We start from the raw sequence: 71,775 nt of genomic DNA, 5'->3' as shown, positions 1-71,775 counted from the left end.
CCATAATTTCTGATGGATCAGTGTGATTATGCAAAACAGACTCCGGTGTCGGGTTTCTCTTTTCTGTTGTTGCACAATACTGCCCTGTTTCAGCTATAAGATGGGTGGGTAAAAGGGAAGGGGGATATCCTGAAGAAACTCCCCTTGCTGACAGGCGCACCCAACAATGCAAACTAACCATGTTTATAGTAAGTTTATAAACATTTATTACATCTTTACCAACATTTTTTATTTTTTTGCTTTATTTCGTTTATTTTGTTTTGCATATTTGTCTAAAAGTGTTTGCTTGCTGGTTTACAAAAAATTTTTGAATGATGCATGTCCCTTTAATTATCTCCTATCTCTTAAAGTATTTTTCGAGTGGAGGAAGATGTCATTGTGTCCATGAGGTTATTCTAAAATTGACATGCTCTGTAAGAAAATGAGGATCAAGCCACTTTATATTATTTACTAAAGTGTGAATTGTCAGGAATAGAGATGTCCCGAACAGTTCGCCGGGAACTATTCGCCAGCGAACATAGCTTGTTCGCGGTCGCCGCGGCGGGCGAACATATGCGATGTTCGGTCCGCCCCCTATTCGTCATCATGGAGTAAACTTTGACCCTGTACCTCACAGTCAGCAGACACATTCCAGCCACTCAGCAGCAGACCCTCCCTCCCAGACCCACCCACCTCCATGACAAATAGGGGGCGGACCGAACATCGCATATGTTCGCCAGCCGCGGCGACCGCGAACAAGCTATGTTCGCCGGCGAACAGTTCCCGGCGAACTATTCGGGACATCTCTAGTCAGGAATTCAAATTGAAATTCAAAGTGCATTTTACATTTTCAACAAATATTCTACAGTTCAATTCTTTTCCAGTTTGTCTAGTGCGGTCAGTTTTGGTTTGAGTTCACTTTGAACTCAATCTCTCTCTTTCTCGCTCTCTCTGTCTCTCATCCCTTGGCATGTTGATAAAAAGAAGGGGATAACATTAATGGCATCAGTTATGAGCTACAGCTGCCTTCAAAAATTGTAACCCGTCCATCAAATACCCATATAACAGTAAACCTACATTTTGCTGTTTAAACCGAATACAGGGACTGAACCATCTTTTGAAATACATTGATCATGTTCAGATACTTCAAATCTTATCCTTAATGTAATATGTGGCAGAACACCAGCCCATAAAGGGTCCTGAGCAGGGCCGGCCTTAGGCATTTGGGCGCCCTGTGCAAAAAATCTTCACAGAAGTGTAAACTGTGGTGTCCGGCAGTAAGGTTGCGTGGCTAGTTATGTATGTGTGTCTGCATCTGGCTTTTTAGATATGTGTGAGTGGCTAATTATGACCTTGATGTAATAAGCTTTCCGAATGATTTAATATAGTTTGAAATACTTTCCAGATTTATCTGCAAAAATTCCCTTAGACTTTACTGGTGACTTCTGTAGATAAATAATTAGTAAAGTGTTTTTTTAATGCATTTACACGGCTGTATGCACTAACTATAATCATAGATTAAAACACAGTACATAACAAGCAGAAATATACACATACATATATACACATTCAATTGTCAAGATATGGTTTTTTTTACATGTCTGCAATGTCTGCAATGTCCTTTCAATAAATGCATTAAATTTACTTTCTATGCTGTTTATTTATTTTTTTACATTTTGGGGGTGGGTTGGGGCAGGGAATAACAAAGGGCACTTGCCAGCAAGGGGAAGTGACATCATCAAAGGAGGAGTTGACTACTAGGAGACCTTGGCCAGAATATAGGTAGGTATTAGCTTTATTGTTTATAAGGGATGAGACATGGGTAAGAAAAGTCACTTTAACCAACTTAACTTAACTTGTATTAAAACACTGGAGTAAGTTACCTTTTTCAATTGAATTCATTCAAGACTTTTAGGTTCATATCAGTTTTACTTAAATACTGATTTAATGACAAATGCAAGTAGAAAAAAAGTTTGAGATGCACAAATGGGTCATGTACAAAATTTTACTTTTTTCTAATACATTCTTTATTTATGTCGTTTTTTCCATTTTTGTTTGACAAGGTAAGATGTTACAGAATAAAGAAAAGGAATTAAGGGTAAAGGACATAACAATACAGTCAAGTGGTGGCAAAATATCATATTGCATCCATAAACGCATAAAATTATTCTGTGTCGTAGGAGTTAGAGGGTTCCTCAGCATTGATAACACTTTGTCGGAATTTGCAGTCTCAATGTAGCGGTAGAAATACCTCCCATATTGTGAGGTAGGTATTGCAGAGGGTAACAAAGATAGAAGCTTTGAGGATTATCTACTCTCCGTTGTTATTGCATACCAGGGGGGTGCGGGGGGGGGGGGGGAGGGATTATGTTCCCTCGCTAGATTTTTAATTTGTTCTCTTTTGCAACTAGGTGCGTTCTGAAGTTGTGGAGTTTGAAGAGGATTTAGCACTATGATATCACCTGTGCGTGGTGGGGAAGGATGTGCTTGCCATTGCTGATAGAGTATTCAAAGCGTGCCAAAATTTGACTTTTTATCCATTTTTTTCTTATGCTTTTCCTATTTGCGTCTCACATAAAAATATTCCTTACGGCGTCTCATTCATCATCTTATTTCCTGTTCCATTATCGTTATTTATTTATTTTTTATTATTCAAAGTTTTTATTGTAAATCAGCAAAGGTTAAGCACAGTAAGTTATCACATGATACAGGAAAATGTAGCATCTTTTTTTATAAGAAGTAGATTAACATGACATATTTAAGAAATAACACAAATGAGTATTTTTAATTTTTCATTCATTCAAGGCTTTGCAGGACATAAGGATGGAGTAAATAGTGCTGTAAATTGTGTGTGTGTGTGGGGGGGAGGGAGGGGGCTTGAGTGCAGGGGATTTTAACACATTACAGAAAAGAAAGGAAAATTATATGGTTGAGTAACAGTTTTATACATAAGAACATGTTGCATGTGCATAAAACCAATGTTAACGTGAAAATTTTTTTAAACAGCCGCCTTAGTCAGCAGCCCAAAGAAGAAGAGTGTTTTTAATTGCTCAGCCCAGCTGCTGATAACAAATTGAATTATCATAATTTTATATCTATAGACATGAAATGTGTTAAGTGGCGAGAGTTTTACAAATGTAAACAGCAAGAGGCTTAACTAGAAACCACGTGGCCCCGGTGCAAAAACAACTCATTTATGTTCCTTCTCCTTTCTGCTCCTTGCTTACTCTTCCTGTAGGCAGTCTCTCTCCCCCTCCCTCACTTCCTTGATCTATAGGCTCTCTCTCCCCCTCCCTCACTTCCCTGATCTATAGGCTCTCGCTCCCCCTCCCTCACTTCCATGATCTGTAGGCTTTTTCTCCCACTCCCTCACTTCCCTGATCTATAGGCTCTCTCTCCCCCTCCCTCACTTCCCTGATCTATAGGCTCTCTCTCCCTCCCTCACTTCCCTGATCTATAGGTTCACTCTCCCCCTCCCTTTCCTCACTAACCTGATCTGTAGGCTATTTCTCTCCCCCCCCCTTCCTCACTTACCTGATCTGTAGGCTGCCCCCCATGTCTCACTTCCCTAATCTATAGGCTGCCCCCCCTATGCCTCACTTCCCTGATCTATAGGCTGCCCCCCTATGCCTCACTTCCATGATCTATAGGCTATCTCTCCCCCCCTTCCCTCACTAACCTGATCTGTAGGCTGCCCCCCCATGCCTTACTTCCCTAATCTATAGGCTGCCCCCCCTATGCCTCACTTGCCTGATCTGCAGGCTGTCTCTGGCTGCATGTGCTGCTCCTCTGTGGATTCAGTCAGGAGAGAGAAGCAGGGATAAGATGTTGCTTCCTATCCCTGTCTCTCTCCATACACAAGGCGCCGGCATTGCACTTTATTTCCAATCACATTAAAAATTAGCAGAAGGGGGGCGGGGCCGGACCGCCATGCTAACCGGTCGCATGCAGGAGAGGCTCCAGAGGAATCTGGCCTCTTAAGCAACTAAAAGCAGACTTGGCACAAAAGAAACAGAGCCCACGAACTACCCAAGGCTGTGGGAGAGGCAGCAGACCCCGAGATCGGGAGTTTTGAACCCCCAAGGGGGAACGCGAAGCTTCGAGGGCTGCGGCCTACCTGGGAGGGAGGCGAGGTGGACGGCCGCTGCCAGGTCTCCCTACCCGGCTACCACATCCGGACTGCATACGTCGCTAGCCGGTCCCGTTTCCCCCCCTTTGGACCGGGGGGGTCATCCCGGTCTCCACTGATGAGGGCTCGGGCTAGTACAGTAAGGCAACTGAGACCCACAGAACATCCGAGGCCTACCGCGCAAAATGGCGGCGGTTTCCGGCACAGCGCCATCTATCCCCGCACCACAGAGCAAGCAGCAGTTACGCCGTCCGTTCTGACGGAAAGCCCTAAAGCAGGGTATCCGATAGAAACGCCGACCCCCTCGGTCTGGGAGAGAGAGAGACCCTCTACCCGACAGGCAGGCAGGATGCGAGAGGAGCCTACCTACGGCAGAATCATGCCAAGAGGACGTCCCCAAGCAACTAAGTGCTGGACAAGTGTGTGTTTTTTCCGGGACAACAAGCCTGGCACTGCAGACCTACCGAGCACAGCAGAGTGTAAGCGACACCTGGAATGACTTGAGGGTCCCCACAACACTGAGAGCGCGCAGACCTGCTGTGTTAACAGATAAGTGTCTATGGGGATCGAGTAAGACCTACAGGCATAGAAACACACACAGCCCACAGAACATGGACTATAGAAGGGACAACAGCTCCACATGCATTGCTCCCCGCCTAAGACCCAATGCACTCTAAAGTACACCATGGCTATGCTCTCCCGCCTCACGCAGAATCGTGTAATACAACTTGGGCTTGCCCACCTCCAGTGGTTACCTGCATGCTTTTATGTTAACTATCTTGCTACATGTATAATGTTGAATGTTTGTAAATGTCGCCTTGCCTTGCACGCAGTCATGTATGTTTGTTTCGGCTAGATTAAGCGAGTACAAAACAGAAACAACCAAAAAAAAAAGCATTGATTGAAGTTGAAACGCAATAAGCCAGCTGAAACGTCATAAGCTAGTTGAAACGTCATAAGCTAGTTGAAACGTCATAAGCTAGTTGCAACGTCATAAGCTAGTTGAAACGTCATAAGCTAGTTGAAACGTCATAAGCTAGTTGAAACGTCATAAGTCAGTTGAAACGTGATACGCCAGCTGAAACGTAATAAGTCAGTTGAAACGTAATAAGTCAGTTGAAACGTAATATGTCAGTTGAAACTTAATATGTCAGTTAGATCTCACTTGAGACTCGCATTATACAAAAAACTGTGCTATCTACTCAAATGCTTCTAATTGTCACGCTATGTCAAGTCCACTGTTTGTCATTACCGTTGGGGCATTGACGAAACGACTGTAATTCACATGCACGAAAAAATAAAGAATTTAAAAAAAAAAAAAATTAGCAGAAGAAGCTGAAAAATCCAGGGGGGGAGAGGCAAATGCCCCCCCTCGAACGCCCACAAATGAGGAGATGATTAGCTGTGGTCCGTATGTACCACCATATAGGTGGCTTGCCCCCTCTTGCCCCCTCATTAAAAGGTAAGAAAACATACCTTATTTCCAGTCTGACGATGCTGGCCCTGCCTCTGATCTGCCTCCTTGGCTGACATCATCAGAACTGATGATTTTAGCCAATCCAATGTTTTCCTATAGAAAAAGCATTAGATTGACTGAGACCGTCAAAGTGGCATGGCGGGGGTGGGGCCAAACACCGCTCTATCCAATGAGCATCTCCTCACAGAGATACACTGAATCAATGGGAAAGTTCAGCATCTCCATGCAGATCGTTGAGATGCTGAACGGCAGCACTGCCCTAGCAAGAACCTCTAGTAGCCATTTGAGGAGTGGCCACTGGAGGTGTCCCTAGGTTTTAATGTAAACACTGCATTTTCTCTGAAAAGACAGTGTTTACAGCAAAAAAACTGTATGGACTTACTATACTTACCAGAACAACTACATTAAGCTGTAGTTGTTATGGTGACTTTAGTGTCCCTTTAAATGTGTTGAGCATTTCATTTTGGTTTAGAATCATGTAAGATCAGATTGCTGTACAGGTGCTGTACATTCTGCCACAGAAAACAGGGATTTATTGAAACACTTACACATTTATGGAACTCAGGAGTTTAGAGTTGTTGAAAACCAGCTACTTTCTTTAAGTTAATTCTCATGTATTTTTCATTATAAAAAAAAAAAGAAAAAGGCAATGAAACCTCAAGCAAACAATACCTGTCAATATTTGCTTTTACTTTAATGATATACAAATATGTAGTTTGTAATAAAGGTAGATAAGAGTTCAATTCTGCAAGTGTTGAACTTTTGATAACATTTCTAGTCTTCGTAAGGAAAATTATCTTTTCTATTGTGTGTCGTCTTGGTGTAAATCTTCATGTTCCGGGAACCAGGAGCTTACTTTCTAATCTTTGACTAAGTGGTATGATATTCAACATTAACATTATAACATTTTGGCAAAAGAAACATAATTTAGAAACAGCCAATTGTTTATTTTATCCTGTTAAATATTAAATATGTTTTGTGCGTCTGAAAGTTGTTTAATTAGTTTATCTAATCAATTATCAAATATTAACTGTTGATTCAACAGTCGTGTTCTATGTATTGTGTATAAAAACCGGACAATAATTGAATCTGTCCCGCTTTCCTTTGCTCCATTCTGATACCATAACTAGAACCATGGCTACAAGATTGTCTATTGGTCTCATTGTGCTGTCTCTTTTCTCTGTTATTTCATGTTCAGATGTCCCCATGCCTGGCGGTACAATTAATATCAGTCCTGACCGACCTGATGTTCTGAAAGCCGCCAACTTTGCCATCAATGAGTTCAACAAAAAATCAAAGGATGACTACCTCTGCAAACTTATAAAGGTTATATCGGCTCAATCCCAGGTAAGAAAATATATCGGCATTAATATGTCCACATTAACCCCTTAAGGACCAAACGTCTGGAATAAAAAGGAATCATGACATGTCACACGTCATGTGTCCTTAAGGGGTTAATCTAGTTCTTGATGGACTTGTTTGGTTAACCACGGTATTAACGTGACATAGCATTGCAATTTCTGCTGAGAAACACGGTTTCAGCTGAAACATGAGATTTGATGTAAACTAATATTGAAAATGAAACTGACTCAGTCTCTGAAAGTAATTTCTTTATGGATATATACTGTTTTTACATTGTACTCTTGCATTCTGTTATTACTGCAGGCCTGTGAGCCTAAACTTTATCTTATTCACACTTTAATAAAAACTGATTATTAAAAAAAAAAAGAAAGAAAAGAAAATATATGGGATCATTCAATGAAACGGGAATGGGAATCATATACTACACTGTAAAATTACAATTTTAAAAGCTAAAATGTATGTTGGAAATTCCTCCAGAATGTATTTTTGTGTGTTGCTCAGCACCCTTTTCCACGCATGTGTATAGTTTAATCCTGTTTGTGTTTCTATCCTAATCCCCTCTCATTCCTATGCATGTCTCTTAACCTCGTGTCGCTTATTCCGCCTCATGTGCATCTTACCCCCCTTTGTATATATTAACCCCTTTTGTGTATTGTATCCCCCTTTTACATCTCTATTTTTTGGTCTTTTATCCTCTGTGTCCTCATCTCTACTATTGCCTTTTTTGTGTCTTGTCCCCTCTTGTCCTTTAACTCCCCCTTGTGTCTTTTAACCCCCCTCTTTTCCCCTTTTGTATTGTGGCCTCACGGACTGTTATAGAAGAACTCCTGTATCCTCTACCTTGCGTACTGGGACTGGAAGGGGTGGTGAAAGAATGCTCCCACGCTGAGAGAAGCTTTCTCAAACTTTCACCTATCCCTAATAGATAACAAATGTATGTGTGAGAGGTCTAAAAAATAAATATAGAAAACTGTGCTGATCCTCTACTTTTAAGCTCCTTGTCAATCATTGTTATAAAAATAAACAGTCTTTGCACATGGCAGTCAGCACAGAGAGAGCATAGTATCATGGCTTGCTTCTATTTTTTTGCTTCTAAGCTTGCTTCTATTTTTTATAACAATTTATTTTGTTTGTCAGCGTTTTTCCATGTGTGGCTTAATTTGCTCCCTAACCTCATTTTTCTCGGTAATGGATTTATTAATCTGTTCTGCCACTTTCTTTGCCAGAAAAGTGTTGGTTTACTTCTCTTTTTCTGAGTTATCTCTCAACTTTGTTTAATCAAAAATGAAGATATCTGGGAGTATATCCCCTTAAGGACCAAACTTCTGGAATAAAAGGGAATCATGACATGTCAGACATGTCATGTGTCCTTAAGGGCATATATAGTGTATGTGATGCTTCTGCTGTATTCAGATGTCTTTTCAAATATAAATAATTAAAGGGACACTATAGTCACCTGAACAACTTTAGCTAAATGAAGCCGTTTTAGTGTATAGAACATGCCCCTGCAGCCTCACTGCTCAATCCTCTGCCATTTAGGAGTTAAATCCCTTTGTTTATGAACCCTAGTCACACCTCCCTGCATGTGACTTGCACAGCCTTCCATAAACACTTCCTGTAAAGAGAGCCCTATTTAGGCTTTCTTTATTGCAAGTTCTGTTTAATTAAGACTTTCTTATCCCCTGCTATGTTAATAGCTTGCTAGACCCTGCAAGAGCCTCCTGTATGTGATTAAAGTTCAATTTAGAGATTGAGATACAATTATTTAAGGTAAATTACATCTGTTTGAAAGTGAAACCATTTTTTTTCATGCAGGCTCTGTCAATCATAGCCAGGGGAGGTGTGGTTAGGGCTGCATAAACAGAAACAAAGTGATTTAACTCCTAAATGGCAGTGAATTGAGCAGTGAAATTGCAGGGGAATGATCTATACACTAAAACTGCTTTATTTAGCTAAAGTAATTTAGGTGACTATAGTGTTCCTTTAAAAAAATAAAATAAAATAGGAAAATAGATGTTTGGTTTTTTGTTGTTGTTGTCTGTTCAGTCTGTCTGTTCAGTTATATAGGCCTAAATTGAGCAAATTCAGCACTAAAATCCCTCAAATCACTGTTTAAAGAATAGCCCCTGTTTAATTGCTGCAGTTGGTTAGAAAATTTTTTAACACTGTTCTCAGCATTTCATGACATTTTTCCTTTTTATTATTTTGCTTTAGGTTGTTGAAGGAATAAATTATTTCCTGGAAGTGCAAATTGGAAGAACACAATGCAAAAATGACGCCAACAGCGATGTACAATCCTGCAACCTGTTTCAGGACTCAAAATTGTCTCAGGTGATTAGAATATCATTAAATATTGTGCAAAATGGACGTAAGCAATTTAACCCCTTAAGGACCAAACTTCTGGAATAAAAGGGAATCATGACATGTCACACATGTCATGTGTCCTTAAGGGGTTAAGAAAATAATGTTAACTAATATTTAGGAGGGAACTTGATGTATAATTTTTTGCTTTAAAAGTTTCCTATGATTTGTGCTATTTTTTGGAATACATATTAAAAAAAATATTTATATAAAATATATATATATATTTTATATTCATTCTTGTCCTGACACAGCCCAACTGCATGATATAAATTGATTTAAAGCCAAAGGCGCCATGAGAGTGTTCGAGGGCAAGTCATAGTTTACATGACATCTGACTCGATTTTCAAAGCAGATCCCAAAGCATACCTGAGCATGCTTCGTAGCCCCATGGAACACTGCATTTCATACTACTGCAGTAATCTAATTCGATCAGGGGTGCCTACAATGTTGTAAAACAGCAACTCCAATGATGCTTTGTCATTAAAACGCATTCTAAAGGAACACGAGTATCATGGGAGTTGTAGTTTTACAACATCTGGGGATCTACTTTTTAGGCACCCCTTAATTAGATCTATTATTTGTTAATCCAACATTATTATAGAATAACGTTATTATTCACATTTTATTACTATGAAGGCTGTTTCAAATGTGTACCAGTATTTTGTTTGTTTTTGTTTTATTTTAATATATAACATTATAGTATTTGCATCCTTTTTTTTTATAAATGTGTTTTCAATGACTTCCAAAAGATAACATATTTTTTTTATTATTATTATTATTTTTTTATTTTGCAGGTATCTGTTTGCAGATTCCAAGTCTGGGACATCCCATGGTTAAACAAGGAAACACTTACCAGTTACTCCTGTACAGCACAGTGAGCATTTTTTTTTTAACAGAAACACCAACTGATCTTGCAGATCAGAAGCAATTTCTATTGAATAAATTTTAACAAGCAAAATTCTGAGTGTCTTATTTAAATGATCTATTTAGAGTATTCAAGTAAATGTTGTAGCTATATTTTAAAATACAAAAGTAGTGTATGGCTTATATGTATGCTAGAAACACAAGCTATAAATCAAAAGGTGGTTTATAATAATTTCTTGTGTTTAAATGGACATTTCAACACTCCTATCGGATTAGGATGAGATAGGTGGGGCATTGAGGGGGTCAAGCATACCAGGCTGACTGACTGCATCTCTTGCCAGCCCCCAACTAGGGTCAGTGAAATGATTTTTGGCTACACAGGCAAAGATGCATGTCTCCCCCAAACTCCCCCTCCCCCTCAAAAAAATGTTACACAGTCACAAAGATACACAGACAGCAGTCATAAAATGCACTCAAGGGGGTATATCTAAAAACAGCATTCAAAAGCTTCATATCTTTTGTCTGCCACCTTTGTAAGTCTCTTGTCTGCAGCCTTCGTAAGTCTTCGCCTAGACTTTATGTGGCTGTCCAATCACAGACTTTCAAATACAGCTCAATGAGATGCAAGTCAGGTGTTCTGAGCAAATGCCTCTTGAGTTTAGCTCCACTGAGCTAACCAAACCAGGAAGTAACAGTACATGTTGTGTTATTGACATCCAGGCAGGGTGTTACATGGTTAACTTAAAAATGGCAATTTATATTGAAAACTGTACTTTTTGAAAAATGTAAAAAGAGGACACACTCTTCACAAGCTAAGGTGCCCAGTGCCCCTTTAAGCAGCCACCTAGGGCCCAGGGTTTGGACAAGAGTCTGAAAACCATACATTTGCTTGGCTCTATGAAATGACTCATTACCTTAATAACCCACTAAAGGGATGAAAAAGCAGCACATTAAGATGGAATTTCTTCCAAAAATGTAGTTCTTATCTGATTTACTTACATACTGACCAAATTACAAGAGTAGGATAAAAACAAATAAATATGAGATGGTCACAGATTATAAGTATACATTTTCTTTTCTTTTTATAATTTATTCTGTGTTTGTTAATGTGTGCTATAAACTAGGCTTAGACTCTGAAATCTCGAAAGCAAAATGCATGCAAAAATAGTATGAAAAAATTCTCGCCTACAACTATAGTCACAGCTTGACCCAGCTTAGCCCAATTTTTGCAATTCAGTTTTCAATTCACTTCAATGCTGTGTTAAGTAAGCAAGTCTTGTGTTTTTATTATTTACATTTTTTTTGGAAAGGAAATATACTTTTGTAAGGAAAATGCACAAAAAATATGTATTTTCTTTTAGAGTGCATTTGTTGTTTGAGTTACTTTTGTCCACTAGATGTCAGACTATTGAATTATTTAGATAACTACAATGTATCCTATTGATGGCTATGCTTCTGTCATTTCATGACAATCTCAATTAAAATTGCAGTAATCTTGAAACACGTAAAAATTTTTTTAGTAATCTGCCAGCCATTCCTATATAATGCATGACATAGAGATATTTTTTATACTTAGATAGCCTGAAGTTTGAGAAAACAGGATGGATAGTAAATCCTTGTTCGTGCCAGACATACATTCTTATAGCTCCATCTGTGCCAGTGAATGACTTCACATCTACTGAACATATACCTAAATACATCTTGAATCTATCATTTGTTCTCCGTCACCTTTTTCTCTAATTGTATTTTGTTTTTTGTTTAGGGCTTTGTTTGTTTTTTTTGTGTTGGGTTTTTGGGGTATTTTTTTGCCTTTTAGAGTGCGTACTTCATTGTGTCTAAAGAATAATCATGTAGTATAGCCATTTTTATCTGTACCATAAAATTACTGAATAAGTCCAGAGTGGGCTTAAACTTATTGTATTCATTATTTTTCAGATTTTTCTTTTTCTCTATTTTTGGCCTTTTTGGGGGGGGGGGGGGGGGGGGAGGCATATTCCACTCACCCATCAGTTTTGTAAACACTAATTACTGTTTGTTGCATGCAATATACATTTTAATAATATTTTTGGTGTCATTTTTTAAATTTATTTTGGCTAGGCACACATTTTTGCACCCTTTAGTCGAATACATTTTTTTTTAACAAAAGTTTTTTTTGCAATAATTGTGAAATAAAATAAAAATGTCTATTTTTTGCTACATTCATTTGTGTTTTTGTGCTGTCACTAGAGATATTTGTATGTATTTGAGTATGGGCACTACACGAGGGGTTGATCCAGATGTCTGCACCCATTATTTTTTTAACAGAGTTCCAGCAATATATATATATATTTGTGCTCAAAAGTTTGCATACCCTTGGAGAATTGGTAACACATGTACCATTTTTAAAGAAAACATGAGTGAACAGGCAAAACATTTATTTTATTTCTTATGGGATTTATATTCAACTGTAGGTTATAACAGAATGGCACAAACATAAAACAAAGCATGGCAACAAAGAAAAAAGTGAAATGACCCCTGTTCAAAAGTCTGTATACCCTTAGTTCTTAATACTGTGCATTGCCCCCTTAAGCATCAATGACTGCGTGCAGTGTTTTCTAATAGTTGCCTATGAGGCCCCTAATTCTTGCAGGTGGTATAGCAGCCCATTCGTCTTGGCAAAATGTCTCCAGGTCATGTAAAGTCTTTGGTCATCCCATTGTACAGCGCTACGGAATTTTGCTGGCGTTATATAAATAATAAAATAATAATAATACAATTTTAATCTGGCATGAACAGCACGTTTGAGATCTCCCCAGAGTGGCTCAAGGATATTACGGTCAGGAGACTGTGATGGCCACTCCAGAACCTTCACCTTTTTCTGCTGTAACCACTGGAGGGTCATCTTGGTCTTGTGAAACGGGTAATTGTTATGCTGGAAAGTCCAAGAGCGTCCCATGCACAGCCTTCATGCAAAAGAATGCAAACTGTCTGCCAGTATTTTTCTGATAACATGCTGCATTCATTTTGCCATCAATTTTCACAAGATTCCCTGTGCCTTTAGAGCCCTCACCCCCTGCACCCCCCCCCCCCCAAAAAAAAAAACCATCAGTGAGCCACCACCATGCTTCACAATGGGAATAGTATTCTTTTTACAATAGACCTTGTTAACCCCTCTCTAAACAAAGTAAACGTAAAGCTCTATTTTAAACTCGTCACTCCAAATCACAGTGTGCCAGAAGCGGTGAGGCATGTCAAGGTGTTGTCGGGCATATTGTAACCGGGCTTTTTTGTGGCATTGGCGCAGTAAAGGCTTCTTTCTGGCAACTCGACCATGCAGCTCATTTTGTATTGTCACATTGTGCTCCTTGAAACAACCACTACGTCTTGTATTTCTCCTTTCTTTTCTTTCTTTGTATCCTGAACAATTCTTCTAGCAGTTGTGGCTGAAATCTTTTTTGGTCTACCTGACCTTGGCTAGGTATGAAGAGATCCCTGAATTTTTCACTTCTAAATAAGTGATTGAACAGTATTGACTGGCATTTTCTAGACTTTGGATATCTTTTTATATCCTTTTCCATCTATATAAAGTTCCATTACCGTGTTAGACAGGTCTTTTGACAGTTATTTTCTGCTCCTCATGGCTCTGTATCTAGCCTGCTCAGTGCAGCCACATGAGAGCTAACAAACTCTTTGACTATTTATACACAGACACTAATTGCAATTTAAAAAGCCACAGGTGTGGGAAATAAACCTTCAATTGCCATTTTAACCTGCGTGTGTCTGCAACAAGGCCAAACATTCAAGGGTATGTAAACTTTTGATCAGGGCCATTTGGGTGATTTCAGTTATCATTATGATTTAAAAAGAAGCCAAACAAATATGTGATCATAAATGGCTTCATATAATAACTATCCTTCAATAAAATACATTTTTTATTTGATTGCATGATCAGTCAGATTTTCAATGCTAAAATTTCACAATTTCTGCCAGGGTATGCAAATATTTGAGCACAACTGTATACTTACCTCTCCCATTCCTTGTATGTACGTAGTGGGGAATCGCGATGCAGCCTAGAACAAAATCTAACCCCATTAAACCCCCCAATAACGACAGACCACTTAGTATGGATGAAACAGGCCACAGCATTTATTATCACAACTAAATTACTGCATAACACATCCATAACTTTATTTATTAAATCTCTTCTTTTCTGTAACCAAAACATTAGACATAAATAAGCATAGATTAACATATATACATATATAACTCCACCCATAGTGTTATACAGTGACCCAACCGTCCTTGCCAATAAAAACATGGAGTGGTTCCTAATCACCACTCCCTCTCACCTCCCCCCTCGTCATAAAAATCCTTCCAATGCCTGCCATCAGCCGACCTTATCCACGCTCGATGGGCACGAGACCTCAGGCAACCTAAAGTTAAACCTTTAGAGCAGGGGAGGTTTGAGACCTTAAAAAACTTGTTCATCTCATTCCATCTACTTAAACGTAACCTCAAACTCAATTGGCAAGGACATACCCCCGGCTAGCTGCGACAAAATATAGTATAGGGTGGGCGGGAGGGAAGCTGTTTGCTGGCCCGAATCCCAAGTGGCACTGAGGTAAGACCTCCCCCACACTGTCTTACACAGAACATAATCACACCCACAGATTCTTCCCAACCAATCCCATGCATCTATCCCCACACTCCTACATGTGCCCTTGTCCGCTTAGCTGCGCTATCTCCCCAGGGCCTTGTATGTACGTAGTGGGGAATCGCGATGCAGCCTAGAACAAAATCTAACCCCATTAAACCCCCCAATAACGACAGACCACTTAGTATGGATGAAACAGGCCACAGCATTTATTATCACAACTAAATTACTGCATAACACATCCATAACTTTATTTATTAAATCTCTTCTTTTCTGTAACCAAAACATTAGACATAAATAAGCATAGATTAACATATATACATATATAACTCCACCCATAGTGTTATACAGTGACCCAACCGTCCTTGCCAATAAAAACATGGAGTGGTTCCTAATCACCACTCCCTCTCACCTCCCCCCTCGTCATAAAAATCCTTCCAATGCCTGCCATCAGCCGACCTTATCCACGCTCGATGGGCACGAGACCTCAGGCAACCTAAAGTTAAACCTTTAGAGCAGGGGAGGTTTGAGACCTTAAAAAACTTGTTCATCTCATTCCATCTACTTAAACGTAACCTCAAACTCAATTGGCAAGGACATACCCCCGCCACAACCCCGCTGTTTTACGCCTAAATCCGCGGGGGACCCCACCACAACCAGCCATGGCCTGTTCCACCACTTCACGCAGCGCTAGAGTAACAGAGGTCAAGTCCGACCTCCAGCAAGCGCACCCCTCCCTTCAAGATACCCAGGCCACCTTTGGCCAAACCCAAAAGGCGAACTGGAAGTGTTCATGTTTTAGTTATTCATTTTGTCCGTTATACGTTTAGTCATTTTTGTTATGGCCATGACAAACCTAGAAACCCATCCATTCTGATGACCGACGGCAGCGCACCAGGGCACTCACATTGCGGAGTGCACTGCCAACAGGAAAGGGTGATAGGCGCAGCCTAGCCCCTGGGAACCTCAGGGAAGAAACAGAATGCGTAACATGTCCCGATCGAAGAGCACCCAAGTCCTAAACCACCACCGACCCACGTCATTCCACCCAGGGATGACAAAACCCCTGGTACCCCATGAGGCGGGGCAGCTGACCCCGTATGAGGAGGAGCCACACCCCCTTCACGTAGCCGGAGCCAGACCACCGAACCTCCGCCATTCGAGCCCTCTGAACCATCGGCGCAGCCACGCCCAGCCTGGCGGTGTCTGTAGCCGCCCCCAACCAAAATAAATGCCCTTTGAATTCCCCACCATCCCTATCCAGGAAGTCGAGCCCCCAAGAGGAACACCCCAACTAGATGGACGCGGGGGTGAAAAAACCCATCTCCGAGAAACAAACCGGGGAGGAGGCCGAACAATCCCAGGGACGGAACAGTACTCCCAACGAAAACAGGCAAATGACGGAACCCTGCACCGCCCCCGATCAGAACGGTATAATACAGACCATCCTGGAAACCCATTACAGCTTGCCAGGACAAAATACAAACAGTATATCTACATATGATACCTCCAAATTAGTGACAATGGCATCTAGATATACCCACACTTATCTGGTGTAGTTACAACAGCCTCTCAAGGTCGTGGCCCAGTTCCTGACCTTTTACAACATATACATAGACACAGAGGGGAATGAGATACGGCTGTACATAATCTAAAACAGGAACAGAAAAATAAATAAACAAATAAATAAATTACCTAGTGTAATACCGCAAAAGAAAAGATAATGCGCTGAAACAAGATTGCACTCACAATATCAAAGTGAATAAATCACCAGAACATGTGCCTGCCCGGATAAGCTTGGGCGGCTGGACGTCTCCACTCTCCACTGGAACTCCAAGCGGACCAAAAATGGAATGAGACTTCAATAGAGGTAGGTAGAGACTTCCACAGCTTGGTAGGAGCCCAACCATAACCCCGTGCATCCCACCTACCCCAGGAGGATGCAGAAAGTCAACCCTGCAACATCCAAGAATTGCACAGATTCTATCGATGAAACAGCCAACCTCAACCAACTTACCCTTCCCAATGACAACAGCCATCGAGCTGCGAAACCTGAAGGAAGTCCATTCCAACGCTTACTCAACGGAACCAAACATGTATATGAGCAGTCAAATCCCGGAACCCAAAAAGAAACGTACCCATCCGTCCCGAACCCTCCAACCTTACTGGAGCGGGCCCCACGCCGCCCCAGAGATTGCCTACAGACCAGCTTCAGCAGACCGCTGGACCAAGTGACCACACCTCCACTGCCATACAAATCGACCCCGTGACACCTCCACCCGAGTACGCTCTATAATGAACAAGACAGAGCATCGGCCATCATATCGGTAACCACCGGACAAACCCTGACCAGCCGCCCCTAGCCTCAAACAGCACCGAGCCAGAGTACCAGAGTACCTCCGGGGTATAGGGTACTGTAACATGTGAAAGACAGCCAGCATCACCCCACGATGGTCCCCAGGGAAAACCCACCCCCTTGTTCGTGAGCTGGGTACCACATGCCTACCATGCCACCAGAAAGGGGGACCTCCAAGAACACCAGCGTCCGCCAGAGCCAGCGTATTGGCAAGAGGCAGCACACCCCCGAGAGCCCAAATGGCCCAAAACCTGCTGCGGCGGCGAAACAGTTGGAAGCCAGCAGAAAAGGACACAGGGGGCCAGATTGCACAAGCCAGCATTAGAGGAGGCCCAGCAGGAACCCCATACAGTCCCAAGGGCAACCCCAACAGGCAAAGCCCAGCGTACCCCGGAGAGCCCACGGGTAGCGCAGCCGAAACCCACAACGCCCCTCCAAGCCCCCGACGCCTCCTGCCTGATGCCCCAAACCGCAGCCAGGGGCACCGGCGTTTCCCTCACAGGAATTGATCCCACTATCCAGGAGACAAGAGCACACATCCCGACCCACGAATAAGGCCTTGGCCACGGAACTCAGAAACTCCAAAACACTATCCCAAGAAAACCACTGCAACAGCAGAGTGCGTACATGCGACACTGACGGCCCCACATAAGCGACATCGGGAGCAACTTACGTGGAGGCACATAGCCACCCAATTCTGACTATCAGAACACAGCCCAGAAACAACAACTCGACGGGCGTACCGGCAGCAGCCGGAAGACCAATTCCACCGCCGCCTTCGTCAGCAAGGCCCCAGGCCCCGCAGCCCCACCCACGCATACCGCTGCGCCGAGCCACCAACTCAAACCCAGCCCCCGGAAGGAAACGGGCACCTATAACGATTGGGAAGTAAGCTAATCGAGCGGTCTTGGGAAACTGGACCCACACCACCCGAAGGAGCTCTCCCATGGACTGGGGGTCCAGCACCGAGAGCACCCACGTCCCCATCCCGACAGATCGCAGAGAGGACGAAAAACGCACCGTGCTGAGGCACCAGGTGAGACCTAAGCAAAACCAGAGGCCGGAGCCCATCCGGCCCCAGGCCAAGAAGGGTTGCACCGCCAACTAAAGTGCAAAACGTACCTCCACCAACCCAGCTCCTCCCACGGACGATACACGTCCGGAAAGTGTCTTGACCGCAGAACCACGCAGCGCATGCCCGGGGAGCCCTCTCCCCGACCATGCAAACCAGAACACAGGGTGCATTTGAACATGTGCCATGGGGTGTAACCGACCAGAGCATGCTCCCCACGACCCTCCTGGAGCCCCTAATGTCCCTCTTAGTCAAGGGACCCCCGTGGCAGGAGGGAACGTGCCTGCAATAAAAGCCCCTCCCCACCATCTGCTCCCTAGCATTGCGCGCAAGCCAAGCGGGCCATATAAGCCCAGCAACACCCAGAGTCACACGAACTCGGGACGCTGCAGGAAAGCGCACTGAAACATACGATGCATACTGAAATTCAAGGGGGAGGGGGAAGCGGCGGCCATGCACCTAAGTACTTGTATTCTATTTCAGTTGTTTACTTCCGTTTCGTTCTTTTGTTTTTTGTTTTTTATTTTTTTATTTTTTTTATAATTGTTGTTTTGCTGTTCTTTTATATATGTTTTGTTTTTTATTTCTTTTCAGTTTTCTTTTTTTTTTTTTTTTTTGTGAACGATCAATCTTCTTGTATAAGTCATAGCACTTTTGTCGTATGCACTTTACTTTTTTTTTTTTTTTTTTTGATAATTTATTCCAGTTGGCAATTTACAGTGCATTCTTTTTTTTTTTTTTTTTTTTTGAGTGTGCAAGAGGACCAGACTGAATAAAGGAAGGAACAACGTATGCACGCGAAGCGCGAAAAGGAGGGGGGAAGCGTACTCACCGGTCGCAGCCTGGCGATCCAAGCCCGGCACTGCGCTCACAGAAGGCTGAGGCGAAGAAACAGCAGTCCCAGCATCCACAGAAGACCTCAGCTGTGATCCAGGCGCCACCTGCTGGACGGTCCATGAACTGCAGCAGTATCCTGAGAAGAAGCAGCAGAGAAGATGAGAGCCCACGCCCCAGAGGAGATGGCCGAGGTAAGTGACCTACACAGGGTGGGGGGGGCAGGCTAGGAAGGGGGGGGGACAGAGGGGAGGCAGACAGGGAGAGACAGAGAAGGGGGGGGTTAAAGCAGAACAGGGGGGACAGGAGGGGGAATGAGAGCAGATGGGGGGGGAAGGGGGCCACCGGGGGTAGTGTGGAGAGGAAACCAGGCAAGAGGAGGGGGGGGACCAGCCAAGGGGCCCCCCAGCGGAACGGACAGCCCAACAGGGGAAAGGGGGGGGGGACCAGGCTAGATAGAGGGGGGGGACATAGAGGGGTAGACAGAAAGGGAATGGAGACCCAGGGGAGGGGGAAAGAAAACATAGGAGAGGGAAAAAAGAGGGGAGAGGACAGGCCCACTAGAGGAGAGGGGGGGAAGGAAGCAGAAAATGGGGACGAGGAGGGGGGACCAGGGGGCCCAAGACAGGGAAAGCTGGGTCCCCTGGGAGAAGAAGGGGAGACAGAGCCCTGGGAGCCTTCCTCATTGGCAGAGGAGGCTCCCGATAGGCAAAGAGACCCCCCCTATCCCAAACGGCGGTACTAAGGTACCCCGCGCAGCCCGCGGGGGCCTACTCACTGCCCCAACCCCCCGCCGGCCGCGGGGGGACCTGGACTGGTGCCGGGCAGCCGCCCGCCGCCCGGAGAGCTGAATCCGCCGCCCACCGCCCCCGGCCCGCAATCCAGCGCTGGCGGCCGGGGCGGATGGTGTGGTAGGGGGCCCATGTGTGTGCCGCGCGGCAGACGCCCCAGGTGGCCGCGCGGCATTAGCAGGCCGCATCCCCGGCCTTGCAGTGAGGGCCCGCGCGGCTGTGGACACAACAGGCCGCGCGGCGGTAGGAGGCCGCATCCCCGGCCTGGGAGTACCAGGCCGGGCGGCAATGGATGCGGCAGGCCGCGCGGCAGTGGCAGGCCTCGTGGCAGAAGGCCGTGCCACGCGCGCGGCCGCAGAAAGGCCGCAAATCCAGGCCCCAGTTGTCAGGCCGCGTGTCTGGGGGGTCCTGTTGATGCCTCGGGCCCGGGTTCCACCTCAGCAACCGGGCCCGAGGAGTGGGATCAGGGGACAGTGCTGTTGCGGCCCCCAGGGGCAGGGACCGCATGGGAGGCAGCAGGGGAGACCGCAGGGGTTGCTCCAGGGGGAGGCAGGCCGCGGGGGGGGCCCACACCGGTAGCCATACCTTTATTAATGCTTGCCAATTGTCCCCACAGGAGCCGGCCACCATCCACGCTGCAGCAGCCCTGAGGGAAGCCAGAAGCCTCAACCATCAGGCTGTGTAACCTGCAGGCCCAGGCAAACAGGAGCAGGAGGACAGGAAGCTGTTTGCTGGCCCGAATCCCAAGTGGCACTGAGGTAAGACCTCCCCCACACTGTCTTACACAGAACATAATCACACCCACAGATTCTTCCCAACCAATCCCATGCATCTATCCCCACACTCCTACATGTGCCCTTGTCCGCTTAGCTGCGCTATCTCCCCAGGGCCTTGTTGCTCTGTTGTAGTTCTTTTTAGTCCAATAGCACGTTTTTTTCTTTGGTATTTCATTCTGGTTCTGGTTTATCGTTGTTCCTGCCTTCTGTGAACCTTTGACCTCACCTTGTTTAACGTTTACCCACATTTCTATATCCCTCGGCTATTCTTACTAATTCTGTGCCATTCTAACTACCGGTATAAGGAAAGTAAACATATTGTGATTCAGTCTGTGCGTTCTGGTTGAACTGATTGATAGGAGGGACTATATTTTTGTTTAGATTTATTTTAAAATCTATGCATTTGCTATCAATTCTGCTAACACAGTGAATAGAAAATAAAATATGTGTACTCCTTAATTAGAGCATAATTTGAATCTCCCATCACAGGGACACTTGATTAAGTGTTTGTCTTTTACATAAGATAAATATACAGCAGGCTTAAAAGCAAATCAATAATTCAAATGAGACACTTGCAAGCAAGCGCATAACAAGGACTTTATGTTCAATTCTAGAAGCTACAAACAGACATGTTAGTCTTTGTACCAGTCTTGTTAATGCAGAAAACAGTAATTTATGCTAGGCCCAAGAGAAAGCCCCTACTGGGAATAACACATAGTGCAAAACTCCTATCAAATCTTCTTTATTATTATCATTCATAAGCATATCATGCATTTGTAAAGTTATATATTTTGTGAATTCATTTTTTGTTATGTTTTGTTTTTTATTATTTTCCTGTTTGTTTCATTCTTTGAAATGCCTCCTGGCACCAGACGTTATGAAAAAAACATTTCAGTTTGTTGTATTTTAAACTAAAATATGTGCCCCCCTCCAGTGCCATCTTAACAACATCATGGGCCCCCGGTCAAAGCAGTGCACTGGGTCCCTGCCTACACAACCACTTAAATTATCAATAAAATTAAGCTTATATTTATTGGTACCTCCAACAAATGCAATACATTCATGCACACAGACTGCTGAATACACACACACACGGACTGCTGAATACACACACACACACACACACACACACACACGGATTGCTGATTACACACACACACAGGTGCTGTGTATGTGAGAGGTGCTATGTGTGTATGTGAGGGGTGCTGTGTATGTGAGGGGTGCTCTGTGTGTGTATGTGAGAGGTGCTGTGTGTGTGTATGTGAGAGGTGCTGTGTGTGTGTGAGGGGTGCTGTGTGTGTATGAGGGGGGATGCATAAAGATAAGGGATTTTTGTTATTTTTATTTAAAATACATTTTTTAAATGCTTCATGTCCCCACACCCTTCTTCTTACCGTTGGTGAATGAGGGGGGACACAGCCAGCACTCAAGGTGGTGAGTACTATAGACCTATACAGCTTGCGACTCCTCTGGCTGCAGGCTGTCTTCACTCCTCCCACGAGCAGAATGCTGTTTCAAGCGTTGCCATGGCAACGTGCTGCAACTCTCAGACCAGCATGCTCGTGGGAGGAACTGCCTCCCAGCTCCTTCCTCCTACCGTCCCTGTCACTAACGAAGGGCCTTTGGGCCGGTGAGGGAGATCTTTGGTCTCCACACTGGCCAGAGAGGGCCCAAAGCAAGCGAGCAGGGCTGGCTCTCTGTGGGCAGACAAGAGAGATGAAAGCATCTCCCCTGTCGGCCTAGGCACATGGTCAACGTTGTGGGGCCCCTATGCCTGTAGGGCCCCCGGGCAACTGCCCAGCATGCTTATGCGGAAAGACGGCCCTGCCCCCCTCAGCCCTACAGCCTGTCACCCCTACACTGTAATAGTCACCCTCACATCCTGCCACCCAGCCTCCACTATACACACACAGACAATGTATTCAATACATTGCATTTAAATGACACAACATCCATGACACACAGACACAGCATCCACGACACAAAGATCTTGCATCCACTACACACACACACTGCATTCACTACACACACACACTGCATCCACTACACAAACAGACATTGCATTCACCACCACATGTACTGCATAACATAATGGATGCTGGCGTGCTTTTGCTGGGGGGTACATGCCACGTGGAGCGTTGCCATAGCAACCCACGACTCCCAAGTGGAGAAGACATGAAGCTGCAGGAGGAGGAGATCAGACTTCTGGGCCCCCTCTCCACACTACACAGCATAATGTGTCACTGCACGACCAGGAAAACTAGTGTCTCCCCTCCCTGGCCACAGGCAAGAGATAGGGAGGGGAAATACACCTATTTATACATTTTAAAAAACTTAATTAGATCAGCCCTTTACACACACTACATGCACTACACAGACACTGCATCCACTACACAGTCTGCATCCACTACAACACACTCTCTGTATACACTATATACCCTGTTCCAAATTATTATGCAAATTCAATTTAAGTGTCACAAAGATTAAATGTTTTATTTTTCAGTTTAACTCATGGATGGCATTGTGTCTCAGGGCTCTTTTAATCACTGAAAACAATCTCGGACACCTGTGATAATTAGATTGCCAGGTGAGCCCAATTTAAGGAAAAACTACTAAAGGAGGGTGTTTCACATTATTAAGCAGAACATAATTTTCATGCAATATGGGGAAGAAAAAGGATCTCTCTGATGCCGAAAAGAGTGAAATAGTTCAATGCCTTGGACGAGGTATAAAAACATTAGATATTTCACGAAAACTTAAGCGTGATCATCGCACTATTAAGAGATTTGTGGCTGATTTAGAGCACAGACGGGTTCGTGAAGATAAAGGCACATTGAGGAAGATTTCTGCCAAATCCATGCATCGGATCAAGAGAGCAGCTGCTAAAATACCATTACATACAGGGGTGGACTGAGAACCCTCAGGGCCCCCGGGCAAAATAAATCAAGGGCCCCCTTACAGGCCCCACCCATACTCCGCAGCAAGCGCCACCCATGTCCCACCTCCATGCACCGCCTCCAGCCACACCCTACACAATCTTTAGACACAAGGAACAAAAGTGCAATAATCCCTTCAAGGCCCCAGTAGAGACTACAATTGAGGGCTAATGGGCCATGGAGGGGGGTCTTTCTAGCAGAGGCTATCTCAGTGTCCTTTAGAGAGTGTGTTAGAAAGAATCCCCTCCAGGCCCTATTAGAGACTACAATGGAGGGCTAATGGGCCATGGAGGGGGGGGGGAGTATTCTAGCAGAGGCTATCTCAGTGTCCTTTAGAGAGTGTGTTAGAAAGAATTTCCTCCAGGTCCCATTAGAGACTACAATGGAGTCTAATGGGGCCTGGAGGGGGGTCTCTCCAACACTCTGGTTCCTATTCACAATATAGCAACACAACATAGCTCGCTGATACCTAGGCCAAGTTGGCTCCTCTTACCTTAATTACTGTTGTTGGCTGGCAGTCTGTGGGCTTGCTGGAAGGCTGTGGGCTTACTGGCTGCGGCTGGCAGGCTGTGGGCTTGCTGGCAGGCTGTGGGCTTGCTGGCTACTGCCGGCAGGCTGTGGGCTTGCTGGCTGCGGCTAGCAGGCTGTCGGCTTGCTGGCTGTGGCTTGCTGGCTGGCAGGCTGTGGCTTGCTGGCTGCGGTTGGCAGGCTGTGGGCTTGCTGGCTGTAAGCCTAACTGGTGGCCTGTGGGCTGGCTGGCTGGCTACTGGCCAGCGGACAGCCTGTGGGCTGGCTGGCTGGCCGGCCTGTGGGCTGGCTGGCTGGCCTGTGGGCTGGCTGGCTTGCTGGCTACTGGGGCACTTGGAGATTATTTAAAGAAATAATCCATGCACAATAACCACTACTGCTCTGTGTAGTCGTTATGGTGCAAGGAGGGCCGGGCCCCCCTCCCAGAGTAAGTAGTCAAACCGTTTAAGAACAGTTTGACAACTTACCTGGGGTCTGCTGGGATATGAGGCTGTTGTAGGGTATAGGAGCAGTGGTGCAATGTGTATGAAAGGTTCAGTGGTGCAGTGTGTGTGAAAGGTTCAGTGTGTGTGAGGGGGTGTAGTGTGTGTGAGGGGGTGTAGTGTGTGAATGTGTAGGGTGTGTGGGGAAATGTGTGTATGAGGGGGCTGTGTATGTGTGTGGCAATGTTAGTATGGGGGGCTGTGTTTGTATGGGTGGGCAGTGTATGTGTGTGTGTGTGAGGCAATGTGTGTAAATGTGTATGGTGTGTGTGGGGGCAGTGTGTGTGTATGGGGGGGCAGTGTGTGAATGTGTATGGTGTGTGGGGGTAGTGTGTTTATGGGGCTAGAGTTCACTCTCACCACTGCAACCACCAGGAATCCCTGGTGGTCACAGTGTTGAGAGTGAACTCTAGCCTGTAGCTCCAGGGCTAGAGTTTACTTTCGCCAGAGCCGTAACGTTGCCGTGGTAACCGCGGCAACGATCTGTGCTCGCGCAAGAAGGACCCAGAGGAGCTGCAGGCTGAGCTCCCGGGTCCTCTCTTCCTCCCTCCCCTGCCGGCTGCACGCACGGTGCCTGCGGACAGGGGAGGGGGCAATTGCCCTCCTCTTACTCCCCCCTACCCCTCTTCTTACCCCCCTCCCCCTCTTCTTACTCCCACCTCTTCTTACTCCTCCCTCTTCTTACCCCCTCCCCCTCTTCTTACTCCCCCCTCCCCCTCTTCTTACCCCTTCTTACTCCCACCCCCCCTCTTCTTACCCCCCTCCCCCTCTTCTTACCCCCCTCCCCCCTCTTCTTACCCCCTCCTCTCTTCTTACTCTTCCCTCCCCCTTCTTACTCTTCCCTCCCCCCTCTTCTTACTCCCCCCTCCCCTTCTTCTTACCCCCTTCTTACTCCCCCTCCCCATCTTCTTACCCCCTTCTTACTCCCCCTCTCTTCTTACTACCCCCTTCCCCTCCCTTTCTCTTTTTGCCCACCCCTCCCCTCCTCTTTTTGCCCCCCCTCCCCTCCCCTCCTTTTCTCTTTTTGCCCCCCTCCCCTCCCCTCCCTTTCTCTTTTTGCCCCCCTCCCCTCCCTTTCTCTTTTTGCCCCCCCTCCCCTCCCTTTTTGCCCCCCCTCCTTTTCTCTTTTTGCCCCCCTCCCCTCCCTTTCTCTTTTTGCCCACCCCTCCCCTCCTCTTTTTGCCCACCCCTCCCCTCCTCTTTTTGCCCCCCCTCCTTTTCTCTTTTTGCCCCCCTCCCCTCCCTTTCTCTTTTTGCCCCCCCTCCCCTCCCTTTCTCTTTTTGCCCCCTCCCCTCCCTTTCTTATTTTGCCCCCCTCCCCTCCCTTTCTCTTTTTGCCCCCCCTCCCCTCCTTTTCTCTTTTTGCCCCCCCCTCCCCTCCTCTTTTTGCCCCCTCCTTTTCTCTTTTTGCCCCCCTCCCCTCCTCTTTTTGCCCCCCTCCCCTCCCTTTCTCTTTTTGCCCCCCCACCCTCCTTTTCTCTTTTTGCCCCCCCGCCCTCCCTTTCTCTTTTTGCCCCCCCACTCCCTTTCTCTTTTTGCCCCCCTCCCTTTCTCTTTTTGCCCCCTCCCCTCCCTTTCTCTTTTTGCCCCCCCTCCTTTTCACTTTTTGCCCCCCTCCCTTTCTCTTTTTGCCCCCCTCCCCTCCCTTTCTCTTTTTCCCCCCTCCCCTCCTCTTTTTGCCCCCTCCCCTCCCTTTCTCTTTTTGCCCCCCCTCCTCTCCTTTTCTCTTTTTGCCCCCCTCCCTTTCTCTTTTTGCCCCCCTCCCCTCCCTTTCTCTTTTTGCCCCCCCTCCCCTCCCTTTCTCTTTTTGCCCACCCCTCCCCTCCCTTTCTCCTTTTGCCCACCCCTCCCCTCCCTTTCTCTTTTTGCCCACCCCTCCCTTTCTCTTTTTGCCCCCCCCACCTCCCACCTCCCCCCCACCTGTAGCGTGACCGAGCTGCACTCCGGTCCGCGGTGCCCGGCCGGAGTGATAGGAAGGTGCACACTGAGTGTGCACCTTCCTGTCAGTCCGGCCGGGTACAGGAAACAGAAACTCCTGTTCCGCGCGGAACAGGAGTTTCTGTTTCCTGTACCCGGCCGGACTGACAGGAAGGTGCACAGTGTTTGTGCACCTCCCTATCACTCCGGCCGGGCACCGCGGACCGGAGTGCAGCTCGGTCACGCTACAGGGGAGGTGAGAAACTGCAGCCGCCTGAGGCTCTTAAGAGAGCGCTCAGGAGGCTGCAGCATTTAAAGGGGCGGCCGGGCCCCCTGATGGCGGGCCCCCCTCCCGGCCGGGCCCTCGGACCATGTCCGAAGTGCCCGACCGGTCAGTCCGTCCCTGATTACATAGCAGCAAACAGATATCCTCCAGAGTCTCGCAACTGTGCATAAACCTTCTATTTGGCCACCACTAACCAATGCTCACAAGTAGTGATGTCTTGAACAGTTCGCCGGGAACCGTTCGCCGGCGAACATAGTGTGTTCGCGGTCGCGAACACGTGCAATGTTCGGTCCGCCCCCTATTCGTCATGGAGTTGGGAGGGTCTGGGAGGAAGGGTCTGCTGCTGATTGGCTGGAATGTGTCTGCTGACTGTGAGGTACAGGGTCAAAGTTTACACAATGATGACGAATAGGGGGCAGACCGAACATCGCGCGTGTTCGCGACCGCGAACACGCTATGTTCACCGGCGAACGGTTCCCGGCGAACTGTTCGGGACATCACTACTCACAAGCAGAAACGGTTACATTGGGCAGAAAAATACATGAAGACTAATTTTCGAACAGTCCTGTTCACTGATGAGTGCCGTGCAACCCTGGGTGGTCCAGATGGATGGACCGTAATCATAGGAAGAGAGCTGGTTGGCCCCTTTAGGGTCCCCAAAGGTGTAAAGATGACCTCTGCAAAATATGTGGAGTTTCTGACTGACCACTTTCTTCCCTGGTACAGAAGGAAGAACTATGCTTTCCGTAATAAAATCATCTTCATGCATGACAATGCACCATCTCATGCTACAAAGAATACCTCTGCATCAATGGCTGCTATGGGGATATAAGGAGAGAAAGTCATGGTGTGGCCTCCATCCTCCCCTGACCTCAATCCTATTGAGAACCTTTGGAGCATCCTCAAGCAAAAGATCTATGAGGGTGGGAGGCAGTTTACATCCAAACAGCAGCTCTGGGAGGCTATTCTGACATCTTGCAAACAAATTCAAGCAGAAACTGTCCAAAAACTCACAAGTTCAATGGATGCAAGACTTGTGAAGCTGCTATAAAGGGTCCTATGTTAAAATGTAACGTGACCTGTTAAAATGTTTAAAAAGTTAAAATGTTGTTATAAGTTTGATTGAAATAGCTTTTGATTTCAGTAAATATGCTGCAAACACAACAAATTACAATTTTCAGTTCTTTACAACCTATAAAGTGTTTTGAAACTTACTGTGCGTAATAATTTGGAACAGTGCATTGTAAGTTTTTTTATGTTTAAAAAAAATACAGTTATCATTAGGAGGTTTGTTCAATAAAATTTGAATTGTATTCTATATAGTTGATAACATGAGAATTATGCTGATTGTTATTTACATCAATTATTTAGGTAGATGAGAAAAATATAATTTGCATAATAATTTGGAACAGGGTATACATACACATACTCATTCACACTGCATAACATAATGGATGTGCGCAAGGTTTGGGGGGGCGTGGTGCAGCATTTCATCCTTCGACCCAGGCAGCATAATGTCTTGGGCCGGCCCTGATTGGAAATGACATACTACTAATTGATAGGCTATAGCGCCTCGAATATAGAATACATGTATTTTCTTAATATTGGATGTAATGAGAGGTTGCAGATGTTAACTTGTGTTTTCATCATCACACTTAGCTGAGGAAGGTGTCATTTTTAGTCTAACAGCGACAGGCAGTAAGGTTTATGTTTAATATGTAAACCAAGTGGTAAATAGCGCCTAGCATATACTATTAATCTCTATGGGAGAGGTCATAGCTTTCTGCAGCTGCTTATTGTCTATCATTAAATGTTACGTTTTGTAGCACGGAAATTGCCGATAATTACTAACAATAGAGAAAGCCATTAAATGAATGCGACATGCATGGAAACTGACCTGTGAAATTAACAAATTTTTGAAATATAAAACATCCAGCAATAACCAGCTGCTGCTACATTTATTTAAAAAAAAAAATAAGTCCAAATTAACAGTACATAAGTATCTGTTTTGTTGATAGGTTAATATATTTAAATATTAATGACTCTTTCGATCACGTGCATGGAAAGGCCATTATGCAGTAGAGTACTTTCTACTCGGCTGCATTGCCGCACTTATAACTAGTGTATGAAAAAGGCTCACATCAGAGAGTAGACATGTAAACAAATTAGTGACGAATGATTAACAAAGATTATGCAGTCAATGTCATATTGTATTGTGAAGAAGCATTTTTATTCAAGTGCTCTTTTTGTCCTCTTTGTGAGCAGCTGTGTTCTCCTCAATTCAAACGTAATTCATTGTATCCCCTTGAATGAAGATGCTATCCAATAACACATGAAATATTTATAACGTGTAGCTAACTGAGTCATACCTGGCGACACATTTTCAAAAGGAAATTGAACGTCGAATGTCATATCAAAAGGTTAGACCTAGACATTTGACAGTTAACAAATATAAATGGAGAATGGGATTTATATCCACTATTTCCATCGAACTAAAAAAGAGATTATGTTTAAGGTGATTACATAATACTAAGTAAATGAGAAATTAGCACTTTTTAAACCTAAATATGGGTCACCAGGACTCATTAAATCTGTGAGCAACTGTTATCACATCTTTATTGTAAAACCAATAAACAGAGCTTTCTAGGACCTCTTATTAATCAGAGACAGCCTAACTTTTCCTGTTTCCAATAAATACTTTTTTCTCTCTTCCTACTTTTATGGGATGTTGATGGTACCTTGGTACATACAGGAACACTGTAGTGTGAGGAATCGAAACATTTATTCCTGACACAATAGTTGCAAAAAAAACATTTTTGGTTCTCTTTGCCTCCCGGTTAAAAAAGTGATTTTACTCCCCTTTCTTTCAGCACTGCACCGGTCTTGTCAGGGCTGGATCCGCCTCCTTGGCTGAGATAATAAAATTTGACAATCTCAACCAATGCAATGTTTTCCCATATGAAAGCATTGGGAGGCTATTGCACATGCACAACAAAATGCTATGCTGCTCCAACCAGCCTCTCCTCGTAGAGATGCATTGAATCATTTCATCTCTATCAGGAGCGTTCAGCCCTCCATGCCGAGAGTGGAGACGCTGAAAGCCAGTGCTGCACACTACGCAGCACTGACCTAGGAAGCACCTCTAATGGCTGTTTGAGAGGTGTCACTAGGCAGCAATGTAAGCAATGACTTTTCTCTGGAAAGACATCGTTTACAGTGCTCAGCCTCATGGGACAGGCTATAGACACCAGAACCGGTACATTGAACTGTAGTTTTTCTGGAAATTATAGTAATTATATAAACTTAAACCTTTAAAGGCGATTGGAACGTGTCTTTTTATGTATATACTTCCTTCCTCAGTTTCAGTCGGCAAAAATATATCATCAACATATTGCAACAAGCAATTGCCCAGAAAACTTAGACAACACATTTTGCAATGCCTGATGAAAATATAGTACACAGGGCGACTTTATATCAATGTAATAATTTTATCATTGTTGACCCTATCAGGGTTATTCACTAAAGTTAGAATTCCAGATTTAAGGCCAAATGAGTCAAATTGGAAACAAGTAAAATATGCATCCAGCTAGGTTGCTTTGGCCTAACTATTTGAAATTCACATTGAACTCTCATTTTTGTCAGTGACCCTGTCTGTATATGACAACTAAAGACTGCAGGGAGGGGCTGGGCCTGACAGCCAAGATGTCCAAAAGTATCTTTGAGAGCTCCAACCAGTGCCATCTTTAATATCGACTGGACCCTAGACAAGCATTTGCTTGGGCCCCCTGGACCTTGTCCCTACCCCCTCCCACTCCCCGGCATGCATACACACCCTCCACACCAACAGAGAGGCGGAAGAAAAGTAGAGATCATCCTGGTGCAAGAATAGTTTTAGGCCGCCCTGTTGCAAGGGTGGCCAAAAGGTAGATCCCCATCTCTCGTGCAACTCCAACGCTTTCTCAGCTGGGTTTCCACCATTATCCATGCTTGCAGGGTTGTATTTAGCACTGAGCAGTGCTTGTGTGTTTGAATGTAAGCATGTTTTTGTATGGAGTATATTTGTGTGAATGTAGGGGTGTGTTTGTATGTGGTGTTGGCATTCCAATGCAAGCATGCATCTATGTGTAGTGTTGCTTTTTAAATGCAGAGGAGTGCATTTATATATAAATTTGGTGTTTAAGACAGAGGTGTGTTTGTATGTAGTGTTGACATTTCTATGCAGGAGTGTGTTTGTATTTAGTGCTGAAATTTGAATACTGGGGTGTATTTGTGTGTAGTGTTGGCATTTAAATGCCGAGATGTATGAAAATATGCACGTACACTGCCACACACACTATGATAAACATACACACAAAGATACACACAGAAACACATGCGGATATACAGATATACACACTGACACACATGCAGATATACATAAACATGTACACACACTGGCACACATACAGTTACAGACACACAGATACACAACCTGACACACATGTCGATACACATTGTGGCGGAGCTCCCTGTACCCCAGCCGGGTACCTACGCCAAGGGTCCCCTTCCTGACTGTGGCTGGATAGGGGAATTAGCTCTGTTCGCTCCCAGGGACTGGACAGCACACGGTCCTGGGAGCTACTCAGTCCTTACAAGGACTTTCTCCACTGCATCCTCTACACCCTGGAACAGCTAACACAGGGATTAACCCTTTCTTCCCCCCAGTAACTGGACAAGACACAGCTCTGGAGGTACAACTCTGACAATCCTTTATTGGTTCAGCTTAATTTTATACACAGACCCCCGCAGGGAGTCTCCACTCTTTCAGTACACTTTCCTTTGTCCTTTCCTTTACAGATAACCATCTCCCACTCTGGGAGATGCCAACAGGACACAGTTACATATATTAAAACATATTACACACAGGTCAAACATATATCACCCGTTTGAATGGGCTCTTCTTCTCCAATTGGTCACCTGTGCCCCGCAGCAACCAATCAGAGCTCACTAGTGCCGACCAATCGGAAAAGGAACTCCCATTCAAACTGGGTTCGCGCCATTTTCACGATAGGTTGGCACGGACTTCCAGGAGGCCAGGAGGACTCTGGCTGTGAAGCTGGGACTCACACCTCTCTCTGGTGGCTACCTCCACTTAGGACTGGCCTCGTAGCCTCGTAGCTCCCTGGTAAGGAAAACAGTGATTATAGCTCCGTTAGGAGCAGGTAGGGCGATCCAAACTGCCAGTACCCCAACAGTGTCCCCACTAACCTCAGGGACTCATTCATGGAGAACCGGTGCAAAGACCCTGCAAGGGAAGCGTCTCCTTTCGAGATATGAATGCTCCCCCCTGGGTGGAGTTCGCCTATACGCAATGGCGGCCCCCCAGGGGAAGACTAATTAATTACTTCCCTTGCGCTTTCACACTTAGGTTACAGCAGCGAATGTTCTGATTGATTGGTGTGAACATTCTAATGCGGTACCGGGGTGGTCCGCATTCGCGAGATAAAGGGGTTCCATTCTCATGAGCGCCCCCGAAAGGTCAACAATGCATTTTACATGATACATAGAAATGCATTGGGAAACGTACAATATGGGAAAACACCCGAAAAAGCAGTGGGCGTGGTACTCAGTGGTGGCGGTCCATCACAGACATATGCACACTAACAACATACAGATACACAGAATGACAACATATAGACACACAGACACAAACACACAGATACACACACTGACACACATACAGATACACAAACTGATACACATGCAGATACAAATACACACATATACAAACACTGGCAATGCAGATACACAGACACACATATACACACTGACACTCATGCAGATACACAGATATACGCACACTGACTACATACAGATACACAGACAAGGATACTGACACACACAGACATAGTGACACACACAGACAGACATAATGACACATATACACAGACACACTGAAATACATACTGGCACACATACACACTGACAGACATGCTGACACCCACACACACTGTGACAGACATACTGACACAAGGGGATGGCTGCACTCACCTAAACATGCTTAAATGGGGTGCTGGTGGGGGCCAATAAGTACAGTAAAAATAGAAATCCAGCGCACTCCCTTATCTACTAAACAGCTACTTTGATGCTGACAGATTTGACTAGTTTTATTAAAAACACCTAATCTAGGCAAAAAATAATGGGGGTTTAGTTACATTATATGATCATACATTGCATAAGCCTGCCACAAACGTCAATGTACCCCATCTTTGGCAGGTCCTACTCTCACTTCCAACTGTCTACTAAATGAGCTACTCACTTGGGGAAATCCTTCCATCTCGAGTTCTCTGTAGTACAAGGCTAAATAGGGTCCTGAGATGAGACAACTGTGACAGGGGGTGGTGCAAAACCAAGGAGCTGGATAGACTCAAATATATATGGAAAAGCAAGGGGATGGCTGCACTCACCTAAACATGCTTAAATGGGATGCTGCTGGGGGCCAATAAGTACAGTAAAAATAGAAATCCAGCGCACTACCTTATCTACTAAACAGCTACTTATGTATGATCATATAATGTAACTAAACCCCCATTATTTTTTGCCTATATTAGGTGTTTTTAATAAAACTAGTCAAATCTGTCAGCATCAAAGTAGCTGTTTAGTAGATAAGGGAGTGCGTTAGACATACTGACACAAACAGACAGACATACTGACCAGGGGAGGGCTGGCAGCCTTAGGCCTGGGGGGCAAATCCAGTCAAGTGGCCCATTGCACCAAGAGGAGAGTAAAAACACCTTTCCCATGTGATTGAAAGTGTGTGTGTGTGGGGGGGGGGGGGGATGTAGCACCTAAACAGACAATCAATGACAGGCACACACACTTGCTGATTTGGTACACACTAAAAAACACACACTCACTGACAAGCACACAAACACACACAGAAAGACACATTGTTACAGGCATACTGACTCAGACAGACAGACATACTGACACACACACACAGGCATACTGGCTGACACACACACAGACAAACTGGCACACACACAGAGACATACTTGCAAACACATAGACAGACATACTGACACACACACAGACAGACATACTGGCACACACATAGACAGACATACTGGCACACACATAGACAGACATACTGATGCGCACACACACAGACATACTGATGCGCACACACACAGACATACTGACATACTAACGCACACACAGACATACTGACATACTAACGCACACACAGACATACTGACGCACACACACAGACATACTGACATACTGACTGACACAGACATACTGACACACACAGACATACTCATACACACACACCCAAACTTTACACTTTTAAAACCAGTGGACAGGGGCTGAGTAAGGGGACAGGGCTGTAGTGGGATACAGGGGGTGGTAGTGGAGGGTATAATCTGTAATTGGGGGTTTCGGAAATGTACGGGGGGATAGGGGCTGAAGCAAGTTGATGGCTACAATTTGGGAAAGGGGCTGTGGTGTGGGTAATATGGGTTGCAATTGGGGGAGAGGAGCTGTAGTGGGGATGTTATGGGAATGTGGTGGGGGCATGGGGCCGAGGAAGGGGGCAGGAGCTGAGAGGGGGGAAAGGAGCAGGGAAAGGGTGGGACAGGGGCTGAGGTAGGGGACAGGGGCTGACTAAGGGGACAGGGGCTGACTAAGGGGACAGGGGCTGAGGTAGGGGACAGGGGCTGAGGTCGGGGACAGGGGCTGAGGTAGGGGACAGGGGCTGAGGTAGGAGCTGACTAAGGGGACAGGGGCTGACTAAGGGGAGGTGGGGACAGGGGTTGAGGTGTGGACAGGGGCTGAGGTGGGGACAGGGGCTGACTAAGGCTGAGGTGGGGACAGGGGCTGAGGTGGGGACAGGGGCTGAGGTGGGGACAGGGGCTGAGGTGGGGACAGGGGCGAGCAGGGGACAGGGGCTGACTAAGGGGACAGGGGATGAGGAGGGGGTACAGTGGCTGAGGAGGGGGGACAGGGCTGAGGAAGGGTGACAGGGGCTGAGGTAAGGGACAGGGGCTGAGGAGAGGACAGGGGCTGAGGAGAGGACAGGGGCTGAGGAGGGGGCAGGGGCTGACTAAGGGGACAGGGACTGAGGAGGGGACAGGGGCTGAGGAGGGGACAGGGCTGAGGAGGGGGCAGGGGCTGACTAAGGGGACAGGGCTGAGGAGGGGAATAAAAAAAAAACACTAAAGTGTATTTCCCCCCTCCCTGAGGCTTACCTTAGGCCAGGGAGGGGTGGACAGCAGCCAACAGGAGCAGCAGCCAGTGAAGTCGTCCTCTCCTGATGATGCCAGGAGGAGGGGCCGTGGCTTCCTCTGCTGTTCTCCCAGACTCCCCAGCGGTCTTGTGAGAAGAGCAGTGGAAGTCACGCCCCCTCCTCCTGACATCATCAGGAGAGGCCGGCCGACTCCACTGACTGCAGACTGCAGGAAGAGTGAGGTAAGTTGAAAAATCTGACTCCTCAGCCAGAAGCAGGGGATTTTTTTGCTGGGTGTGGGCAGCCCTGGGTTTAGGGCGGCCTGGGGGGCAATTGCCTCCCTGCCCCCCTTCCCAGCCCGCCCCTGATACTGACACACATACACACTGACAGACATACTGACACACACACAGACACTGTGACAGGCATACTGACACACACACTGACAGGAATACTGACACACAGACACACTCTTGACAGACATAGTGACACACACAGACATACTGACACATAAATATACTGACACATACACAGACGTACTGACACACACAGACATACTGAAACATACACAGACAGATACTGACACACACACACACAGACATAGTGACACACACAGACATAGTTACACACACATGCAAATTTAACACTTTTAAAGCCACCCTCCAGTTTCCTACCTTTTGGGGTCCAGCAGTGCTGGCTGGGGTGGTTGGGAGTAGGGTCTGGCTCTCTCTCGGTGTGGCCCCCTCCTCTCTGTCTCCTTCCCTCTCCGCGCAGCTCCAATGTTTTCTGGGAGGAAGTGATCAGCTGTCACTTCCTCCCAGCTGCCGATAAGCAAAGGGCCTGGTTGTGCTGTTAAAAGGCCACAGCGTCCGACCAGCCCCCTGCTGAAACATATCCACCGGGTGGCCCTTATTGGGGTAGCAAAAAACATTTTTTGCAGGCAGTGGGGCCACCGGGCAGTTACTTTGGGTCCTTGAGGAGAAACTGGGCCCGGGGCAGTTGCCCCGTTTGCCCCGTGTTAAAGACGACCCTGGCTCCAACACAACTGAGCTAATTTTCTAATTATACTGCCCTAAATCAAGATAATTACAACGTTGTGTGCAGGGAGCTTCTTGTTGCTTTGAGTGGGAGCCTCGGGACACAAGTTTCATACAACTCTGCCGAGAAATACCGCAGCCTGACCATGTGACCTAGCATGGAAGGCAGCCTGACATGGGGTCCACAATGGTTCTGAAGCCACGCAACCCGCCCTTTGGACCGGTGGGGGTCATCACGGTACCCACTGGGGAAACTTACATACCTGTCACAGCGGGTACTTCTGCCGAGCCAAATGCAAGATGAACCCAAAATGGCAGTGGCGCCTCATCCTCCATAGTCACAGGAGGGATCGGGTATCCAGCAATGGAGAGAGTGCTTCGAACCTAAGTTTGACCAGATCTGCCAAGCGTTTTGGAGGCGCATGCAGCACAGTTCTCCCTTCCACACTTCACCTGCCACACCGGAGAATGAGGAGTAAGCAACAGTCCAACTACCCTGTCCTGGGCCAGAGGTCCGTCTGGAGGTGCATTCCTCTAGTCACCCACATACCCGGAGGGCTCTCAAAGTTAAGTTTGACCAGATCTGCCAAGCGTTTTGGAGGCACATGCAGCACAGTCCTCCCTTCCACACTTCACCTGCCACACCGGAGAATGAGGAGTAAGCAACAGTCCAACTACCCTGCCCTGGGCCAGAGGTCCGTCTGGAGGTGCATTCCTCTAGTCACCCACATACCCGGAGAGCTCTCCGCAGGTTGGGGCGCCTTAGGGCCTATGTTCCTGCCAAAGGGAGAAGGAGGGCTTCTGAAATTGCGACACTGACCCCCATGAAGGCCTGGATTCCGAGGGGTAAAAATTACCTTCCAATCCAATTATCTTCCGGCTATTGATGCAGGACTGTGTATGGGCATGAGGCAACATCTTGTTGGGATTGGAGATAGACTTTCTAATGCGACCTACTTGCGGTACTGGTTGATTACCAGATGATGGAGAACCCTTCCGCAATATCAGCTACCATCCTAATTATAGTGTTGGATTTACTGTTATGTTGAGTTTGTTATGTTACCTCCACAAAGTACCCAGCAGTACCAATATTTATTTTGTTTCTAAACCTGCTTAACCTGTGTATAGTACACCTATATTTAGTTTCTCTCCTTTATATCTGAGATGTTATATACGCCTTTAAGCTTTTGTTTCGAACCCAGTGAAAACATACATATCTAGTCAACAATACTGGTTTTAAAATCTGTGCTACCCATGTATAACTAATCTCGTTGGCTTAACAATTTGGGAGTAGTTCTTCCTCTTAGGTGTATTTTACTTATTCTTGTCTTTATACACATCACCTTTTGAAATACGTTATACTTTGATGCTTCAAAAGTGTATACTGGGTAACGTTTCATCCTTAATATGCACATCAAAAATAAAGAAAGAATTTTGTTTTAAAAAATTCAAGACTTGTAGCCTGTAAGATTATTTTTGTTTATTTTTTTGCTAGTTAACTATTAAATAATAATACTTAACAACTAATCAATATCAGGAAGATTATCAAAGTTAGTTGAAGTTGGCTATCAAGGTTGAATGAAGTCAAATTATGTTGATAACATTTGTTAAAAAGTTGAATTTTGGTAAATACTTATATATGCATAACTCTTTTTGCCAGGAATACATTGAGGCCCCAAGTTCTCGAGTTTTCTATAGGGAGCATTTGGTTGAATCCATAATTGATTAGGTAGTTAAAGGGAATGCTATCCATGTGAAGGTAAGCAAACCTATGTTGACTTCAAAGATCTTATTTCAAATTAATATTCGATACCCATCTGCTTTTGTTGTGTGACTCTAGTAACCTACTCCAAACATAACCTGCTACTCACACTGCTACTAGTGTGAGTCATATGGTAATATTAACTGTAGTTTAAGCAGGCTCCTAAATATTTTACTTAAAAAAAACTGAATAGTTAAAGTTCTTCTATTCAAATGTGTTGTACTCTGCAGCATAAAATACAATCAATGAAGTCTACTTATAAAAAATAAATGCAACTGGGCATCAGGTGACTCTAAAGTCAAATAGGGTAAACGATGATGCAATATGTGTCCTTGTGAAGAACTTTATGTTCTTCTGTTTTACAAATCACAATTATTTTATATTTAATAATTCGAAAAAAAAATTTAATTCATCATTTACTAATTGGTTAATTGATTCCATCATCTTATGACAACCAAAATGCAGTGTGGCTTCCAAAACAGATGTCTCTCTGAAACACAGTATATTGTCTATATGCTGCACAAACACTTCTTTGTCATTCAACAGCTCAAGTCTCGTGCTTTGTACGTCAAACGATTTCGGATGCGTTATGCAATTGTGAAACTAAATACATTTCAAGTCATTCTACATCATTCTTTATCTCTGTTGTATATTTGTCGTTTTCTGTACTGTACGGCCTAGCTCAGTATAATGTGTCCTCTCTTCTCTTATAAGCTATAAGCTTGTGTATCGAACCTTTACAACTGAAGATTTCAATACAACTGTATTTCATAATCTTCTAATACCCAATATTTACCGTATATGGTACTTCAGAATCTATTCCTGGTATCTAAATAGATTTAAATTATAATGAGGTTTAAGTATTCTTTTTTGTTGTTTTTAAATATTTTTTATTGTAGCTCAAAAAGACCATACAATCAGTTAAAAGCACTTTTTTTTGTCAGTCTGTGGTTTTATTGAGGCTTGAGTCATAAACACCTAAAAACCACCTAAAAACAAGCAGTAGATATAAATCAGAAGCGATAACAAACACACATAACCATCTTGATCAAGCATCAGCATATAACAAGAGATGGATAAGGCTATGTGGTGGTATAGTATGAGGCCTGTCAAACAATAAACTAGCTGGCCTAATTTAAGTTGACCTAATGTGACTAGATAGCAGGCGTAACAACGGGTAAGGAGCTCGCAAGGCACTCCAAACTCAGGAATAGGCAGGTTTGTGAGAGTAAGCAATGTGGCAGTGTGAGTAAGCTAGTGGGCATAGAGCTTGTTAGTAAGGCAGATGCATGCTGTATTACCATGCCATCAAGTATGACACATTAGACAGAAAATGAAATGATAACTAGTAAATACTGCTGGGGGCTAAGGGAAATTTATTTATAAAATATTTTACCAGGAAAGATACATTGAGATTTCTCTCATTTTCAAGTATGTCCTGGGTGAAATAAGTGAAATGTGACACAAACAGTGAAATGAGCAACAATAAAAAAATATCCGACACCACACTCTGGAAAGCTTCTATAAGCAGTCCCAATGCCAGGTTGAATCTCCCAACTTCGTCACTCTCCAGATCTACGTTCAGCCCTCCATGCTTCAGAGTGTTGTAGCTTGAGTGGCACGGCTTGCTGTTGACTGCGTGTAGTTCCACTCTGCCCTATAACCGTGCATCTTCGGCCCGAGGCATTAACGTGCGCCTCTGCCTTGTGTCCATTCATCCCCTCATTAGAATTGTGGGCCCATAGGATCTCTGGGAGTCGGTTGACCCCAGGCTGTATGGACGGCTATGGAGGAATACCTCTATTTGGGCACCCAGCTCAGAAGAAGTACGAGCAGTCAGGGCTTCATAGTTGCTCACACGCATGTCAGGAGATGCTGGTGGGTAAGGGCTTTGAGCCATATTGTTGGCAGGAGATGGAGGTAGCTCCATCAGTTTCATTTGGGATTCTATTTGGTTCCAGAAAGCCATGGTGATTGCATCAAATGTTGCAAGGAACTTGGTCTCCCAATTGCTCATGAATGATTCCGTTGGTGTGTCAGCCATTTTGACCATGCCACAAGGGCTTGCTGTGGCTGGGCAGACTTTCACGGTAGTGCTGTGAGCACTCAGTAGTAGTTCCCCCAGTGGGGACAGAGATATCCCCTACCGGTCCAGGGGGGTGAGGGGGTATGCTGTCTAATAGCATAGAACAGTGGTAGTTGGTATAACACCGTCATAAGATGAGTGTGCTTAGTGTCCTGAAGATCTTTTCCTTCCATAATTAGGTTGGCTTGCTTGAACCTGTCCACCTCCAGATGCAAATCATCGTCTCTGCCTTCTGCGGTGTCACTGTCATATTCCAGTGCCTGCAGCCAAGCGGTCATAACTCCCATGTCCTCCTGGACAAGCGTAATATCAGCCGCGAAAAGAGCCTTGAGTTATTTGAAGAGGTTCTGAATATCAGCTTTACTTGATGGTAAACTCCAGTGCTGTTCTGGGACTTGCCTGCTTATCCCTTTGCGTGATAGTGCCCATTGAGTCATCAGAATCACTCTTCCTTGATGTATAATCTGAGAGCTCCCACGCGGGCACCATCTCGGCAGGCAGTGATTATGGAGTCAAGCGAAGCAAATGGCCAATATCTTTAGAGGAGGTAGCGGTATTACTCCTGCAAATGTGTTATTTCTCTTCCCATAGCATCCAGTAAAGTTTATAGTAATAGTCAATCCCTATTTTGTAGTGAAATATGCTCGAATAGAGACATACTTCTCTCCGTTTCTAGCTCCCCCTTTAATAATTTATTTATTTATTTATTTTTTTTTTTTTTTTTTTTTTTAAAATTCTTAATTTTTTTCGTGCAAGGTAATTACAGGCATACGTAAAGTGCCACAACAGCACAAATAGAGGAGTCAACAGAAGCGTAAATTTGGCACTGATAAACTGCACATTTTTGTTATTATAGTATAATAGGCTAGACTAGCATGTCTGTATCAACATCGGCTGAGTGGAAGTAATTAAGCTAACAGAGCTAGATAGAAGCACGTTTGGTATATTAAGTAAAGACATGCTGAAAATAAAGACATAAACAAATACCACCAATGGGCCACTGCTTGGGTTAGACCTTAACGTAATGGGTGGGGGAGAGAACGACTGTAGAGTAACAGGGAGCCAAGACTGGGCTCAAAGTCCCGTGTTCATCCGATGCCTTTAGCTTGCTGGCAAGGCTGGGGCAGGTGGTCGGTGTCTTTGGGACCATCGCAGGTGTTATCTCCCTTAGCTGTCAGCCATCTCCCATTGTCCCAGGCTCTTCTCGCTGCAGTCAGGCTGGGTCCTTGTGGTGCTGGCAGGTACTGGGCTGCTCGAGTGTGTGAGCTTCTTGCAGGCAAGCTGGGCCGCCGAGGTCTCCGTCTGGGAGTTTGTGTCTGTGCTGGAGCTCTGTGGGTACGCTTAATCCCAGGTGCTGGCTGCGAGGGGTGCTTGCTCCTCTTGACCCTCGGTCCTCTGAAGGCACAGGGAGATGATATCCCGGTTAAGGTCTCCGTGGGCTTAGATGAGGGGATGGTGGTTTCTTGCTGGCGGGACTCTATCCGGGACCAAAACGCTGCACACAGGGCGTCGAAAGCCGCCTGGAACCGTGTCTCCCAGCAGGACATGTGGTCAGTCGGTGCGGCGGCCATTTTGGATTCGCCACGCACCCCTTGTCGGTGAGGTGACTGTTAGCTTTGATGCCTGGCAGGTGTGGTGGTGTTCCCAGGTGGGGACCGGGATATCCCCCGCCGGTCCAAAGGGGGGGGGGGGGTGTTGAAAGACCAATTCTGCGCGGTCTGTTTAGCCGACCAGATCCCCAGGAGAGCGGCCGTCCCTCCTGCGGCAGGTCCGCCTGTAGGCCGCAGAGTCAGGAGTCGGGCGATCAGGTGAGTTACTTGCAAGTTGGGCACTCGTGGGTTTGCCTGGATGCCCTTGTTCACGTTGGTGATTTTGCAGGATTTGAGCTGTGGATCGTCGGCCTTTGAATGCCTTATTTCAGTTTTTAGAGCAGGAGCTCGCCGGGCATGCGACTGCTCCGCTTGAGTGTCAGGCCCCGCCCCCCTAATAATTTATTTTTAAATAAGAGATGAATATACTAACAACCATTAAAATTGATAACATATAGCATATAGTTCAATAATAGTAGCACCCTTTCATACTTTAAAGGGATTATATAGTCTAGAAATAATAATTTTATTCGGACTATAAGTTCCTTTCTATTGCTATGATCTCTGTCCACTCCTTTTGATGCTTAAAAAAGTTCAGTCAATATATTTTACTTACCTCATTTCCAGTGCCATAAGACACCTTGCTGCAACTGCCCACTCCACTTCCATCTTCTTCAGCAAGTCTATTGATGTCATACACATTCTTGTCCAATCCAATACTTCTCATAAGATATCGGCACTATCTTTAAACAGGAAATCCCTGTTTAAAAAAGGATTACATGAGGACCATATGGCTGTAATTAACAAGAAAAATACTACAACATGTTACGTGGCAATATTTATTTGCCCCGTCATGTTGAAAAACTGGGTAGAATGTTCGAACATTGGAGATTTAAAAAAATATAAATCTTATTACTACTTTAATTTTTTTCTTTTGAAATTTTGCACCCCTAAGAATTTTGTGTCCAGTGAAACTGCCCCTGTAGCTCCGCCTATGCTACGCCTCTGTTGGTAGGTACAGGGTAGGGAAGAGGGGCGAATTTCCAGATGAAGCGGTTATCATGCCTGGCTGCTGCCAGGTGCTTTCTTACTTAAAGAGGTTAAACCATTCTCGAACAGTTTAACCCCATACGTTACCTCCAGTGCTAGATCACCAATTCTCCAAGTAGCATCCAGCTTCTAAAATTGACAATCAGGAAGCCGGGGGGCTGCCAGACAGAGTTACTGCTGATTGGCTAGTGCGGAAAATTGAGGCTCTAAGTCAATCAGTAATTCCCCATTCATAATAATAAAAAAAGGTACGTACCTATTTTATGGCACAACGGGAGACATGTGGCACAGCACATACTTAGGGATATACCCAATGAGTACCCAAAAATAGTACTAATATACAAACATTGAATGCAATGTGTCTCCCTACTCACATAGGTTAAAGTCAAAGCTGTGGGCTTTATTATCGACTTATCCCCTGGTGAAAGTCTAAACTGCATATCAAAACATGTGCAACAGACGACTATTATAAGAAACATGTAGTTTATTAAACCCTGCAAATGTAGAAGTCATGCCCTAATGACCGTGCACTTAATGTTTCTGAACATGTGTGTTAACACCCAGCATTAAACATTTTCTCAGTTGATTACTGATGTCCTGCACAAGTTGGTCATACCACGTTTAGACTCTATTAAAGGAAAACTGTCCTAAATGTTTATTATACTTGAAAATAAAGTAATACATTCAATTTTAGACTCTATGTGCAATATCATGATGCACACACATAGGTAATTGTTCAGTGCATTTCCCGGCTTCCACTTGTTCTACGTGGGCGGCGATCCTCAAGTCCTCTTTGGTAATAAGAAGTAGTCATTCTTTTTTAACATCTATTTCTTTTCGGACTTTATAAGAACATGTGGCTCATCATAGTTAAAGCGCAGATGGAAAAAAAATACAAGGAACCAAACTATTGCAACTTTTTTTTTTTCACATATCGATCATTTGCGTAATTATTTTGTCATTTGCATTTTGTCATTTCCTTATTTTATTGCAGTACTGCAATTACATTCGCCGTATCGAGTTTTGATAGCCAAAGTGCAAATGGTAAAAATTGTTACTCGTTTTTGTGACTTTTTTTTCGCATACCATTTATTTGTAAGATTTTTTTTCAGTTGCGGCCAGATAGTACATATTCTTTTAAAATGTAGAAACAGTATATTGGTTTCCATTGAGATTGCTCCTTATTTAGCACCCATCCCTAAAAACAGCACCTGTTTTATATGAAAGTACACAGCTGCTGTTTATCATCTCTATTATGTTTCGCTCTTAATCCTATATGTGTAATCACTAAAGGATCAAAGGCAGGTGTTTTCAAAGCCTCAGGCAACTATCTCCTTCCCGATGAGAAAAATAATCTACTAACAATTACACAGAGAAGCTGCACAATACAGATCTATGTGTGTCACAGTCCTCCCCCCACCTCCCAATTGTTTAGAATAACTACTAAGCAAAGTGTCAGAGTAGGAACAGTGAAACGGCTGACATCACTGAAATTCTGTTCTGCTCCACAGCAGTGCATTCGGTAAAGGTAGCGGACATCATTCATTGGACAAGAGGAGTTCAGAGGAGGATAGGTCCACAGAAAGCGGCTGTTAAGCCTCAGTTATTGTTGAACTTCTCTGTGAGTCTATTCTGAAACCAGGTAACAGCAAGAGATGGTAAGTAATTATTACTATTATAAGCTGACTATATCTACATTTTCAACACCCAAGTATTCATCATCATTATAAAAACACAGTGCTCAAGAGTTTGCATTTATTTTATTGATCATTCTTTTCAATAATATTTTTTTTACAAGTATGTGAAATAAAATGTCTTCTTTTTAAGAAATATTTTAATATTGCAATGTTCTCAATAGTCTACGCTTCATAAATCAATTTTAATATATTTTAGAACATTAATCAGAACTGCAGATGCCTTGAAAATGTATATTTTACAAAACTGAGTGCTTTTTATTTTGTACTTTATATTCTTATATATACTGTATATGGACATTGCTTTTTGACAAAGATGAAAATTTTGATTTAACACACACATACACACACGCATGTGTATAATGACACAGATCATGACTTGTCTTATGAAACCATATAGTGTCATGATAACTTGTCAAAAGAGGTTATTCTAAAAAAGAGTTGTTTATCAAGAACAGGCCTCTGTAGCATGTCTCATACAAAATAAATAGATATATGTACATGTTGTCTTTTAGCAAACAGACTGAGATAAGACATAGAATGTCACTGGAGCTTGACCCCTTAAGGACACAACTTCTGGAATAAAAGGGAGTCATGACGGAATCTTTCCGTCATGTGTCCTTAAGGGGTTAAGGATTAATTATTTAAATAAAATAATAATTGTAAAATAATAAGTAAAAAAAAATATTTTAATTATTTAAAATGCAAACAAATAAGATAATGATGAAAAAAAGGGCATAGTGTTCTCATTGAACCGAGTCATGTCATACTATCTTGCAAAAAAAATAAAAAAAATTGAAATACATTGATAATTCTAAGTTTAGTATCTCCAGCAATGACAAACCTCTTTATTACATGTTTTCATTGTTTCTGTAAAACTAATACTATAATAATTATTAAATACTATAATAATAATTCTTCTTTTATTTAAACCCTATTCTGGATGAGTCGACATCCGTTTAATAATTCAAACAGGTCAGTAATTTACCTATACAGGAAAGCTGAGCAATCAGCAAGTTTTATCAGACAATTTAAATTTTGTATAGAAGATATTGGTGGCAACAAGTTAGCATGTATAAGAATTGTCACATGAAATATTCCACGGGAGAGAAAAAGCCATAAACTATACAGGCACTGTCACTCTTGGGTGCCATTGAAAGCAAGTTAAGGAGGAGTGGGGGCATTTGCCGCTTTTTGTCCTATGTTGCTGATGCCCATGAAAATACAACATGCTTCTTTAATGGTCCATATTCATTTTTATTCATTCCTGAAAATTAAATCTCATGCTTTTTAATGAATTAGTTCCATTACAGAAACAATAATTGCTTTGTTTCTGCAGCTAGACTCTAAGCAGGAGAGACGTGCGAAAGGGATTGGGGAGGGTGTGAGGAAAAGATGATACACCTCGCCGGGAGGCAAAGGCAAGGTAGGGAGAAAGTGATAGCGTTGGAGGAAGGGACAATTTAAAGGGCCACTCTTAGCACAATGACTAGAACAGCTTATTGTAGCAGTTACGGTAAAGTTTTGGGAGGAAAAAAACGTGGCTCTCCCCAATCAAAATCCAGTCCCTGTGCAGCTGCCAAGACAATATAGATAATCCCACTTCGATATTCTCTGTACAAATCGTTACAGACTGGTTAGATATATTGACAGTCATTGATGTTTAGTGGCTTTATTACTGGAACAATTAATTACACCTATTGTTATCACAATATGAAGCGGTATGAATTAAAATGCTGTCGCAGAATGGTTTATAATTTGGTGAAAATCTCTTTATTTGACAATTTTACATTCAAATGAACCCTCATTGCTCCTACGCGATTGCTCATTCTCTGAGCAAAGCTAAAGATGGTTTATAAAATTTGCATTCGTGTCCCCTGTACTTCCAGGTAAAGTGTAAACACGATGATTTGTTTCATGATTTGCTTGATGTCGTCATGGCATTCATAAATACATTTAAGTGTGCATTCACTTAATATTGATTCTAGTCGTTAATTACAAAGATAATACATTAAGCTCTACCCTTTATTACAAAATTACAGTGCTGCATTTTAATTAGAACAATGAAGGCCATGTAGGAAAGGGAACAATATTTAGGGAATTGTAATATTCCAGAGGGTTTGCATACGCCCAAGTATCTTCTATATAAAATAGAAGCAATATACATTTTATATTAACACCTTTCACGAATACTATCATTGTGATTGTGGCAGTAAATGTCGATGGGAAAAAAAAAAGAATTAATTCTTGCACCTCTTTCTTAAGCATTGTGAACATCAAAACTCTGAACAAAAAAAACAAACAAAACATTAAAACCGCACAAGAAAGACATCCTTAAATAGATGCAAATTACAAAACACATCACAATAGACACATTAAAAGCAACTGCAACATGTTTAACCCTATTATTAACCCTATATTTTTACATTGTGCTACTGAAATTGGAAACAAATATATAGATTAAATAATATTGTTATTTAAGTGTGCACTGTATGTCTGTAAAGCAAGCGCAATTAAAATAAAATGAAAATGTATCGTACTGAATTCCAATATAATGTACATAATGTAATCTGATATCATATTGATACAAATGTATTGATGTTTTCAAAGTGAGGTCCATCTTCTTCAGGATTGCATTTCAAATACCAATCAATATTTGGCTGATGGGTACATAAAACCAATACAATCAGTTTAACTTTGTCATGTACCCTGGGCCCTGAGGAGGGCATTGCAAGTGACACCTATAACAAGGAAGTCTGCCCACTTACCAAAACAACCATATAGGGAGTGCTGCTGAAGCAGTCTCTGCATGGTCCGCGGCACAACGCGAGAGCATTAAATGATGTGCTCGCGTTGTGCTCCCCGGGGACTGGGAACACCAGGGACTTAAATTGGGATGGCATGACAGGATCCTGAAAGCAGCACTGTCCCAGGAGTGTTGGGTGGCATGTGAGATACAACTTAAAGGATCACTATAGGGTCAGGAACACAAACATGTATTTCTGACCCCATAGTGTTAACAACACCATCTAGCCCCCCTGGGTCCCTCATGCCTCCATAAATATAGCAAAATCTTACTGTATTCAAGCCAAAAGCTGTAGATCTGCATGCTGTTAGACTCAGAAAAACAATCTGTCTGCTGACATCATCAGAAGTGGTAGCCTGATCTAATCACAATGCTTCCCTATAGGAATGACTGAGACTGACAAGGAGGCAGATCAGGGGCAGAGCCAGCATGATTAAAACAGAGCCCTGGCCAATGAGCATCTCCTCATGCTGAGTTGAATCAATGAATCTCTATGAGGAAAGTTCAGTGTCTGCATGCAGAGGGAGGAGATACTGAATGTTTGGATACATTATAGGCAGCCATGACCCAGGAAGGATCTCTAGCAGTCATCTGAGGAATGGTCAGTGAAGTTATCACTAGGCTGTAATGTAAACACTGCATTTTCTCTGAAAAGACAGTGTTTACAGCAAAAAGCCTGAAGGGAATGATTCTACTCACCAGAACAAATCCAATAAGCTGTAGTTGTTCTGGTGACTGTAGTGTCCCTTTAAAATTTGTGCTTTCCTCTCCCCCACAGCCATATCCCATTCCCGCCCTCCCTCCCCCCCCCCCCCACTTCACTGCTTGTTTTCTCATCTTCCCTTTTGTCATATTCTACTCCATACCCTTAACACATTTAATCTCCAAATTCTATAGTCTTCTATTTCACCCCCCTTTTGCCACTTTTCCCTTATTCAGAATCATTTTGTCATATTCCCTAATTTGTTCACCCATTGTCATATTTCCCCAATTCATGTCCCCTTCCTCTCCAGTCCTGCTGAGGTTCCCCATGGAATTAAGAGAGAGTTAAATGTGGTTACTTTAAAGTGCTTTTTCCACATGTTTGTGATCCAGAAAGCAGGTCTGCAATGTGAGGTCCTATCCCATCACCTGCTTCCTGTTTGATATGCAATCTGGCCAGGGATAGCAGGGTGGAGTTTGTGCTACCTAGAGCATGCCAGGTCTTCCAACACTAGACACCAGGAAAGTAGAGACTATTGTGGCCCATCTCCTTTTCGCATAACACTGAGAAGCAGTTTGGAAAAAAATTAAAATTAAATATATAGGCATATGCTAGTTTCACTAGCCCAAGAAGTAGTTTAAGCACTTAAGCATCTGTGGCATCTCATTGCATAGCTATTTAAATTGTGATATCGGGTCTGGGCAAGTTATTGGGGTACAGGGAAGTCACATAGTTACATAGCTGAAAAGAGAATTGCGTCTATTAAGTTCAGCCTTCCTCACATTTGTTTTTTGCTCTTGATCCAAAAGAAAGCAAAAAACCTAGTCTGAAGCGCTTCCAATTTTGCAACAAACTAGAAAAAAATTCCTTCTTGACCCCAAAATGGCAGTGAGATATCTCCTTGGATTACCCGACTAATTAGAAAATTATATCCCTGTATGTTATGTTTTTGGAAGTATTTATCCAATTTCTGTTTTAACATCTAAATGGACTGTGATCAAACCACTTCTTCAGACAGAGAATTCCATATCCTTATTGCGCTTACTGTAAAAAAAAACATTTTCTTTGCCTTAGATAAAATCTCCTTTATTCCAGCCTAAATGCGTGACCTCATGTCCTATGTATAGCCCTGTTTATGAATAGATTTCCACACAATAGTTTGTATTGGCCCTGGATATATTTGTATAATGTTATCATATCCCCTCTGAGGTGATGATTTTCTAAACTAAAGAGGTTTAAATGTGTTAACCTTTCTTCATAGCTGATATGTTCCATTCCTATTATTAATTTTGTACTTTTTGCACTTTTTCTAGTGCTATAATATCCTTCTTTAGAACAGGTGCCCAAAATTGCACAGCATTTTCAAGATGTGGTGTAACCAGTGATTTATAAAGAGGCAAAATGATATTCTCGTCCCGAGAATGAATGCCCTTTTTCATGCATGACAATACCCTACTGGCCTTGGCGACTGCTGATTGACATTGCACATTGTTGCATAGTTTGTTGTCTATAACAATTCCCAAGTCCTTTTCGTGTGTTGTTATCTCTAATTTGCTTCCAGTATATGTATAAGGTATAAAGTATATGTATATATATAAGGGTATATGTTGCTTGTGCATTCTTTACGCCGAAGTGCATAACTTTGTATTTTTCAACATTAAATTTCATCTGCCATTTGAGTGCCCAGTCCCCCAGTCTATCTAAATCCCTCTGCAGCAAAGTAAAGTAATAATACAAAATCCAAATAGATCACATCCACTGCAACAACCTGATCTATACTTCTACTTACTTAGTTATTATTTATAAAGTGTCAACCTACTTCTTAGTAATACACTATGCAATGATGACATCACATGTTTTGTGTATAGGAAGAGGTGATGGGGACACAGTATATATAAATTGCATAACATAGTTACATGGTTTATAGTATTTGTAGAAAGGAAGGAGAGATTGTGTTAGAGCCAACAAAAAAAGGGGGTGAGGGGTTATCAGACAGATATAGAGATAGTATACAACTTCCACCTCAACACCCGTGGAAAACAAAATAAAATATTGACTTGGCTTTTTGGTACTTGCTTCCCTTAAGTTACCTCCCAATACGGTAACTATATACAAAATTTTATAAAATACAAAACGATCAGGGATCCAGCTTGTACCACTAAAATAGAAACATGAAATACAACATAGTGTAATAAAGTTACAACTTTGAACACTCGCTTCACATTTCAAGGTTACACTCACAAGATGACGAATTAAGTCAGGCCCTCAAGGTGCCTCCCCTTAGATAGTGGGGTTTTTCTTTGCTGGTTACCACGCCAAATCCGGTTATAAGGAAGTCCACACACTCCCAATGGTCGGGTACAAAAAAGATGTATTGGCTTTTTAAAAAAATTATTATATATATATACACTAAATAAAAGATAAATAATAAATAACGGTCCTACGCGTTTCGTTCCCCTTAGGGAACTTCCTCAGGGACCAAAATTAAAAATAACAATATATATAATCACATACACTGCCAACAAAGTGACAAATGCACAAATAAGCCTAATAGCGCCCTCCTTCTCCTTCCCTTCCGCTTTCGGCATTTACTTCTGGTCTTGCGCACATCCGTGCGTTCCAGTTGATCCTTAGTTATGATGGCCGTGCGTTTCATTCAACCCAGATCAAAACGTTCATATCACTGCCATCTAGTGGTCGCCAGAGGGATTACCCCAATTTTGACATGATATTGCAGTCCATAGAATGCATTATATAAAAGGAAAAACAACAGTAAGATTCATTCCTATCCACTGACAATACTATGTTTAGTACTTTTAGTTCCATACTTGCTCATCAGCAAACAATTGTCCTTCTAGTGACTAAATTAATTTATTTAACTATATATTTATTTTTTTCGATTAACTAATTAATTACATTCACATTAATCGATCTAGTATGTCTCATATAACAGGACATTGTGTACTGATATCCACCCACATACATAGTGAATGGTTAATTGATTAGTTACATTCACACCAATTGATCTAATATGTCATATATAACAGGACATTGTGTGCTGATGTTCATTTATATGCATCATAAAACATACCCAAATTTTGGCCATTTACATAAAATATACTTCCTTTTTTTTCTATTTTAGATTGTGTATATTATCTTATGTTTCTATTATTGTGAGTGTTTTCATTTTTATTTTTATTTTTCTTTTACCTCTTCTCCTTTGCTCTTTTTAACATTTTATTTATTTCCTGTTTTTTTTATATTGTATATAATGGTTGTGTTGCATTTTTTTACATTACAATTCTCATATCAGAATCAGATTTTTACACTTCTCTCTCATATATTTCTTTTAGGGGTTATCAGACAGATATAGAGATAGGAATAAAATGGTTATCCAATATGCTTCCCTAAAGAATTTGAGATTTTTTTTAGGATTTGTTCAAATGACAGCACACTAAGAGAAGGTCTAATGGAAAGAAATATTTCCTAATAACTTAGTAGTCCTAGAGGCATCTTGTAAGTGAAAGTGGAGTCTAGGGGTGTAATCCAAGAACACAAGCCGTTGGCAGAGCGAGGAACCAAGATAGACTGTACTTTACTAAGAATAAAGCAGTCATGGAAGGCACAATCGGTAACAAGGATTTACATTTATAATCTCAAATGCAGAATATGAATACACAAATTATTAGTGAACTACGTGGGAAAAAAGGTGAGGAGATAAACCAGGTACCTGCTTTCGTAATGGACTGTAAGGTGGAAATCTGGCCATGTATAAGACTGAAGAAGAGTAGGGTACAAAGAAATAAATGGAAAAATCTGAATTTAGAGAGTTTTACTTATGTTTTGTAGTAGAAAGAGGAAAATATGAGCTATATTTGAAAGTAAAAACAGCAACAGAACATGGAAATTGACTGAATGACAGGTCAGAATCAAAAAGCTGGCAATGTTTTGGTGGACTAAGAATCGGGAAGTCATCCAATTAGATGGAAAAGTTAGTTTGCGATGTAATCAAAGAAGCAAAATGATCCTTCTTTCTGAATAATTGGATTAACATTGCTAACATTGCTGCCTCTTTTCTTCCTATTCTTACTACTCTCTATCTCTCACACGGACTTGGGCACACCTGCTCCCCGTTCTTCTACTTTCCTTTGCTTTAGCTCTGTTTCCTATTCTCTATCTCCACTTTTCTTTATTCTGATTACATACTTTGTATCCAACTCCCACCATTCCCTCTGATCATCCATCCTTCCCTACTAGCCCCCTCCTTCTCAACACCATAACCAAAGCACTGGGTAATGGCATCACCAGGATTTGGCACCACTCACTTGTTATTTTGTATTGCATTGCCATTCTCATGGGCATATTAAGGCCGTGGTGCCAATTTTTTTACCCCCCTCCTTCTTCCTTTTTTCCATTATCCATCGACACTTTCACATTCCTCCTACCTACACTCATGGTATATTTTATGGACTTCATCGTAATTTCATCATAATTTAAGTTGTTCCTAAACAATCCTTCATTCAACACTTTTTCAAAGTTGACTGTTTTTATTTGTACTCTTTCTCTGCTGACTCCTTACCAGGATTGATCCCTTTGCTTTCTTTTTTCCCTCCTGTTGTTATGTTCACCTTTTCTATTAATGTTATTGATTAAAAAAAAACAACTAAAAAAGAATATAAAAAAAAAAAAAGTAGCAGGATAATAGATTGAGGGATAACCTAATATCTCGGTGTCCTCAATATAGACTTTATTAGATTGCCAAGAGAACACGGTGACCAAATAGGTGGACCAATAAGAGCTTTGAGGAACCCCAACTAGAAGAGGTAGTGTGGAGGAAAACCAGTAACACGAGAGAGCAGTGTCCAAGTTATAAACAGTGAGATTAGGGGTGGTATCCCCTTTGCTGCCATAACTTCTAAAGTAAACTCACTGTGCACTCAGATCTGATTGAAAATGAAAGCATTCTTCATGTAAGCTCTGTGAGTTACAGCCAGGTGAGGTGTGGCTAGAGCTGCATGAAAAGAAACAAAAGTGATTTAACTCCTAAATTGCAGAAAATTGAATCTGCAGGGACATGATCTATGTACCAACACTGTTTTTTTATTCTAAAGTTGTTTTTGTGCTTAGAGTCTTTCTTCGACATTCAAACTCACATTTAGGCTGATGATTTTAGATTCATATAACTTTTACTGTGGTTCTGTATTTATTTTTATTTCTTATACGAATTATTTATTTATTTATAAACTATTTTACCAGGAAACACAATATATACAAAATTTAACATAGAACAGGTAGGAAATGTATAATCAACCATGACAGGTGCATTCTGTTTTCAGGTATGTAGCGAGGAATCTCTTAAATGACTTTAGGCTTGGGGAAGATTTGAAAGTGTGCGGGAGGTCGTTCCACAATTGCGTTGCTCTGTAGGAAAAGAAGGATCGGGCTGCTTTCTTTTTGTATTGAGGAAGACTAAATAAAGTACTGGTACTGGATCGGAGGTTATAGGGGGTGGGAACAGCCAGGGAGAGCATTCTGCTCAGGTAGGGAGGGAGCTTCCCAGAGAAGCTCTCAAACACAAGGCTGGAAAGATGAAGGGTGCGTCTGGATTCCAGCGACAACCAGTTTAGTTCTTTTAGCATGTCACAATGATGGGTCCTGTAATAACATTGTAGCAAAAATTGGCAGAACGAGTTATACAATGTATTGAGTTTATTAAGGTGGGTTTGCGGTGCAGGTGCATATACTACACCCCCATAATCAATGATTGGCATCAGCATATTTATTGTGTGTAAGGGTTGTGAGTAGTTCTTCTATTAGAGTTATTGAATTTACAGCGCCTTTTTTACTTGATTTTTTTGTACTTTGTATTTCATCAGAATATTTAACTTGATTATTTTTGAGTGGAAGAGATAAATTGGGGAAGAAGCCCTGTTCTGGCACTATGTTCTCTGTTGCTCTTCCTTTGTGACCAAATTATTATTATTTTAGTAGACTGTCCTCTAATACCAGGCCTATAATTGTTATGTTGTATCTGTTGTTTATGTCCCATTCTGTCAGACTGTGCAACACATGTGAAATAACATACAACTTGAATAATACGTTATTAACATCTGAATAACTTATTTAACTTGAATTAATTTATTCAACTTGATTATTTTTGAGTGGAAGAGATGAATTGGGGAAGTAGCCCTATTCTGGCACTATGTTCTCTGTTGCTCTTCCTTTTGTGACCAAATTATTATTATTTTTTTATTTAAATGTATTTCTTCACTTAGAAAACAACAGGCTCTCCATTTCAAAGATGTAACTTTAATTTATTCTATCATATATAGAGATCTGCCATCATACCCTCCAGCCTCCCATTAACATTATACATGGTCATGTTCTTTTTGCCTTTACTAATGTCCGCAATTTATATTAATACAGTCCCCCTCCGATAAAGGCAGTTCCCATAACGCAGGTGTTGTCTTGCCCTTTAGATGATCCTTGGCAAGCTTGGTGAATATCTTTTCATTATGCCATGTTCACATTCACTTACCTTACTGTGAATAGGCATTTTCATCAAACAATGCGTAAGTCCTAAGTCTCAACAAGTGAAATCCAACCTTCAAAATGTATTCACTGTTAGCGTATTAAGAAACACAAATATGTTGGCCTCAAGCCTGGGTATCATTCATTCTTTTCACAAAGCTCTACTCAGTCAATTGGTTTTAAATTACTTGCCAGTCTTTGTGTATCAATTTCCTTTTTTCAAGTTCTTTTGCCTTTGATTGCTGAAAATAATTTTATCAAAAATAAATAGCAAGACTAAAGGGTATAATATATATATAATATACTGTACATATATGTAAATAAGTAAACGCCCTACCATGTGATAAAATGTACAGTATTCACTATAGTCACAGAGAAATCCCAGGCTTCTGTGTTGACGGACTGCATAAATAATTTCTGACATAAAAGCAGGCACTTCGAGCACCTTCCGGGTAAGAACACAACACACGTCATTTTGGTTTTAGCCTCATTTTCATGCCGTATTAATATCCACATTATTTAGATTTTTTTTTTTTAATATATAACTTTGTAGCTTTCTGCAGTGTAACTCCACCCAGTTAGCCATGCGGCTCTTTTCACAAAAGTAACTTCCTTATTAGATGTACTCAGCTCAGCCATTGAGAGACAAGTAAAAGCTGAGTTCATGGCATTACTCCATCCCACATTCAATAATGTTGCTTTCATTATCTGCCTCTTTTCTCTTAGCATGGTTTTGATATACTATACAAGATAAGAGTACAGTGATTGGTTGCGAGTCAAGTCAGCAGCTCAATCTCTCATTGGCTAAGCTGTACTATTTAACTTCCAACCAGTAAAACATTTTGTGATAATGGAAGGCATAGCTTAGGGGGCTTTAGCCCTGTTTCCTTTTCTCTATCTCCACTTTTCTTTATTCTGTTTACATACTTTTATCCAACTCCCCCCATTCCCTCTGATCATCCATCCTTCCCTACTAGCCCCCTCCTTTCTCAACACCATAACCAAAGCACTGGGTGATGGCATCACCAGGATTTAGCATCACTCACTTCAGTGTTATGCTTCCAAGATCTGCAACACATTTATCTTTTTTCAGCAAAGGAGGAGATTTGAACAGGGAGAAAAACACTGCATAGATATTAGCCAAAATCTATCAAATGCACTTAAAGGGACACTATAATCACCAAAACAACTTTGACTAAATGAAGCTGTTGTTGTGTATAGATCATGCCTCTTAAGTCTCACTGCTCAATTATCTGCCATTTAGGAGTTAAATAACTTTTGTTTCTGTTTGTGCAGCCCTAGTCCCACCTTCCCTGGCTGTGACTCACACAGCCTGCATGAAAATAGTGGTTTCACTTTCAATCAGATGTAGCTTATTTAAAAAAAATGTTTTATCTAAATTAAATTGAACTTTAATCACATTCAGTAGGCTCCTGCAGGGTCTAGCACGTTATTAACAGAGCAGGAGATAAGAAATTCTAAATTAAATAGAATTTGCAACAAAGGAAGTATAAACATTAGATGACTTCAGAGGAAGTGTTAAGGAAGTCAGTGTAAGTCACATGCATGGAGGTGGGACTATGGCTGTGTAAACAAAATGATTTAACTCCTAAATGGCAGAAAATTGAGCAGTGAGACTGCAGGGGCATGATATATACACCAAAACTGCTTCATTAAGCTCAAACTTGTGTTGGGAATACAAATGTATAGTGTCCTGCTAATGCTATAGGTCAGGGATAGGCAACCTTCGGCACTCCAGATGTTGTGGACTACATCCCCCGCAATGCTCTTATACCCATAATACTGGCAAGGCATCATGGGAGGTGTAGTCCAAAACATCTGGAGTGCCGAAGGTTGCCTATGCCTGCTATAGGTCATACCCCTACCATTTGTAAATGTAAACATTTTAGTTGACTTACTAATTATAACCTATGTGACTAAAATTTATTTTAGAACAAGAACAATGTACTTTATTGAAGACCAAGAAGACCCATTAAGGCTGATAGCATTACAGAGAGATCGTATCCAAATAAGTTTAAATGATACTGTTGTGCCAGAAGGGGGAGGCAGGTGGAGCAGTAGAGCCATGAATACAGCTTTGTATTCCTGGCACTACCACTCTACCTGCCTCCCCCTCCCTTATGCCCCTCCTCCCCAATAAATAAAGGGTTAAAAACCCTTTATTTACTTACCTTTTCCCAGCGCCAATGTCCCTCAATGCTGAGTTGATGCGCTGCCCCCTCTGACATCCCGCGACGAGCAGGGTCTAATGCACATGTGCTGCAAATGCTGCATGCACATTAGACCTCCCCATAGAAAGGCATTGAATCAATGCTTTCCTTGGGGGGGGAAATATGACGCTGGAGGTCCTCATGTAGAGCATGAGGACGTCCAGTGTCAGATAACAGACAAAAGGTTGCTACTGAGGATAGAGTTAGAACTGCAATGTAAACATTGCAGTTTCTATGGAACTGTAATGTTTTACATTGCAGCACTAAGTGTAAAAGGGACCGTGCACCCAGACCACTTCAACGAGGTGAAGTTGCCGGGGTGCCTACAATGTCCCTTTTATTTATTTACATGAACAGGCAAAGGAACTGACTTACTATTGCAAAAATCCATAAAATACACAGTATTAAATGTCACCTTGGTTTCTGTGCAGCAATTGTTTCCATTTTCACCGTGGGTTTTGGCAGTCATCTCCATCATGGGACATGTTAGGATTATTATTTTTTATTTTTTTAAATAATGGGAAGATATAGAGAGAAGAAGATCTATAGTAAAACTATGCACCTTCTGAACAGAAAAGAAAATTATAGAAAAATTAGAGTAACGCGGGTTCAATGAAATGTTGAAGAGGGACAGAAAACGGGTTAAACAGATTGTGAATAGTGATGTCGCGAACATAAAATTTTCGGTTCGCGAACGGCGAACGCGAACTTCCGCAAATGTTCACGAACGGGCGAACCGCCATAGACTTCAATGGGCAGGCGAATTTTAAAACCCACAGGGACCACAATAGTGGCCACAATAGTGATGGAAAAGTTGTTTCAAGGGGACTAACACCTGGACTGTGGCATGCCGAAGGGGGATCCATGGCAAAACTACCATGGAAAATTACATAGTTGATGCAGAGTCTGGTTTTAATCCATAAAGGGCATAAATCACCTAACATTCCTAAATTGTTTGGAATAACCTGCTTTAAAACATCAGGTATGATGTTGTATCGATCAGGTAGCGTAAGGGTTACACCCGCTTCACAGTGACAGACCAAACTCCCCATTTAACGCACCGCAAACAACCGCAAACAGTCCATTTGCACAACCGCAAACTCCCCATTTGCACAATGTTGGATACCAAGCTAGCCATGTCCTGTTCCTTGTCCTCACTGATGTCATTGAAGGTCTCTTCCTCCACCCAGCCACGTACAACACCAAGGGTCCCCGAAAGGTGACAACAAGCCCCCTGGGACGCCTGCTGTGTTTGGTCTTCCAACTCCTCAAAGCCACCTTCCTCCTCTGACTCCTCTTCTTCAGACTCCTCTCTCTGCATTGCCTCTCTCTGCGTTATTATAAGGTGTGTTAAGTAGTACTATTCCTATCAGTTTAATCCCTGTTACGTCCTCTATCAGGGGACGTGTATATAGGGCATCGATTTTAGGAAGTGGGAGATGGAAAAACATGCTTGGTCGGTCCTTCTACTTCAAATTTGGTGCACTGCGCGTGCAATTCAATGTGCCACCAGATAGGAGTGGTGTGTTTAGTAGTACTATTCTTATCAGTTTAATCCCTGTTACGTCCCCTATCAGGGGACGTGTATATAAGGCATCGATTTTAGGAAGCGGGAGATGGAAAAAGATGCTTGGTCAGTCTTCCTACTTCAAATTTGGGGCACTGCGCATGCAATCTAATGTGCCACCAGATAGGAGTGGTGTGTTAAGTAGTCCCCCTCATCAGGCCTTTTTTAGTCGAATATATCGCCCACTGTCAGTCCCTTCGGGATCCATCCCTCATTCATCTTAATAAAGGTGAGGTAATCTAGACTTTTTTGACCTAGGCGACTTCTCTTCTCAGTGACAATACCTCCTGCTGCACTGAAGGTCCTTTCTGACAGGACACTTGAAGCGGGGCAGGCCAGAAGTTCTATCGCAAATTGGGATAGCTCAGGCCACAGGTCAAGCCTGCACACCCAGTAGTCAAGGGGTTCATCGCTCCTCAGTGTCGATATCTGCAGTTAAGGCGAGGTAGTCTGCTACCTGTCGGTCGAGTCGTTCTCTGAGGGTGGACCCTGAAGGGCTGTGGCGATGCGTAGGACTTAAAAAGCTCCGCATGTCCTCCATCAACAACACGTCTGTAAAGCGTCCTGTCTTTGCCGGCGTGGTCGTGGGAGGAGGAGGATGACTTTCACCTCTTCCCCTGTTAGATTCCAGTTGTGCTGTGACATCACCCTTATACGCTGTGTAAAGCATACTTTTTAATTGATTTTGGAACTGCTGCATCCTTTCCGACTTGCCGTAATTCGGTAACATTTCAGGCACTTTCTGCTTATACCGGGGGTCTAGTAGCGTGGACACCCAGTACAGGTCGTTCTCCTTCAGCCTTTTTTATACGAGGGTCCCTCAACAGGCACGACAGCATGAAAGACCCCATTTGCACAAGGTTGGATGCTGAGCTACTTATGTCCTGTTCCTCGTTCTCAGTGATCTCTCTGAAGGTATGTTCTTCCCCCCAGCCACATACAACACCACGGGTACCAGATAGGTGACAACGAGCACCCTGGGATGCCTGTTGTGGTTGGTCTTCCTCCTCCTCCTCAAAGCCACATTCCTCCTCTGACTCCTCTTCCTCACAATCCTCTTCCAGCGTTGCCGCAGGTCCAGCAAGCGATGCTGATAAGGCTGTTTCTGGTGGTGATGGTAACAACAAGTCTTCCTCTTCACGCTCATCTACGGCCTGATCCAGCACTCTTCGCAGGGCACGCTCCAGGAAGAAAACAAATGGTATGATGTCGCTGATGGTGCCTTCGGTGTGACTAACTAGGTTTGTCACCTCCTCAAAAGGACGCATGCGCCTACAGGCATTGCGCATGAGCGTCCAGTAACGTGGCCAAAAAAATTCCCAGCTCCGCAGAGGCTGTCCTAGCACCCCGGTCATACAAATACTCGTTAACGGCTTTTTCTTGTTGGAGCAGGCGGTCGAACATTAGGAGTGTTGAATTCCAACGTGTCGGGCTGTCTCAAATCAAGCGCCTCACTGGCATGTTGTTTCGCCGCTGGATATCTGAAAAGTGCGCCATGGCCGTGTAGGAACGCCTGAAATGGCCACACACCTTCCTGGCCTGCTTAAGGACGTCCTGTAAGCCTGGGTACTTATGCACAAAGAGTTGTACGATCAGATTACACACATGTGCCATGCACGGCACATGTCAACTTGCCCAAATGCAATGCCGCCAACAAATTTCTTCCGTTGCCACAAACCCCTTTGCCGATCTCCAGTTGGTGCAGAGTCAGCCACTGATCCACCTGTGCGTTCAGGGTGGACAGGAGTGCTGGTCCGGTGTGACTCTCTGCTTTCAGGCAAGTCAACCCCAAGACGGCGTGACACTGCCGTATCCGGGATGTGGAACAGTACCTGGGGAGCTGGGGGGTGCAGTTGATGTGGAGCAAGACGCAGCAGCAGAAGAGGACTCAGCCGAGGAGGTTATGGAAGAGGATGGTGTAGGAGGAGTAGAGGAGGTGGCAGCAGGCCTGCCTGCAAGTCGTGGCGGTGTCACCAACTCCTCTGCAGAGCCACGCATTCCATGCTTGGCAGCCGTCAGCAGCTTTACCCAATGCGCAGTGTAGGTGATATACCTGCCCTGACCATGCTTTGCAGACCAGGTATCAGTGGTCAGATGGACCCTTGCCCCAACACTGTGTGCCAGACATGCCATTACTTCCTTTTGCACAATCGAGTACAGGTTGGGGATTGCCTTTTGTGCAAAGACATTTTGGCCGGGTACCTTCCACTGCGGTGTCCCAATAGCTACAAATTTTTGGAACGCCTCAGACTCCACCAGCTTGTATGGTAAAAGCTGGCGGGCTAAGAGTTCAGTCAACCCAGCTGTCAGATGCCGGACAAGGGGGTGACTTTGTGACATTGGCTTCTTACGCTCAAACATGTCCTTGACAGACACCTGACTGTGGGCAGATGAGCAGGAACTGCTCAAGGCAAGAGACGGAGGGGTGGATGGTTGAGAGGGGGCAAGGAGGACAGCAGTGGTTAACGCGGCTGAAGATGCTGGACCAGGATGGCGGCTTTGAGTTTGTGTGCTGCTTGTACTCATGTGTTGATCCCATAGGCGTTTGTGATGTGCGATCATGTGCCTTCGCAAAGCAGTTGTACCTAGGTGGGTGTTGGACTTCCCACGTTTCTTTTGGCACAGGTTGCAAATGGCATCGCTGTTGTCAGAGGCAGACACACAAAAGAAATGCCACACTGCTGAGCTCTGCAATGACAGCATTCTGGTGGTGGCAACAGCATGCATTGATTGGCGTGCTGTCTGGCTGACCCCGGGTGCCGATGCATGCTGTCTGGCTGTGCCACTAGCTCCTTGCGATGACCTCCCCCTGCTTCCAACTCGTCTCCTCCTCCTCCTCTCTGTCTCCCAATCTGAACTTTCCCCCTGTTCTTCTTCTCTTCTAGCGGGCACCCACGTGACATCCACAGACGCATCGTCATCATCAACCGCTACACTTGTATCAGACAACTCAGAAAAGGAAGCAGCAGTGGGTACAACAGCATCATCATCACACCGTACGTGTGTAATGCTGCCTGACTGAGACATATCCCTGTGATCTACATCCTCTGGCAATAATGGTTGCGCATCACTCATTTCTTCCAACTGATGTGTAAATAACTCCTCTGACATACCAAGTGAAGCGGCTGTGGTGCTAGTGTTGGTGGTGGCGGCAGGCGGGCGAGTGGTAACTTGAGAGGTGCCCGAAGCTAAGCTGGAGGAGGATGGTGCGTCGAGGTTCCGAGCGGAAGCTGTAGAAGATTGGGTGTCCTGTGTTAGGCAGTCAACTATGTCCTCAGAACTTTTCAAGTTCAGGGTACGTGGCCTCTGAACACTGGGCATAATTCTAGGGCCAAAGGGAATCACAGAACCACGACCACGACGGCCCCTGCGGGGTGGCCTGCCTCTGCCTGTCATTTTTGTTTTGATTAGTGGTACTATGCGTGCAAGCTACTGTGACAACAGATATGAGTGGCACTGGTGTGACACTGTGCCCTGGCAGGCCCTGAAACGCACACTCGTGAAGGAAACTGACTGCTATTATATTACAGACCAAAAAGTTTTTGTTTTTTTTAATTGCAAGCTATTGTGACACCAGTGAGTGAGTGGTGACACTGGGCAGGCCCTGAAACGTACACTAGTGAAGGAAACTGACTGCTATTATATTACAGTCAAAAAAGTTTTGTTTTTGTTAAATGCAAGCTATTGGGACACCAGTGAGTGAGTGGTGGCACTGGGGAAGTGGGCACAGTATATGCTGTGAGCCTGACACACAGGCTGGCTGGCAGGCAGGCAACTGCAATTACATTACACAGAAAAAAAAAAAAGCAGACTGATGTTCTAGCCCTAAAAAGGGCCTTTTGGGGGTGCTGTCCTTACAGCAGAGATCGGATGAGTCCTTCAGGACTGTAGTGGACACTGAATACACTAGCCTAGCTATCAATTTCCCTATCAAATCAGCAGCAGCTACACTGTCCCTACTCTCACTAAGAATGCAGCGTCACAATGAATGTAAAATGGATGCTGTCCAGGAGGTGCGAGGGTCTGGGAGGGAGGGTCTGCTGCTGAATGGCTGGAATGTGTCTGCTGACTGTGAGGTACAGGCCAGGGTCAAAGTTTACTCAATGATGATGAATAGGGGGCGGACCGAACAGCGCATGTGTTCGCCGTCCGTGGCGAACGCGAACAAGCGATGTTCGCCAGGAACTATTCGCCAGCGAACAGTTCGGGACATCACTAATTGTGAAGACGATTGTGAAGTCTGTTAAAGAAGGCTCTGATGTTGTTTAAAGGGACACTGTAGACACCCAGACAACTTCAGCTCATTGAAGTGGTCAGGGTGCAATGTCCCATGTCTCTTAACCCTACAGTGGTAATTATTGCAGTTTCTGAGGGACTTCCTAGAGGGACTAGGAAGAAAAACTACCACAACAAGAGGACATAGTCTTAAATTAGAGGGACAAAGGTTTAAAAATAATATTAGTAATAAGTAAAGTATTACTTTACTGAGAGGGTAGTGGATGCATGGAATAACCTTCCAGCTGAAGTGGTAGAGGTTAACACAGTAAAGGAGTTTAAGCATGCGTGGGATAGGCATAAGGCTGTCCTAACTATAAGATAAGGCCAAGGACTAATGAAAGTATTTAGAAAATTGGGAAGACTAGATGGGCCGAATGGTTCTTATCTGCCGTCACATTCTATGTTTCTATGTCTATCTATGACTTCCTGAATTGAAACAGACATTTGGTCTGTTATCTGATGCTGGACATCCTCACGCTCTGCATGAGGACCATTAATGCTTTCCTATAGGGAAAAATCTGACGCTGGAGGTCCTCATGCAGAGCGTGAGGATGTTCAGCATCAGATAACAGACCAAAGGTCTGTTTCAATTCAGGAAGTCATAGATAGACATAGTCCTAATGAGAGCGCGGCCATTGCCGTGCAGGCGCGTTAGGTCTTAGGAGGAGCATGGGCGAAGCCTGACCCAGCGCCGAGGGACATCAGGGCTGGATTCAAGTAAGTGACTGAAGGGTTTTTTTTTTAAAATGTTACTGACTGCAGATTAAAATCCCATAATTTTTACACCTTCTCGTCCCATCGGCTGCCGGCACTGAAACAATGGGCTCTCTGTGCACAGATCAAGCTGACAGTATGTGGAGGAAGCATGCAACCTGTCTGTGCGCATGTATTATATGACCTGGACCTTCTTGCTTATCTTCCTGCAGCTACGTCCATACTCAGTCAGTTTCCAAGCTGGATTTGTACATAAAACCGCAGAGCTATAGGAGCGGAAGTTGACCCACCGGCCATACATTGGCGGACATTGTCAGCTGGCCTCTTTCAGCCAATAACTGCAAGTCTGCGGATAGGAATATTACACGTCTGGCAGCAAAGTAAATAACTAACCTTCGTATGTGCAGCGTTCCAAAGCGAAACACTGAACATACAGACTCCAGGCACCATGACCACTTCAAATCAATGAAGTGGTTATGGTGCTTGGAGTAACCCTTGAACAAGCATAATTTTGCAGACTGTTTAGCTGGGGGGGGTTGTTGCAAAAACAATGCATAATGGAGCATGTAAAAATACAGCATATTCTTTAGGTCGAAAGCTATAAAATAAATCGAGTTATATTGATGCTCGGAGTGTCCAGTGTTTAGTCTATTCAGATCTTGTTCCAGTGTATTAAAAATAAATCAAACAACGTGAAATGATCTATTTCTGATATTTACGTTTTCTTATTAGTGTGTGCTTTCCTTCTGACACAGGCATCAGGTGTTCGAGTTGATGACTCTGTTATCCAGCTATTTCAAGAAATGAAGCTCATGAGGTCTGGGAAAAAAGCTGTGTTTTTTGGATTCAGTAAAGATGAGAAATTCATCGTTGTGGAGAAAGGAAAGGAAATTCTTTCACGGGACTGCAACGGGGACTTCTTCTCACGTTTAAAATCAATGTTTCCGGAGACCAAGTGCAGCTACGCTTTACTGGACATAGATTACATAACTGGGGAATCAAAAAAGCAGGACCTCATTTTTGTATTATGGTAAGTTTAAAAACTACCATCCATGTTACAGTATAAAATAAAATCCACAAAGGAATATTTACTGAATCAAACTGTAATTGATACAGGTTTTATTTTGACTTTTATGTAGAGAAGTCATATAAATGAGCCTCCAATTTTATTTTATTTTAAAAAATTGCCATATTTTATATAAACATATTTTATATATCTATAAAAAAAAAATATTACAGTTTTTTTTTTTTAATCCAATTTAGGTATTTACTAAAGGAAATTTCAGGGCAAACTCAGAATTTAATTCCAAATGTACAAATGCTATTCAGAACAGTTATTTTTCTGATAACAAGAAGAAACTGAATCAATGTTGACCTTAAATTTGGGCATTCAGAGGCAGATCATTTAACCCCTTAAGGACCAAACTTCTGGAATAAAAGGGAATCATGACATGTCACACATGGCATGTGTCCTTAAGGGGTTAAAGCTTAAATAAACTTTGACTTCATAGAATTTTTGATATTATGTTTACTTACCCCCTATTTTACCAAATATATTTGTGAGCTATAAAAAATAAAATCAAATGTATTCAAATTCACACCTCTTTACCCTACCACTGCGTGACTCCATCTTAGCTCCCTGTCAGTCATTGCTATTAGCTCTGACCTCAGCGCCTAGCAGTGACCATAGACAAAGTATACAGAGAAATTAAACAATGTGTACATTTGCTGTGCCTGGACTGAACTCATTTGCTAAATCTAATTTAAGGGGGAAAAATTGGACCATATCAAGAAAAACAGAGTTACGGATGATTTTAAATGTTTTATTCAGTGGTGGTATTCGAGTAACTGAGTTACAACAAATAAAGAAGTAAAAAAAAGAGCCCACACTATATCCCATACTAACCATGATGTTACCAAACTCCCCTACTTCAGGTGTCGGAGGTGAAGGGTATAAAATGTGCACAATGGCCCCTATAAGAGCCGAAGGCTTAGGTAGCAGATAATTCCTTCTGCCTTATTCAAATCGAGGTCTACAGCACAGCCAGAATGTTATTAGGACATATTTTTAGCTATATATCCCAGAGGAAGCTCCAACTTTGTATAGAGACATCCATTTCTAGATAACGGGCTCTCTTTAAGACTGTTTTATGCAGAATTATTTTTAAGGGATATAATACAAGTATTACAATTCAGGTTATGGTACAAAGAGGTCACCTGTTCCTGTCGGTCTGCGTTTTGTGTCATATAACTGAAGTGTTTTATCGTACACTCCATGGCTGTATATATGTTGTATGGAGTCTTTCCACAGAGTGGACAGTGAAGAATTTGTGGCTGAGGAAGCCTTTTTGCAAGGTTACATTCATGATTTCGTTCATGGATAAACATGAATGGAGCTATCTCTAAGGTGATATAATATATAAAAATATAATGGTAATGTCAGGATTGTTAGACTTTCAAATACTTCCTGGGTTCTGGCCTGGTTTAGCTGATGATATCACATGCTCTCTGGAGACTGATTGATTGATTGATTGATTGATTGAATTAATTGGCTGATTCTATTCTATGTTATTATGGTCACTGAAGGTGTAAAAGTGATTCACTTCTTAAAATTCTCTCCACAATGAATAACTGTCATATCATCAAGTGGTAAATAAATCCTAAAATACTTTAGCATGAACAGACTGACAGAATATTGATCTGTTAGGAATACTGTATTTAACAGTAATTATATTCTCTGTTAATTTTTTTAATTTTTTAAAATGTAAATCAACATAGTCTGATTTCCCCCCCCCCCCCATCTTTGTATTCCTAAATTCACAGTGTTTCTTTAACCCTGCAATGTAAACATTGCAGTTTATAGACATACAAATTGATATATAGTTCGGCTAGATATTTTCAAGATAATACATGCTGTGATTTAGAAAGATGCAATAAAACCAGCCTTGAATTTATGTAACAGGTATAGACAGGCAGGTGAACAATTATGACTTTGAAAACACCCAGCTAAGCTTTAATTCCCCAAGGAATCGGTAGGCCCCCATGGGCCGTGCCCAGCTAAATGCAGCTATCTCCCATGACCATACAGAACACAGGCATGGTTTAGCAGTGTTTAGAATTATTCTTTTAACAACCCCCTCATGTGACACAGTAACAGTCACACTTGCTATAATGCAAAAACTCTCAGGGATTTTATCAGCTCTTTTCTAATTGTGTCACAATCAAATAATTAAACTACTCATAGTACTTGAGGGATTTTATTTATTAATCTCCACTGCCCCAGAGAAGAAATGGCCGTAAAGGAGTCTGTTTACAAATCGTTGACGACTAGATCTAAATGATCTCCCATGGTTTCTTTCCTTGTAACATTCTGAGAACCACCTTGGATATTTACAAAGATAAGTACAGGCTAAACCAAATGCGACTTACCCGTTTACAATAGAACGTGGCATTAAGCCAGGTGTAATGGCAGATCTGTTGAAAGCTTCTCTGAGCAGCCGGTCACAGGGGAAAAAAATGAAACTTGAGTTCTCACAGCCTAATTCTACATGGTTTTACTAAAGTTATACTTACATTGTCCAAGTTTCAGCTGCCCAGCCCCAGAACATAGTTCTCAGAGTTTGGTGAAAATGAATTTAAGCTTCTTGTAACCAGAGGAATTTATAATACAGAAACCATTACTTTGTACAAGAAAAAAAATAGTCGTATGTTTATATAAAAAAAAAAAAAAAAGTCTTGTCTATTAAAGAAAGTAGTCCTTGTTGTGCCTGATAATATCATTTGATTGTGTTGTAATTAAAAAAAATGTTTAATTATTGCATTTTTGTTTTAATGCATTTGAAGTGCATGGGTGCTTGTGAAGGTCTAAAGCAGTGCAATCATAGAGTTGGTGCTCTTAATGGTGTCTTTATAGTAGGCCATATCAGACGCAATATTCTTGCGTAGATCTGCCAACATCCACTGGCACTGTGACCAAGTCCCCGGATTTAGAAGGTTTGGCTTTATGCTCCGGTAGGAGGTTGAATGATGTCCCCTCGCCAGCATTGATAAATAATTTCTCAGAGGAATAAGAAGATAGTTGATCTGCCAGCTCCATCTTGTCCCATTCGGTCTTTTGTGAGCCCCGCAACTGATCTCCTATATCCCTACTGGTAGGGCCTTTATTGGCTCTTGATTTATTTTCGTTTTTTAGCCCATTATCCTCACCTTTATTGATTGCAAGATGTGTTATAGATTTAGAGCCCAGATTCCACCATAAAACTTGATTTTCCTTGAATTAAAGTCGCTGTTCCCCAGTGTTGGAATTTTTAGTGAAATTCCAATGTAGTCATCATGAGGTTCTCAATAAAGATTCCAACTTTACAGAAAACATACAAATGGCAGATCTGTTTTAAAGAGGGCACATGTGTCTTCTTAGAAGTGGCAAGGAAGTTGCAAAAGACATATAGATTTATTTATTTTAATTAAAGTACCACTATAGGCACCCAGACCACTTCAGCTCAATGAAGTGGTCTGGGTGCCAGGTCCCTCTAGTTTTAACCCCGCAGCTGTAAACATAGCAGTTTTAGAGAAACTGCTATGTTTCACTGAGGGTTAATTAAGCCTCTAGTGGCGGTCTCACTGACAGCTGCTAGAGGCGCTTCCGCGATTCTCACTGTGAAAATCACAGTGAGAAGACGCTGGACGTCCATAGGAAAGCATGGAGTAATGCTTTCCAATGGGCGGTTTCAATGCTCGCGTGGCTCTTGACGCGCATGCGCATTCTGAGTTGACGTCGGCAGGGGGAGGAGAGGTCACCAGCGCCGAGGGAGCCTGGCGCTGGAGAAAGGTAAGTGGCTGAAGGGGTTTTAACCTCTTCAGCCCAGCGGGAAGGGGCCTTGAGGGTGGGGGGGACCTAATGACCCTCTAGTGCCAGGAAAATGAGTTTGTTTTTCTGGCACTATAGTGGTCCTTTAATCTTTCCAGATGCACTCAGCACACTTCGTTGATCAAGACGGCAGCCTTGTATTAAATCTAAAATAAAACCCATACGTTTTGTAACATATTTTATTAGGAAGGGGACTGGCTGTCTTTACAGGTGATGGGCCTATTTGAATATTTTGTTTTTAGGAAATAAAAACATATTATGGACCTTATTTATATATGGTAGTTAATATTTATTTTAAACATTAATTTTTGTTTTCCAGGGCCCCTGAAGATGCACCCATTAAAGAAAAGATGCTCTTCGCTAGCTCAAAGCCATACATGAAGCAAGTCCTCTCAGGTATGTTACAGATGGTTCTAGGTTCTGCAATAGCCTAATACTGCAAACACCTTTTTTATATTGGTGTGTATATTCAAATGCATGTAAAGCAATGGAGGACTGATCAGGGCTGGTGCTACCAGAGGGTAACCCAGGCTTTCAGTGCTACCTTATACCATTTAAAGAGCAAAGAAAATACAATGTGAGCAGGACATCATCATGGCTGTGTAAGGGAGAGAGCACTGAGCATTCAGACAGTCTGTAGACAGTCAGTATAGAGCTCCTCTATACTGATTGATATAACTAAAAAAAAAACTACTGGTGATTTCTTTGTAAGGTCATGGACCTTAAAGGACCATTCCGAGCACTGTAACAATTTCATCTTCATAAAGTTGTAATGGTGTCTTACCTTAAGGGATAAAACCAATCACAAACGGTTTTATACCAAATTTCTGTTGATGGCACCTGTTCTCCTGGTCCCTTAGACTTCTCCTTTAGCCCCGACATTCTTAGCCTACCACTGGCTTTCCGTTGATAAAACATGCTTTAGAACGGAACATATTTTTCTGGAAGGTTCTGCAGTAGGAAACCTTATCTGCGATCTCATCACAAAACTCAACATCTTAATTATGCAACACGAGCCAGGGAGATAAGCCAAAGGCAATTTGGAACCAAGTGCTGTGGTCTGATGAATTAAAACGGAGTCAACTGACTACAATCCCCAAAGGCATGTTTGGAGAAACAAGAGAATCATTTGAAGAAAAGAGCACCTTGCTACCGGTTAAGTACGTGAGTGGATTTTATTATGCTTTCAGGCTGTGTAGCTTCCAGGGGCAGATTAAATATTGTAAGGGTAGAGAGAAAAATAGATTCATACTAAATATGAATAAATCCTGGGAGCTAATCTCTCACAGTCAATAAATACATCGAAACTGAAAAGTTTCTTGGTTGATCTCAAGAATCCAATGCGAGAGAGGCAGCATAAGAATATTTCTGAACTATAAATAGTATGTAAGCAGAGTGTCAAAAAAATTGTAAAGCAAGAACAAAAAGATTGTTAGGTGGCTACAAAAGACCTTTTGGAGGTTGTGATCTTTAGCCAAAGATGGTGTCACTAATCAACAGGGTACCCAACTTACTCATATGTCATGTTTATAGTTTAATTCTTTTCAGTAACATAAATTCAGCTAATAATTTGTAACTGTTATGATATGATTACATGATATGAGGTGTGGAGAGATAAAATTACAATGAAGATACGTTGCCTGCATACAAGATGGTAAAAAATAATGGACTGAAAATAGGGAGCTACCAAATCACAATAAAAGTCTTGGCGAGAAAGACCTTGAAAATAAATATGGGGAAGTAATTAGGGTATATGGCATAAGAAGGGAGATCATGCGTTGTGCTTGGAGATATAGATTGAAAAGGGTGCATGGAGAGAGGTCATAAGATGTTTGTATGAAGAGAGGGCTGCAGAGATTGCATGAAAGGAGAAATGATCAGTAGGTTGAGCAATGGCAACTGAAAAAAAGCCAACATGAAGAACGGCAAGGAACTGGCAGAGATATACAAGGTGTACAATTGAAGAATTGTGGCAGGATGAGTAGTTGAAGGAGAGTAAGAAAGAAGAGCGTGTGCGGAAAAAAATGAGAAATGAATTGTAGGCTTGGGGAGACAGCAGGCAACATGGCAATGATCAGGGGACTCCTTCCCAACATCTTCAAAGATTATTCCATCACAAACTACAAGGAACGGTGACATTTGATGTCAGATACAATTTACATGGGTGTAAAAAGGGGAAAAGCACACCACCCACCCCAATGGCCATGATGACCACTCTCCTCACCATTAACCTCCGCAGCCCCTCAATGCACACCCGGAAGCTCCGCGACCCAGGGGTACGAAATTTTGTACAAATATTTTGTGTTTTCGTGAATCAAGGCCGACAATCTCTCTATCTCCATTGTTTCCCTAATTTTTTCCCATTACCTCTGGCAAGGCAAAAGGAGGTGTTTTGTTTTGTTCTTTTAAGTGTGGAAATGTGTTCATGATGTATTTATCTTTTTTGTAAAAGGGACAGAAAGGGAGCTTTAGAAAGTTACAGACAGTAAGGAAGGTGGTACAGAGGACAACAGTTGAAGGCTAAGTCTTCTCGGTTTACATGTGATTACAGCTACTGTGTTTCGTACTACCAAATTCTAGCCAGAAAGTCAGTACGGATCTCAGAATACCATGAATCTCCTCTGTAAACAAGAATAATTAATGCTGCAAGTAATTTCTGGGTTGTATCATAAGACTTCAGATTCATTATTATAGCTGGAGCCATGTTCTATTATTAAATTTTTTGTAAATTACTCTGTCCTTTATAAAAACACTGATTTTTTTTTTCCCCCCCAGGAGTCAACAAGCAATGGGAAATTCACAGTCAAGATGATCTGACCATTGATCAACTGGCCCAGAAACTCTGCACTGGCAAAATTAAATCATTGGAAGGACATCTCATATAGCTAAACCGTGCCACCAAAAAACAAACTTAAATACAGAACAGTGATGGCTCATCTTAGATGCTCGTAAACTACATTTTCTGAGCTGAGGATCATGGGAAATGTAGTTTACAAACACCTCGGGCAATAAGTTTAGCCATCAATGAAAACAAAAAACACAGTCTGCCAATGCAGTGTGTATAGAATGACAGTTTAAATCATTTCATTTGACTGAAGTATCTAGAGATTTTTTTATATATTTTCACAAATTAAGAATCGGTTTTAGGTTGCCTACATTGGCAATATTTTTTATTTAAAACATACATATACCTTCTAGGATATGGATACATCTTCATTCAGTGGCGTACACACAACCCATGGGGCCCCGGTGCGAAAACTGATCCTTGCCCCCCCCCCCCCCCCTGCGCGCGCGCTTACTCTGCGCGGGCTTGGGCCGCAACACATGGCGGCGGGCACCTGGTCGCAGGGCTGCGACCACGTTATGTACGCCAGTGCATGCATAAACACATACACTTAAAGGACCACTACAGACACCCAGATCACATCAGCTCAATGAAGTGGTCTGGGTGCCAGGTCTCTCTAGTTTTAACCCTGCAGCTGAAAACATAGCAGTTTCATAGAAACTGCTATGTTTCACTGAGGGTTAATCCAGCCTCTAGAGGCTGTCTCATTGACAGCTGCTAGAGGATTTTCTGCGTTTCTCACTGTGAAAATCACAGTGAGAAGACGCTGAACGTCCATAGGAAAGCATTGAGTAATGCTTTCCTATGGGCGGTTTGAATGCGCGCGTGGCTCTTGCCACGCATGCGCATTCGGAGCTGAGAGGCGGATCGGGGCGGAGAGATCCCCAGCGCCAAGGGAGTCCGGCGCTGGAGAAAGGTAAGTGCTTAAGACACACACGCACACATTAACTGACAGACACACACTCAGTGACAAACATACATACACACTCACTAACAGACACACACTCTAACACTAACACG

At 43.2% G+C, this 71,775-nt stretch overlaps 2 protein-coding genes across 3 annotated transcripts; both read left to right on the top strand.

Moving 5' to 3' along the window:
- The first annotated feature begins 6,719 nt into the window (after nt 1–6,719).
- Nucleotides 6,720–10,189, top strand: LOC134586346 (cystatin-like). The gene is made up of 3 exons (XM_063441817.1): nt 6,720–6,932; nt 9,162–9,278; nt 10,106–10,189. The coding sequence occupies exons 1-3, from the start codon at nt 6,720–6,722 to the stop codon at nt 10,187–10,189; spliced, it is 414 nt and encodes a 137-aa protein (XP_063297887.1).
- Nucleotides 10,190–43,995: 33,806 nt separating this feature from the next.
- Nucleotides 43,996–71,122, top strand: DSTN (destrin, actin depolymerizing factor). Of its 2 annotated transcripts, none has more exons than XM_063441387.1 (4): nt 43,996–44,177; nt 63,799–64,073; nt 68,230–68,306; nt 70,686–71,122. In XM_063441387.1, the coding sequence occupies exons 1-4, from the start codon at nt 44,175–44,177 to the stop codon at nt 70,793–70,795; spliced, it is 465 nt and encodes a 154-aa protein (XP_063297457.1). In that variant the 5' UTR covers nt 43,996–44,174; the 3' UTR covers nt 70,796–71,122. The 2 variants fall into 2 exon arrangements, with proteins under 2 accessions (XP_063297457.1, XP_063297458.1); XM_063441388.1 differs by lacking the exon at nt 43,996–44,177 and adding an exon at nt 54,621–54,705.
- The last annotated feature ends 653 nt before the right edge of the window (nt 71,123–71,775 follow it).

This window comes from Pelobates fuscus, chromosome 2 (genome assembly GCF_036172605.1).
Source record: "Pelobates fuscus isolate aPelFus1 chromosome 2, aPelFus1.pri, whole genome shotgun sequence".
In the NCBI taxonomy this organism is placed as follows: domain Eukaryota; kingdom Metazoa; phylum Chordata; class Amphibia; order Anura; family Pelobatidae; genus Pelobates; species Pelobates fuscus.
This window is presented reverse-complemented; position numbering and strand designations above follow the sequence as displayed.

What these genes read in the sequence shown, in the direction of transcription:
- LOC134586346 (XM_063441817.1), top strand. Translation starts at nt 6,720, where the DNA reads ATGGCTACAAGATTGTCTATTGGTCTCATTGTGCTGTCTCTTTTCTCT. An exon ending in TTATATCGGCTCAATCCCAG is followed by an intron (nt 6,933 to 9,161) that starts GTAAGAAAATAT and finishes ATTTTGCTTTAG; the next exon opens with GTTGTTGAAGGAATAAATTA. An exon ending in AGGACTCAAAATTGTCTCAG is followed by an intron (nt 9,279 to 10,105) that starts GTGATTAGAATA and finishes TTTATTTTGCAG; the next exon opens with GTATCTGTTTGCAGATTCCA.
- DSTN (XM_063441387.1), top strand. An exon ending in GACCTCATTTTTGTATTATG is followed by an intron (nt 64,074 to 68,229) that starts GTAAGTTTAAAA and finishes TTTGTTTTCCAG; the next exon opens with GGCCCCTGAAGATGCACCCA. An exon ending in CATGAAGCAAGTCCTCTCAG is followed by an intron (nt 68,307 to 70,685) that starts GTATGTTACAGA and finishes TTTCCCCCCCAG; the next exon opens with GAGTCAACAAGCAATGGGAA.